Here is a 72,089-nt window from a genome sequence, read left to right as displayed (position 1 = left end):
ATGGACTGAAACAGAGTATTTATCAAAAACAATATATCATTTATCAAAATAAACATTGAAATACAAACTGCATTTAAACCGAGAGTAGGATAAGATCAATGAAACATTTGATTGTGTATCAATTAGTCTAACTGGCAGATAAGAAGGGGACGAGGGATACCAAGTAACATATCTCATAATGACAAACTATATGTAAAAAGTACGACAGAAAACAATTAAAATAAATAAAATAGATCTGCTGCATGAAAGTAAATACCAGGGAAGTGTACAGGGCACCTGGTTTTAAACATATTGTTTCTTTGTCTAATTAGAAGGGTGTAGGGAGGGGCAGTATGGAATGATTATTTGTGGAAGGAGGCAGCTGTCTTCACTGATTCCAAAACTTTCATTTTTCCTTCAGTTTCAGAACAATTTCCCACTGTTTATTCTTGCACAACAATTTCCTGACTACTATTAAACGTCTCAGACTCGACTTTGCATTGCAGGACCACCACTACCAGCAATAGCAGCAATACACCCATGGATGCACACATCCAGCAGCATGCTTTGGGACTCAATTTCTCAAAACATTGGACCATTTGGTGAATTGATCCCTCAAAGTAAGGTAGGTGATAAAGCAGCCGCAAATTTCCCCCAAAGTAGAAAAATGTTTAAAGAACAGTTCCCTTAGAGTAAGGAAGGACATTGAGCTGCAGCAGCAGAGGCATGGCAGAGCACAGGGCAGGCACGGGTTGACAGAAACATCTAGATTGTACAGGATAATATAAGACCACATTTTCCCCAATATTTTAATTCCCTCCCCCATGAAAAAAAGAACAAGAATTGGCCGCCGGATAAGGAAGGACATTGAGTTGCAGAGACAGGGCAGAGGTTAGGCACTGGAAGACAGGAACTTTCAGCTACATGATTGCCAAACATTATTGATTCCCCGGGGTAAGTAAGGAGACTGGGCCACAGCGGCAGGATAAACTATGCCAGACAGACACATTCAGATTGTTCAGGACTAAATTTCCCCCAATATAGGTGTTCACCCATCCAGGTTAAGGAAGGAGATTGAGCAATAGACACAGGGCAAGGCACAGGGCAGGGCAAGAATTTATCTTTACAGTAAGGAAGTACACTGAGGCAAAGAGACTGGACAGGTAACAGACACATCCAGATTGTACAGGATCAAATTGAACCCAATATTAGAAAGAAAAAAAAAAATTAATTGCCAGAGTAAGAAAGGAGACTGGGTAGGGTACGGGGCAAGCTCACACAGACACATTCAGATTGTACAGGACTAAATTTTACATAACATTATAAAAATATGGCAGGGCACAGGGCAGTCACTGGCAGACAGGACACATAGAATAGTTCACAAGCAATCTTCACCTTTGATCCCACCAAGGCACCACAACATGACCCCCCGAAATCGGGACTGTCCCGCCCAAATCGAGACAGTTGGGGGGCATGTTATAATCTATATATGATATCTAATGTTAGGGAAATTCAGTCCTGCTCCTAGGGTCTGTATGTGCCTATCATCTGCCAGTGCCTGCCTACTACTACCACTGCTGCTTTCTTCTCACCTTCTTTATTTTGGGGGATAAATTATTTTTTTCTAATATGGGGCAGTCTTGGAATTGGATGTGTCTGCCAGTGCCTGCTCTGCTACTGCAGCTCAATTTACTTCTTTACTGTAAGGGATAAATATTATTCTAATTTTGGTGGACATTCAGTATCCTGTATGGTGGGACTGTATATGTGCCAGTGTCTACCTACTCCCAGTCCACTGCTACTACTTCTGCTGCTGCCATATCCCCTTCCTTAATTTGAGGGATCAGTTTATCCGGCTGGTCCAGTTTTTGGAGAAATTGAGTCCTATAGCCTGCTGCTGGATGTGTGTATCCACTGGTGTCAAGCTGCTGTTGCTGGTGGTCCTGCCGTGCAAAAGTGAATGTGGATCTCTTCCTTAACCTTGGGGAGGTGCTGCTGTAGGTGAAAGGTGAGTCCAGAAGGTGTCAGGGATCTCCCCATTAGGAGGATTGTTTCCAAATCAAAAAATGTCCCCGAATTTTGTCCGAGCCTAACGGCTGGGAAACAAAATACTTTTCTCAAAAATTAAAGCCACAAAAACGAAACGGAATTTTTGGCGGGATCGATTTTGCTTCCTGTGCACAAGTCCAGTCCAAAGTCCCTGGTGGCTGTATGCTGAGCTTGGAAAAGTTTGTGATGCTGACACCAGAGCAGCACAGGGAGTAATTGTCTCCCTTACCAACCCTCCATTTGATCTTGGTATAAGATGGTAGGTAGCAGAAGTACATTGTTTATTAATGAGCTCATTATACCTAATGAAAGATCAACACAATGTTAAACCTTTCACTGTTCATAACCTCTGTAAAAATGATTTGTCTTCTCCGGTTCATACTATATATTTTTTTCACCTGTCTCATAGGATGATGCTGTTCTTTACCCTCCTTATTGTTGCATCATCTTCCTGTCAGAGAGAAGATAACCAGATACTCACCTCTTGCTGTGGGGCTCCTGGAATCCCAGGGGTTCCCGGAACACATGGCACCATAGGGGGCCCAGGGAGAGATGGAAGGGATGGAAGGGATGGATCCCCAGGCACAAGTGGATCAAAGGGTGACTCTGGAGAGCCAGGTATAAAAAAAAGCAGTCTAGCAATGTACCCATGCAAATTAAATATTGTTTTTTCTGGGGCTTTGGTTTGAAAATGTTTAACAACATCCTGTAGTAAAGAAATGCCCCACATTTCATTTGTCTTTTTGTAGTCTAGAAAGTCTCTTACATACTATGCTATTTTTATTAATTTGAGAGAGCTATGAACGGTTATGAGTGTTTGGCACTATTTTTTACTTTTTAACTTTTGATTTTATTATTATGTTTTTTTACTTTTTTCAGCATTGCTCTTTATCATGGAAGAGTGCGGTACAGGGTCATGTTGGTATCTTTGTAGAGTAGACCCTGGTAATCTGTTGTAATTGTTGGGCACCCTTGATGAGATTACATGCCTATCTCATACCTATTGTGTACCACAGTTATCCGTTCACATCTCAGTCATTATGCAGGATATGATGAATATCATTATGTACTTTCAACTTTCAAGTCGTTAATTTGATCAGTGATTGTGGGAAGTTATGAAGATTGTGTTCCTCATTCTGAGTGACAAGGAAGACGTTTAATATTTTTTTTTCATCCACCTAGGCATGTCAGGTGCTCGTGGTCTTCCGGGTGCTACTGGTCCTAGTGGTGCACAAGGCAATAAGGGTGAGCAAGGAGACTGTGCTGTTCCTCCACGTTCGGCTTTCAGTGCTAAACTTTCTGCATCCCGCAGCCCCCCTATTCCTGGACAACCAGTACCATTTGGTAAAGTCTTGGCAAATGAACAAGGACATTACAATCCAGAAACTGGCCGTTTCATCTGTGTTGTGCCTGGTCTTTATTACTTTTCCCTCCATGGCACTGTCTACCGTGGATCACTGCATTTGCAACTAATGAAGAATGGGCACCCACAGGCCTCATTTTTCCAGCCAGGTGATGGAACCAGGCCAGGAAGCCTGTGTGGAGGTGCTGCTTTGCATCTGGAGCCTGGAGATGAAGTGTGGGTCCAGCTAGGAGATTATCCAGGGCTATATGCAAGTGATGGAACAGACAGTGTCTTTACTGGATTTCTCATATACTCTGACTGGGATCCACACCCTGTATTTAGTCCTTTGAAATCTCCTGATCTCTAAGTTATCATTCATTTCCTTTTGGAATTTTCCGGAAATAAGGTGAATCTAACGACATACATCTCATTTTCTGTAGCTGTCTGACAGACGCTAATAAAGCAATCTTCTCTCGCTGTTCATGCAGTGAGGATTGCTTTTTTTGGCTCCCAAGCATAGAAGTGATCTAGTTAGAATCAGTGAGTGAAGTAGGCAAGTAGCTGACAGTCTGCAAGCAGGCAGTGACAATTTCACTGACTAGGCAGGTTGTGACCTGCAAAATAGAAACTGCCTTCTTAAAATTGAAAAGTTCATTCTTTCATTGGACAAAACCAATTTGGAGTGGTAAATTTTACTGCTAGCCAGCTTGTATGATCTGAGTAACCTGCTTCACATACAATTTATTTTCTTCACTTTCCTTTCTGGTTTTGTTGTGTTTTACACTTTTTAGCAGACTTGTAGTACGCCTACTACAGTTTTGCTTTTAAATTTAGTTAGGGCACTTGATGACATGTATAAGTTTTGAGATTGTTTAGAATTGTACCCATCTCCTGTATTTTGTCACTTCACACTAACTGTTATAACATTTCTTTGTACCATTTGTCTATGAAACTCCATATTAAATTCAATGGTCTATCAATCAGGGCAATCATAATTTATGTTTTCTTTTCTATTTTCTTTCTTTGTTTCATTTTTCGTATAATCGCGTTGTTGGAGTGCAGCTCAGATATCTGTTTGCATTTTTATAAAAAAAAAAAAGAAAAGTTACAATCACTGTAATAAGACAGACTTGGGTAACTGGATAACAGTATGTCATTGCATTGTTTTTACACTGAACTGCTTGTTAAAGGTTGTAACAACTTTTTAAAGCTAAAGTAGCACCAAAATTAAACATGGCAACAGAGTTTCAACTGCTAAAACAGTTTAAAATGCAGTAAAGCTTGAAGGTAATTCTACCTAGAATTTATGTAGAAGAAAATTCTTTTGCGGCTTGGCTATTAAAGCTAGGTGATGGGGAACATTTGCAATTGTCCCTTTCACCAGGAACTCACTTGAGTTGCTTCTGCTTTGAGATAGTCTCTTTCCAAGTAGGCTATTTTAAGTAGGAGTTAAAAAGAAACAGGAGTTCCCTTGGAGGAGTACAACTGGTGGAAAAAGCTGTATTTGGTTGCATTTAATTACTTAGTCATCTGTTTCGGGTGCTTTATTTTTGGTGTGTTTTTTTTCTTCTGTGTGCTGCAGCTCAGTTAATCGAGGGGAGTGGTTACCTAGTTTCACCTGTGTGGGTTTATCTATACAAAGCCCCAAGTAAGTCACAGAGCTTGCTCACTTGAGTTGCTTCTGCATTGAGATAGTCTCTTTCCAAGTAGGCTATTTTAAGTAGGAGTTAAAAAGAAACAGGAGTGGGAAAGAGAAAAAGAGGTTACACAAGGTACTGTATTTATACTATTATATATTATTGGACTGTTTTTGTTGAACTATAGTTCTGTATAGTTAAAACTGTTTTATTTTTGATGGGTGTTCTTGTTTAACTGTTATTTTGCAGATTCTCTTTTTTCTTTTTTTTTCTTTCTTGATTGTGAGTATGCTTATGGGAGCTGGCAAGATTGATAATCTGACTCAATGCACATCTTGCTTCATGTATGCATGCCTGGATGAATCCGTCCAGGGTCCATACCTCTGTGGCAGGTGTGAGCAAGTGGCTTCTCTGGAAGCTCATATTAGAGATCTGGAGAAGCAAATTGCAACTTTGAGAGAGATAGACAATCTTGAAAGGAGTCTGCTGCTCACTGAGCAGAGTGTAGAGGGGGCAGGTAGTGAAGAGGGAGGAGATAAGTCAGCTGGGGAACAGGCATGTAGCTGGGTAACAGTTACACGTGGTGGAAGAGGAGGAGGAAAGAGGAAAGGTTTAGCTAGTCCTGACCTTGTGCAGTCTAATAGATTTGCCCGCTTGAGTGAAGATGTTGGGTGTATCAGCTCAGAAGTAGCTATACTGGAGGAAGCTGTTCCTTCTAACAGCCGAGGAAACAGCCCCTCTAGCATGAGTGGGGTTGAGAGCGTAAGTAAGGCTAGACAGGTTGTGGTGGTAGGGGACTCTATTATTAAGAGAGTAGATAGGGTAATCTGCCGCTCTGATCGACTCAACCGGACAGTTTGCTGTCTCCCGGGTGCTCGGGTCCGGCATGTTACTGACAGAGTGGATGGATTATTAGGAGGGGCTGGGGAATTCCTAAAGAATGATTTCAGGGAATTAGGAGATAAACTGAAGAAAAGGACCTCCAAGTTAGTATTCTCAGAAATATTACCTGTGCCGCGCGCAACAGTAGAAAGACAGCGGGAGATCAGGTAGGTAAATGTGTGACTAAAGTCATGGTGTGGGAAGGAGTGTTTTGGCGTTCTAGAGCACTGGGCTGATTTTGCGCTTGGGTACAATCTTTATAGCGGTGATGGATTGCCCCTAAACGGAAGAGGGGAGAGGATGGCTAGAAGGATGGAGGGGTTTTTAAACTAGTGGTAGGGGGGGAGGGACACAGAGATCTTGAAAATGGAGATAGCGCAGAAAGGAGAGGGGCTTCAGATCAGAACAAGGGGGGTGGAGATGGGGGAGGGCCAAGATCAGAACAGAGGAGGTATGTATCAATAAAAAGTCTCATAAAATTCAAGAGACTCAGGGTAATATTAAATGTATGCTTGCTAATGCAAGGAGCCTAAATAACAAAATAGGAGAACTAGAGGCAGTAGCATACACTAAGCAATATGATATAATAGGCATAACAGAAACATGGTGGGATGAGACCCATGACTGGGCAGTTAACTTAAAAGGTTATATGTTATATAGGAAGAACAGAAAAAGCAGGAAGGGAGGAGGAGTATGCTTGTATGTTAACAACGAGCTAAAGTCAAATATTAAGCATCTTGAATGCAACAAGGGAAATGTGGAAGCTTTATGGGTAGATATCAACTTGGGGCAAAAAAAAGGAAAAGAACTACTGGTTGGGATATGTTATAAACCACTTAATGTTAATAATGATGAGGAAGAGCAGCTGTTAGAGCAAATTGAGAAAGCTGCACATCTGGGTAACACGTTAATTATTGGAGATTTTAATTAACCGGACATAAATTGGGATAGAGGGACTAGTAGTTCTGCAAGGGGATTCAGGTTTTTGAACCTGTTAAATGACACCTTCATGTCACAACTGGTACAAGCACCAACTAGAAAGGATTCTTGTCTGGATCTGGTGATAACAAACAATGTTGATCTTGTGTCTAACATTCAAGTGGGGGAGCACTTGGGTAATAGTGATCACAATATGGTGTCTTTTGAAATAAACTCAAAAAAAGAAATTGCCCATGGGGAATACTAAAACGTATAATTTTAAGAAGGCCAATTTCAATAAGATAATGGCAGCTTTATTGACTGGCAAAAACTCTTCAGGGATAAAAACACTGAGGAAAAATTGAGTATTTTCAAACAAATATTAGCAGGGTACACTTCTCAGTATGTACCACAAGGAAACAAATATAAAAGAAACAAATTGAAACCGGTGTGGCTTAATGGGGACGTTAAGCAGAAAATTAAAAATAAGAAAATGGCTTTTACAGCATTTAAATCAGACGAATCAGAGGCATCCTATATAAGATATAAGGAAGCCAATAAAGCATGCAAAAAGGTGATTAAATGGGATAAACTAGAAAATGAGAGGGTGATTGCCAAAGAGAGCAAAACTAACCCCCAAAAATTATTTAAGTACATAAATTCTTAAAAAAAACAAAAAATGAAAACGTAGGTTCATTAAAAACAGAGAGGGGAGTGCTGGTTAAGGAGGACCAGGAAAAAGCAGAAACTTTAAATGACTATTTTTCCTCAGTATATATTGAGGAGGAACCTATGGCAATGGATATACATAGGACCACTGAGAAAAATTGTCAGTCAAACTGCGAGTGGATGACTCAGGATAAGGTGCTGCAGCAACTAAAGAAAATTAATGTTAACAAAGCTCCTGGGCCTGATGGTATTCACCCACGAGTACTTAAGGAGCTGAGTCAGGAAATAAGTGAACCTCTGTTTCTAATCTTTCGGGATTCTATTCTTTCCGGAATTGTACCAGAGGATTGGAGGAAGGCAGATGTGGTTCCTATTTTCAAAAAGGGTTCAAACTCTGTGCCTGGAAATTATAGACCTTTGATCTTAACTTCTGTGGTTGGGAAAGTATTTGAAGGGCTGTTTAGGGATAATATTCAAGAATTAATTGGGAAGAACAGTATTATTAGCAAAAATCAGCATGGTTTTATGAAACATAGGTCCTGTCAATCTAATTTAATTGCATTCTACGAAGAAATAAGTAGAAGTGTAGATCAGGGTGTGGCAGTGGATGTATTCTACTTGGATTTTGCCAAGACTTTGACACGGTTCCAAACAATAAGTTAGTATTCAAACTGAAGGAAATTGGTCTAGATGCAAATTCTTGTTCTTGGGTAGAACATTGGCTTAGAGATAGAGAACAGAGAGTTGTTATACATGGTAAATTTTCAAGCTGGTCAAAAGTGGTAAGTGGTGTCCCTCAGGGTTCTGTTCTGGGGCCAATTTTATTCAACATATTTATAAATGACCTGGCAATAGGCGTTGAAAGTCATGTTTCTGTGTTTACAGATGACACTAAACTAGGTAAAGCAATACAGTGCGAGCAGGATATTACAGTGCTGCAGAGGGATTTAGATAGACTGGGGGACTGGGCACACAAATTGCAGATGAAATTCAATGTAGATAAATGCAAAGTTATGCACTTCGGGGTACAGAACGCACAAGCAACCTACACCCTAAACGGTAGTGAATTAGGGGTAACGACAAATGAGAAGGATTTGGGAATTGCTATAGACAGCAAACTAGGCAACAATGTGCAATGTCAGTCAGCAGTTGCTAAGGCCAGTAAGGTATTGTCGTGTATAAAAAGGGGCATCAATTCGCAGGATAAAGATATAATGTTGCCCCTGTATAAATCAATGGTAAGGCCGCACCTTGAATATGCTGTGCAATTTTGGGCACCTATTCTAAAGAAGGATATCATAGCACTAGAAAGGGTGCAGAGGCGGGCTACAAAATTAATAAAAGGAATGGAGCACTATAGTTATGAAGAAAGGTTAACTAATTTAAATCGGTTTAGTTTAGAAAAACGGCACCTCAGAGGGGATATGATAGCATTATATAAATATATTCAGGGCCAATACAAACCATTGTGTGGAAATCTGTTTCATAAACAGGACTATGCACAGGACACGAGGTCATGCGTTTAGACTGGAAGAAAGAAGATTCAGTCTAAGGCAGAGGAAAGGGTTTTTTTACAGTAAGGACAATAAGGATGTGGAATTCTCTGCCTGCAGAGATAGTTTTATCTGAGTCTGTACAGACGTTTAAACTGTAACTGGATGGATACTTGGAAAAACATAATATTCAGGGATATAATCTTTAATTATGGTTAAACCGCTTATTGATCCAAGGAGCAATCTGACTGCCATTTTGGGGTCAAGAAGGAATTTTTTCCCTGTTTAGTGCAAAATTGGAAAGAGCCAAACTGGGGTTTTTTGCCTTCTTTTGGATCAACAGCAACAAATTAACAGATATAGGAAAGGCTGAACTTGATGGACGCATGTCTTTTTTCAGCCTATATAACTATGTAACTATGTATTGAAATCCCAGAGAGTTTAATTTGCAATGGAATACCGCCCACACCTGCAAGTTTTTTGACGGGTCCCGTCCTGATATAGTCCTCTGCACTCTAGGATCCCCAGTGTGTAATTGCTACAAGCAACAGAGCTGACCAGCTATCTTACTTCCCCACTAGAGGAAGTCTCACACAGAGCTTAATATGGTTGCTTGCTACCATAGCACTAGACGCCATATTGGATGGAATTAAAGGGCCAGCAAGCTGCTAATCGATTGTGAGATTGTTTGATTGGCATGTTGATATCAGGAATTGTGTCATTGGGAACTTCCACGCTAAAGCCCTCTCTCTAAAGTTAGAATAAAACGTTGCTATAGCAATTCTATTGACTTTTTATATGACTATCCTTTTCAATCATTCATTACACAGACACTCGCTTTCATCAAAAAAAATATCAATCGTGCCACAGGTTGTTTTTTTTTAACCAATGAGCTTTCACCTGTTCCTTTTTTTAAGTTGGTGCCAAAGTTTTTTTGTCCCTTGTTTAGTATTTGTTTCTTCATTTAAGTGTACCTGAAGAAGGGCCTACAGGATCCAAAAAGCTTGTGTTAAATACTAAATAGACTAGAGCAGGGGTGTCCAAGTTTTTTCTGCAATGGGCCACTTCATCAGAATTGTATACGTGAGCGGGCCGCACTCATTTTTCACTGTGACAAAAAATATGGCCTTTAATAAAATATGCAGATTAAAATAAAGTAAAATGACACAAAACCTTTACTCTTCCTCTCACTGATTTCTGGGCCTTGAAAGTTTTGCGACTACAAATTCAGGATTCCCTAGATTTATTCTAGGGATGAACTAAAATGAAAATTCTGGACCAAAACATTCAGGGTTCACTTAGCCAAAACCGAAAATGACCCCCACCTTTAAAAATAATAATAAAAACTCACATGTTTAATAAAAGTAGGTAACACACAATTGGACAAAATTAGCAATATGACTTGGCATGATAGGAGTGTGATTGCTAACAGCAATCACACTCCTATCATACCCAGGCAACCAGTAAATGCTGGTACCTAGGCATGATGGGACTGTGCTCGCTGTGATTGCTGTTAGCAATCACACTCCTATCATGCCAAGTCAGCCAGTACATGCTGGTACAGGGTGGCTGTAAGTGCAGACCCCATACTGCTGGCAGTATCACTACACAAGGGGGGCAGCTAGCTAGGTTTCAGCATGTACTGGCTGACTTGGCATGATAGGAGTGTGATTGCTAACAGCAATCACAGTCCCATCATGCCTAGGTTCCAGCACTTACACATCCATCCAGTAAATGCTGGAACCTAGGCATTATTGGACTGTGATTGCTGTTAGCAATCACACTCCTATCATGCCAAGTCAGCCAGTACATGCTGGTACAGGGTGGCTGTAAGTGCAGACCCCATACTTCTGGCAGCATCACTACACAAGGGGGGCAGCTGGCCAGGTTTCAGCATGTACTGGCTGACTTGGCATGATAGGAGTGTGATTGCTAACAGCAATCACAGTCCCATCATGCCTAGGTTCCAGCACTTATACATCCATGCTATCACACACACACACTCATATAATCATTCATTCACAGATTCATTCCCTCAATCACACACACTCATTCAAACACCCTCCCCACCCCCATACCTGCACTGCAGCTCCACGATGCGGCTCACAGACTTCAGCAGGGGGCGCGGCCTCCCTCTGCCTTCTCTGCTAAAGCACAGAGGAAGTAGGATGTCACGTGAACTCCGCTTCCTCTGTGCACTCCAGAAGACCCTCCCACAAGTAATTAGCAGGGCTTGAGGTGCGGCTCGCGTAAGATCGGTTGCCCTGGCTGCCGATCTTACGCGGGCCGCACCTCGAGGTCTCGCGGGCCGCATGTTGGACGCCCCTGGACTAGAGGCTAGAGCCATGAACACTGGCTGGGGGTCAGGTTATATTTTTTATCTTGGAAGGCCAGGTCAATTCTCCTTGTTTTGCTACCGTTAGATTATGACAACCATAAAATTTATGTTTTTTTGTTGTTTTTAAATTATAGTGTTTTCTTAACTATTTAAGGGGTGTGATGGGATATATTTTACTAGTATGCCAGTACCTGATGTCACAATATATCCGCTTGAGAAAGACCTGTGCGTCGAAACGTTGCCTGTGTGAAATAAACTCACCTTATCATTTGAGTGCTGAGCCTTTGCTTCTTTATTTTGGATTTATTGAGGGACTTGGTGGTACACTGGCTCGTGCACCATTTTACTGCTGAGTGCTGCATTCCAACCTTTCTTTTTGTGTACAATATATCCGCTGGCAGCATGTTGGCGCTTTAATCCCACCAACACAGCATCTATTACCATAGCAACAAGAAGCCATGCACCATCAGAAAAATGCACTAAACATCAAGTCTTCTTCTGAGGAAGGTAAGCCGGCTACAAGCAGCATCACGAGCCAAGCAGCAGCCTCTCATGCACTTTTTTGTGATTCTTCCCTTTTGGTTCATTGATTCATATATGATTTTTTTGGCACTTTAAGAACCTGAAAACACTTGAAGATCATCATTCCAATTAGGATCAACATAGGGGAAAAAAGATTTTTGAAAAAAATATAGTGTGACTGTATGCAAATAAGGCTTAGCAATACTGCAAGTAAGTAGTGCACTCACATTTCCAAGGACATAAATGCGCTCATCATAAAATATTCTTTAATTCTTTGTGGCTAAAAAATATAAAAACACAGCAGCAATGGCACAGTATCACTTGGTCATGTGGATAAGGTAAAATATTGCACTTACAACAGACGAAATGTACATGTGGATGTGCGCTCCATTTGGAAGAATTGTATAGATCATTAAGCGTTGGAGGAACGCTTATTTGGGTGCTGCTGCCTCATTAGGGAAAGTATTACTTATTCATTTACACTAGTGGTGTGTGTTTTCAATTAGGATAAATCAGGATTGTCGGAGAACAGTTGTAAGACGCATTAGCACATGTTTGAATGTGATCAACTTCTTTATTTCCTCTATATCTGGGTGAGATACTGCGCAATCTTTTCCCTTTTTCTCTTCATTCCCATTTTTAGATGTGAAAATTTTTGATCAGAGCCTGAATATCACAGAAATATCGTGAGTGCAATACTTACCAGATTGAGAAAACATATCTGTTATTATTGGCTACACTAATTTACAGGAGCGCCCCTAAGTGAAAGGGTGTTTTTTTATATCAGCATCTAACGAATGCCGTTCAAGGGTGGCAGCTGTGCAACAGGGGAAGTATTTCTTTTTTATAATTTGTAGATAGAAGATTATTCACTAAAAGTCACGTCTACATAATAATTCACCATATAGTTTTCACTGGTACCCTCGTCACTTTTTCTTGACCATGTAAACATATACATACATCCCCAAACATTTGCCCATTGAGAGCAGCCCTGGTAACTTTCTGTGAAAACTTATTTCAATTTCTCCATTTTAAGTTATTTCTTCTGCGTTAATTATTTGTCTCTTCTGTAACAGCCGTCTGCCTTTGTAAGGTTGATGAGGATCAGAAGGTGAGAACATTTTTTAAACAAGGGACCAAAAAGATATACTAGTTCTAAGGTGTTTTCTCGCCATTTTTCTTCCATAAAGCAAAATAACCTCTTGATTGTGAAACTGTTAAAAAGTGAATACAAATAAAAACCTGACCTTTCCTCTTATATCCACCTGTCTGACATAACCCCTCGTCTATTGTATCACACAAATTGTGTCTAGTTCCTAATGGTACATGTTTTTTTTGACACTGAAAGTATTGGATATAAGGTTTTGGTATTAGATAAGCATTACCAAAACTTTTTTTTTTTTTTTTTTTTTTTTAAGTTCAGGTCTTGCGAAAGACATTAAAATGTTACATAGAAACATAATTTGACAGCAGATAACATTCTAGCCTGCCCATCTTTCCTGATTTGAGACTCAAACCTTAATTGGTCCTAAGAGTCAGGATAGCTTTATGCCTATCCCATGCATGTTCAAACTTCCTTACTGTTTTTAGCATCTGCCACTTTAACTGGGTTTATGTTTCACTTATCTACCTCTCTCAGCAAAGTAAAATTTGAAGAGGGGGTTGTAAGCCACGTTTAACCCAGTTTGGGAAGTCAGAACATACAATGGTATATAATAGGCAGGCCATAACGTTAACTTTACAAAGGCCACACTGATAAATTCTCTAATGCAGGGCTCGACAAATCCCAGGCGCCAGGTCGCCATGGCGACAGAGAATTTTGTCCTGGCGCCTAGGTTTGGTCAGCCTCTTACATCCAGAAAAAATTGTGGATGTAAGAGGCTGAGTCACCACACGGGGGCGCTGCTGCTGTCTGCCCAGGAGTCTGGGCAGACAGCACAGCCACTCAGAGCCTGCCCCCGAGCCTGAGATCACTCCCACGGAGTGAGCCTGTAGGCTGAAAACACGGTTGCTGGAAACCCAGCAATCGTGTTTTCAGCTGCCACAGGCAGCTTCAGGGAAGGGGGTTGTGTGTTGATTGGGCCCCCACACAAGTGTGGGGACCTGACCCAACACCCCCCTGCTGCCTGATCGCTCCATGAGAGCGACAGTGCAGCGTTAACCCCTTCAATGCCGCGATCGCGGCATTTAGGGGTTAATTCCCGTTTTGTACGGGACACTGCTGCTGGTGGTCTGCCTGGAAGCCCAGGCAGACCAGCAACAGCAAAAACCAGCCCCCACAAGCCCTTTGATGATTCCTGTAGGCATGGAAGCCTACAGTCGTCATCAAAGAGACTCCCCCCTGCAGTGGCTGGTCTATAGACCAGCAATTGAGTCCCAGCTGCCAGAGGCAGCTTCAGGGACAGGGGAGAGGGTTCTTTGGTCTCCCCCTTAGCGTGGTCTCCCCACATTCGTGGCATTGCAGGGGTTAACATTTGTCCCCACAAGCTTGTGGGGACTAAATATCAGTTAATGCTGTGCTCCAATGGAACATCAGCATCGAAAGAGTTAAAAAAAACCCAAAAATATAAAAAAAAAAAAAACAGCACTGACCTGAAAGTCCAGGGTGCTTCCAGGTCAACCGCTGTGATTTTAGTAAGTGGGCTATGATGATCCGATCACTCCTGACCAACTGTTAGTTTAAAAAAATCCTGGCTCCTAACTTTTTTACCTGGCGCCGAGATTCACAACAAATTTGTCAAGCCCTGCTCTAATGGCTTTCTTCAAATTAGAGTTGGTTTCCTGACTGTACAGAAGTTGTGCCAAAAAATAAATGCGTGTATTACAGCTACCATTAATAATTATGTGGCTATGATTTTCTTTTTGTATTTTTGTTGTAAGAGGATTCACGTGTGGCAACAGCCACCTGCAAGAACCTACAATATGTTATGTGCAGGAGTGCGCAACAGATGATGTTCGAATTCAAGCCTGAAGAGCTTGCCTAAAATATTTGATTTCTAGACCGTCATACAATACATTGACACCCCAGAAATAAACAAATAATCTACCATCTATGTTGAAGGCCAACGACATGTAATTTTTAAAAGGAACCTAAAACAGAATTGGGGATTTAATGATATTAACAGCTGTTCAGGAAAAATTAAACACTGCGAATCACACAATGCTGTTAAAGTTACATACAATACAGATTCTTGGTGAGTGTCCTTCTCACAGTGAGGTAATTCCCAAGTTCACATAACGCACCTTGACCCCTTTCACAGCTTCACTTGAAATGAAATGGTTTCTTACAAACAAGGTCAACGAATACTTTTTAAAAAAAAATAGATAAATGAAACAAACACCACCAGTCCGCAATGTGCAGTGTAGTCTCAATAGTGCATAAACGCAGTAGAATGGCTTATTAGATATAGACGTTCAAGGTCTGCAAGATCATCTTCCGGCAAAGTGGACAATTACGCTGAAGGATAGGCTGCTGCAAGAGAATTTGGGTGCAGGGAGCGCAGAGACACAGATGACGGCAGGGTAGCAGAAGAACAGTTTTGGTCTCATCCTGACATATCACACACTTTTTGCTCTCTTCTTGTTGTTTCAGAAGCTTCCAAGGATCTTCTGATACACGGCCTGCCTCTGCGGGGGAAGCTGGATTGCACAGACTTGAAGCTGGTCCTGGTTCACGGTTCTGGACTCTAACGGGTTCCAGATCCTGACCTAAAGCAGGTCTGACTGGAGGGTTCTGCAGTCTAAGAGGTACTCTGTTCTGCACCCAGATAGACTGTGAGGGAGGGTTTTGTGCTGTATTAGGTCTCCTAGGTATGTTCTGTGGCCTAGTTCTCCTCCAGTTCCAGTCTCTCTCCCAAGCCCCTCTGTACATTCTTATAAGTTGAAGACACTTAGCAGCAGCCTGGCTCCAAACCTCTGAATAAATCACGGCAAGGATAAACACATTTACCGTATGGTATAACCGGATGATTCTCACACGTAACTGAAGGAAAACTGGAGTAGTAGGCCTGATGAGGGACCGGCAAACCCACATGAGGAGAAGCAGCAGAATGACTTTATAAAGATTCCTGAAGAATATTGCTCCTAGTTCCCAGCTAAGCAACGCCACGCCATCTAGAACCAGTTGACACGGATTCCACAATAAAAATGCTATGGCCACAGCATTGCTGGAGATTTGAGAGAGCAACACTGAGATGACATTAACCAAGGAGATCCAAAGGGCAAGAAAGGATGATAAAACATTTTGTATTGCAATAAGGCATACATTCACCAAACTGTTCACTAGGTAGGCGACCAAGCTACCGGCAATGCTCAGGGCGTCCCAAAATTGGCGGTGAAGCGTCTGTCCAGAAAGTGCAATGTTGAATAGTCCTCGCTGCATCATTTCCTTACTTCTAAGGAGTGTGTGGCAAAGCAAATTCCACACCAGCTGAAGGCAATCTAAGCCAGACAGGCCTCCCCTCACACCGCTGCTTATTGCCTGCAATGTACCCAGCAACACACTGCAGAAGGAATCCCCCATCCTGGCCATGTGGCCTAGGAGACCTTGCCAGAAGTGAAGCAGCCCCATGGTAACTGTACCTGGCAAGTTTACAATAAAGCGGATGGTCCAGAACAAATGCGAGAAGAGGAAAGACATGAGCCAGTAATTCAAGTCCAGCAAAAACACCAGCAGCTCCAGGCTCCATCCTAGACCAGTGAGGAGTAAACCGATCACCTGCAGCATTGGAAAAGAACAAAGTTCCGGTCCCCCAACTGGCAATCAATCCGACTAAAGCTTATCATCGGGAAGCCATGCGGGAAGACTTTCAACCGCCGTTTAGGTGCAATAATTTAAAACGGTTCCGTTGGATCTACGGTTGCTTAGAGTCAGTTCGTTGCGATGCACAGAACAAGGAAATACGCACCAGCTACAGTTTGAACACAGGCATGAGTAACAGAATGGACGATCTCATCGATCTGAGACCGCTTTACCACCTCTTCAGCTAGCTGGAATAACTTTCGTCAAAAGAGTTAATATCTCCCCTTTGCCGATTGGGTAACTCTATAATGACGAAAGTGATTGGATGCGCTTGATTGGTTACCTTTGTAGATTGCCTAGTTTCAATTGGACATGCCCATACTCCCGCCCTAAACATAGATTTTAAAGAATGCAATAGGCGTGTTAAAGTCAAACTCTCATATTATCGTCGCTTTTTCTTGTCTCCCACGTGTGTTTTGAACAAGTGAGCTAAAGTCATGTGATAGTGTAGGGGCGGAGCTTAGATGTGAACGCTGGTAAAAGCCGCTGTGTTGTCTGCGCATGCTCGATTGGTGCGTAGCGCTCGTTTGTAGCTGCAATTTTAATCAAGTAGAGAGCGATTTGGTTTCTCCTGCCTTCGCCTTCCCGTTTTCTATTATATTTATGCATTGTGCGTAGAATGTAATACTGAGGTGGGTTATTCTGCGCACTTTATGTGACGTGTAAATGTCGTATGTTCAGCATCATCAGTTTCGGGTCCGTTATTAGCAATGGGATTTTGGTGCATTTTCGCTCACTTAATACTGTTTAACATTTTTGGGTTCAAGCAGTAGGGCATTGAAATTCTCTGAGGTTCTTAATTGGAAATCCCGCCATTTCTTTATTCCCAGCAACAAATTCCCAGTTTTAGATTTTGTATAATACATTATTTTCTGATTAGATAACCCCAGCGAGATTAGTTTGCGGACCCCGCATCTGAAGCCTGACTTTGTTATGGAGGATTCGGCCTTCAAAGCAGTGTGTCATTTCAGGAATATAACGGGAACATCCTAAATTCCACCAGGGAGAGGCCTAACAACTTTTGTTGTAGGAGCTGTAGAGGAAGAGGATCTTATGCCAAGATGCCATGAGACGTCACCCTAGTTCATTCATGGAATAGTGGACGTTAGTGATACGAACGACTGGTTTATTCTGCGTAATATACAGAATTTATACAGTTTTAACATTAGTAGTATTAGCAACTTTAATTAAGGATCGATAACATGCAGATCAGGACCTGAAGACCAATCGGACAGCCGAGAAAATGAATGATGAGGGCAGACAGAAAAACTAAAAAAAATTAACAGCCAGCCTTACTGTAGGAAAATATTTACAAAGATTCTGGAGCTTATTGTCACCTAATATTTATAGGTGTTTTCATAATTCTTTATCTGACAACTTGCTGCTGGTGAATTCTGAAAATTGTCCTGCCTAATACCTATACAACACAAAAGCTTCCTGGGACTTATAGAATCGATAGACAGGTTTAAACGTTGCCCGTGTTGCTGAATTAAATATACCTCACTGAACTACTGGAGTGTTGAGCGACTTTATTTGTGATATTTTGGGATGCTGGTGGAGCCCAGTTCAAGCACCAAAAATATTCGAGTGCTGTTCTGCTATTTATACGTTTTTATAGAATCCTGGCTGAAGTACCGTATTGGCCCGAATATAGGCCGCACTTTTTTCCCTCACTTTTTGCCTTTAACCCCTTCGTGACAAAGGCTGATTTTACTTTTTGTACCCTTCGTGACAATGGCCGTTTTAACATTTCTGAGCTGCTCGTGTTTAGCTGTAATTTTCTTCTTTCCCGTTTACTGAACCCACACACATTAGATATTGTTTTTTTCAGGACAGGAAGGGCTTTCTTTAGATGACATTGTTTTGATTGTATCATATTATTTACTATTAAAAAAAGTATAAAATATGGTGAAAAATTTAGAAAAAAATGACTGTTTCTAACTTTTAGTTGAAAAATCTTTTACTCATCTATAAAAGGTAATGAAAAAACCTGCTAAATAGATTCTACTATTTGTCCTGAGTTTAGAAATACCCAATGTTTTTATGTTTTTTTGCTTTTTTCTACACATTATGGGGCGAAAAGTACAGGTAGCGTTTTGCTATTTCAAAGCCATTTTTTCCAAATCTGGTAATTCTTCCCCTCATGTGCCATTTCGGGTATCTTTGAAGCCGGCCAATGCAATTTACCCCATCAAGTCATATATTTTTGAAAACTAGACAGCCCAGGGTATTCCAAATGCTAGTATTTTAACCCTTTTCAAGCACTAATTCTACCATCAGCCTTTGTCAAACTTTATGGTAGTAATTTTTTTTGCATGTTTTTTCACACACATTTTACTTTAGGTATGAATAAACAGGTTCTGGTATATGTCACTATCATAAAACAATATGTGTTCAGCAACATCTCCTGAGTACAGCGATACCTCACATGAATGATTTTGCCTGGCTGTTTGGGGGCAAAAGGGCCACATTTGGGACATGCGCATTTTTTAATGTTGAACTTTGGCATTTGGGGATCCACTGCCCATGCCCTATTTGGTACATCTTTGAGCCGGGCCATTTCAGTGTGCCCAATAAAGCCATATATTTTTTAAAACTAGACACCGAAACTTTTTCACCTTTATTGTTTTTTTTCCCGGGCCGCCGCCATCTTGCAGATGGCGAAGATCACCAGCAGCTGCGGCCGGAACGGTCACAGTCCATCCTGAGGACTGTGTTTGGTGTCGTGGCATTCCAGCGACACCATTTAAGTTTAGGAGGTGATCGTTGATCGCCTCCTAAACGCTTTTAAAACGGGCGTCCGCCGCCATACAATGTATGGCGGTTGTTGATGCCCCGGGGAGGGGCCAGACATGGCCCCTGGTGCCGATCGTGGCATTGCTGAATGCCTCGAGGTTGAGGCATTACAGCAACGCCGTTTGGGTGCAGAAAGCGAACGTGGGGGGGGGGTGCCGGCACAGGAGGTTGTCTAAGCGCATCGTGCAGATGTTCACCGGCAGTGGCGATGCGTGTAAACAGCCTCCGCGGGTGTGCTTTAACAATCTCCCTTGCCGAGAATTCCCACGGGGGGAGTCCCGGCAAGGGAGATTGTTAAAGCACATCGTGCAGACGTGCCGGCAGTGGAGGTTGTTTACGCTCGCCGGTCAACGTCTGCGCGGTAAGCTTTAACATTCCTCCTTACCAGTGCAGACTCCCGGTGTCTTGCGGGGGACATCTATTCTATGCAGAACGGTGTACAACTTCCGGCAACGGAAGTTGTATACCGTTCTGCGTAGAATAAATTTTCCCCCCGCAAGACACCGGGAGTCTGCACTGGTAAGTCTAAGGGAGGAGGGCACATCTCGGGTGGGACACAGAGTGGCAGCATATCTCGGGACACACAGAGTGGCACCACATCTTGGGGGGGACACAGTGGCAGCATATATCGGGGGGGAGCACACACAGAGTGGCAGCATGTCTCGGGGGGGGGCAGAGTGGCAGCAAATCTATTACACTTTAAATTACATTTTTTTCCTTTAAAAAAGCACCTAACTTTTAGGGTGCAGCCTATACGCGGGTGCGGCCTATACTCGAGCCAATACGGTATTTTTTACAGAAGAAACGACCAAGAGGATCTGACGTCTCGTGTCAGTGTAATTTTCTCTGTTTATAGCATTCCTGGGACCCACTGCATCATGTTGCCCATATCAGATACATGTAATATCTGATGATCCCCTGGATTTTAAGCACATTTGAGCGGGGCCCTCCTCACCTGTTGTTTCTGTAAGTCAAGTTGTTATGTTGTATACAACTTATGTCCTGTCTACCCATTGTACAGCGCTATGGAATTTGATCTTATAAAACATTGATCTTCTAGCCTTGATCTATAGATGCTCTGTTGGTTGCTGTTCCACGACTCCTAGGCCCAATGAATTACCAAGAACCCCTTTGAATTACAGTCATTATGGATGAGTGCTCTCAATACTGAGGAGGTCATGTAGGAAGACAATCACCCCAGGGCCTCTAAATTCTAGCTTAACAGAACTCGTCCATCAATGGCTTAGAGGTACTTGTCTCTGGAGTTTTCATTATTTGCGAAAACTCACTGGAGGATTCTTGAGTTGGCACACTTATTTCCTCAGATAACGGGCTCTGAAAGTGGAGGGGGTTTTTTTGTCTCCTTGCCCCAGCAGTTCTCTCTCTTTTCAAAGTGCTGTATGGTCTTTGTATCGTCTATCACAAACATGGGAATTCCATCTGTTTTCACTCCATTCTCACCAGGTAGTGCAAATGACCAGAATAGAGTGCACTTCTTCCACTTTTTTCCTTCTCCATTGTTTCTGACCTTGGCTTGTTTATTGGCTTTTCTTGTTATGTCCTATTTTCAATGGATTATGGATATTTAAATTTGAAAAATCGCTACTGTGATCTAATCCTGCCAGCAACAAATACCACAGAGAGAATTCCTCCTCTAGAAGTGTCCAGTTGCTGGTAACATTTCCCTACATGAACCCACTGCCAGAAGAAAATGCATTGGACACAAGATTTGTGCTGAGCCATCAGAGGCACTTCGATATATGGGAGCTTCAAGGGGGGTTGTCTAATAGTCTCATCCTAGTGCAACAGGAGATGGGCCTGGAGGATCTGCACAAGGCCCTCCTGTCCATTGCTAAGAGTCTTTGGCCCTGTTGTCCCTGGATGATTATGGAAAGACTTATAGAACAACATGGTTGTTTTCAGAAGATCTGTTAAATATGCCCGTCTTTTCTGGAATTGAGTGATATCCATGAGGTCTAACAAGAGCTGGATGGACTTGCCCACAAGGAGTAGTTGCTGGAGTTGTGCAAAGCCCCAGCACTAATTCTAGGTGACAAGATGCACTACAGAAGCAAGAGGTGCACAGACTTGTCAACCAGCAAACCTAGTGTAAGAGGTCACTGTACTGACCAATGTCTCCACCAGGAGGCTCTCTGGTCGTTGGGATCTCAGGCGTCTGAGTTCCACAAGTGCAGCACGGCTAAGTACGAGGAGATGAGCACAAGATATGGGTGGGTTTGGTGGGTTGTCCCAGCATGAAGATGCAAAAGAGACTAATAGACTCAGCTCCAGAGTTACCCCATGTGGAGCAACTCCAGGCTAATGACCTGTGGAGGTTATGTCACAGAGTTGAAGTTTTATAGGTAAGCCATGATGGGAGTTGTGGTGTTAAATCAAATATAAAAATTATTATCTTTTATTTATATAGCGCCAACAATTTACGCAGCGCTTAATACAATACATAAGTTCAAGGGGTAAGACAAGACGAGAATTGACAGACTAAGACAAACCGATACATTAGGTGGAGAGAGCCCTGCTCACAAGCTTACAATCTTGAGGGAATGGGTTGACAAATATAAGGCACAGAGAAAGGGTGAGAGGTAATGCGGGGGGTATCAGTGACGGGTGAGAGGTAGTGTGGGGGGTATAAGGCACAGAGAAAGGGTGAGAGGTAGTGTGGTGGTTGTCTCAATGACAAGGAAGTTCTAGCAGCTAAGGTGGAGTGCTTCTCTGAAGAAGTTGGTTTTGGGATTTTTGTTGACTGTTGGGAGGGAGGGCGAAAGTTCACAAAGGTTTGTCTACTGTAACAGATATTTAATAAGAGAGAAAAACGCAGTAACATACCATAGAGTGACAGCCCAACAAACAATGCAGCACTTTCCAAGACTAACCTGCAACCAAAAGGCCCAATATAACCCAGGACAACACAGATTGCCCCATCCATGCAGGATGGTGGGCAGAGAGAGACTGAACTGATTTTGCATTCAACAGGCATATTGAATTGCTTGTGAGATTACTGGAGGTGTGCCCTCATTAATATATTAAAAGACACGTGATACATGAAGACTTATTATGTCACCACAGGAGTGGGAGAGCAGGTGCCCTGTTGGTTGTAATTGTACATTAGCTGTGCTGTAGAATTACAATAATCAATTGGTTGGGTACCTTATAGCATAATAGGCAATGGATAAGTACTTTTCCTATTGGGTGCCTTATCCCTGCCCTGGGGTGGCAAAACATATACGAAGACACACAACACGAAGAGTCTTCGTCTTCATTTACTAATCTCCTGGGTCCCTTCCCCATCTAGCCTACCGCAGCATTACAGGGGTTAATGGGAGCGGAAATCCGTAGGTTCGCCATCAGGATTTAAAGGGCCGCTCGAGCGAGTCTATTGGTCGCCGGCAGGGGCCTCCTTTGGCATCCACTGGAAAGTTTACTTATTAACAGTAAAGCAAACACAGTTCATGACTGTCACTTTAATAAACTGTAAATGAAAATGACTTCCAATAAATGTTATCATTGTTACCTTCACAAAAATTGCATTTTTAATGTCATGTACATCTACTATAGCATGAAAACCTGTTTTCACATAGTATTTGGATTTTTTTTTTTTTAAACTCAAAGTTGTTTTTAAGTGAGTTACTAAGTGTGTACTTCCCTGACTGGCCATGGCTGCTTACAAAGAAAACAGACAAAGAATACAGCCAAGGCTTGTTTCTCAGTGGGAGGCCTTTGTTTTCACTTTGTAGTCACTGGAGTAAATCTTAATTAGCGAGAAGCGAGACATTTAACAGATTTCATACATTGAGTTCTGCTGAGAAGAGATGCAGTTAGAGAAGACAAATCACTGGGTGCAATCCCTTTACTAACCAGCTGGAGGAGCATGCTGATGCTGTTAAGAGCACATCCAGCTGAAAAGTTGTAAATCTCAATAGAACAAAAAATTGTTTTGTATTTGTTGTATGACTTACAAAGTTTTCGATTTTACCTTTGTTGATTACCGCACCCTAAAATGACACTTTATCACAATAGACAACACTGTTAAGCCCTACCATGAACTTGACATAAGGCTGTATGCATCCCTTTCAGAATGGATTTATGCTTCAAGAAATAAAGAAAACCACATCATTTTAAAAATGTGCCGTTGCAAACTAGATTTTTACTGGGGAAGTCTTGGTGGGTAATAACCTATTAGACAGATGGCTGATCTAACCAGATTAATGTGCTGTTGATTAAAGGCCTGTTGGAAACTGAATAATGCCATGTATTTTATACTGTCGCTCCTATACTGACCACATGCTATATTTTACAGCTATTGTGTTATCATACTTGGATGTACCTAGTGATAGAGAAAATTTTAACTTGGAATAACAATATGGGCATTATGCTGATATATACAATTGTATTACAGTTTTGAATGTGGCAGATATTTTTTTTTAATTCTAAATTCTGTCTAATATTGTATGTACGCACCCTTTGAGTGCCTAATGTCAGGATGTTTTTTTTTCCTGTGAGTTTTTAAAGTTTTGCTGCGGCTTAGACAAACTTCTAAACAGCTTACACTTTACATAGGGAAACCTCTATTTTGTTGTAGGACAAGTTAAGCCAGAGGCATACCTATTTATTTGGTACCTGGGGCGGATCCTGTATGTGGCACCCCCCCACACACACATTTTAAAACTGCGTAGCTTCTAGCGTTAGGCAAACATTGACAGTGGTATAGGATAACTGTTATCATTATATACTGAGGCAGGCATTTACGGGGGTACAGCATAATCCCTATCACTATAAATTGAGCCAGACACTGACAATAATGCAGCATAACCCCTATCACTATATACTGAGGCAAACATTGACGGGGTACAGCATAACACCTATCACTATATGCTGACCACCGGCAAACATTGCCGGTGGTACAGCATAACTGTTATCATTATATACTGAGGCACGCACTGACGGTGGTACAGCATAACACCTAGCACTATTTTCTGAGGCAAACATTGACAGGGGTACAGCATAATCCCTATAACTCTACATTTTGCCAGACATTGACAATAATGCAGCATAACCCTATCACTATACACTAAGCCAAACATTGATGTGGTGTAGGCTTACCACTCCAGTGTCTAGCTTAGTATATAGGGATGCACCGAAATGAAAATTCTGGACTGAAAATTCAACATTCACTTGGCCGAAAATGACCTCCCTACCCCCACACTTTTATTAGAAGTAACACACCAAAATTGGACAAAAAAAATCAACAATATTATATATATAATTGCTAACAGCAATCACACTCCTATAATGCCCAGGCAGCCAGTACAGGCTGGAACCTAGGCACGATAGGAATGTGATTACAGCTTCCCTATGCCATGCTACCCCCCATACTTACACATCCATGCTATCAAACACACTCATTCACAAACATTCAGCATAAACTCCAGCATAACACCCATCACTCTCACACACTTACTAGTCCACTCTCACTACCTTTCCTCTGTCACTGTCACTTTTCTTCCTCCTCTTCGTTCTTCCTCTTGGCTCTTCTTCTTCTGTGTCCTTCCAGTGCAGTGAGCGCGGAAGGTGGTCGGCGCGGCTTCAGTGTTGTGCGCCGGAATATGACAGCAAATCCCGATGCACAGCATCAGTTGCCGCGCACATCGCAAGGGAGCAGGATCGGAGGTCTGGATAAACAGACCTCCTGCTCCCTGGATTGTTTTTTAACCCGGTTAGAGGGAGATCATTGATCCTGCTCCTCCTGCGGCAGACATCGCTGTCCATCTCTGGAGGGGTGGTGGCGCCCCCCGATGAGCGGCACCCAGTGCGAACCACCCCCCTGCTAGGTACGCTAGCAGGGTTAAGCTATTCTTCAGGGCCGGTCTTAGTACCAGACATCCCAGCCAGCTTCCTGGAGCGCCAGACAGATGATGATGGAGCGGTTTTAGAGCTCTGCCTCATGCAGCCACATTGAACTTCCATCAGCTCTTGCCACATTCAACACTGCAGTTTATATCACCTCCATAGCCGCAGCCTGGCTTCACATTCAGGTGCTAGTGAGGTGGTGTGGAGAGCAAGTAACTGTGCTGAATGTGAGGAGTAGACATCTAAATCAAAGGTTACTGATTTAGGATCAGAGTCTCTTTTACCTTTTCTATGTCCTGATCTTCCTGGACAACACCTGGAGGCTGTTGATCTATGATTCAGAAGAGAACCCCATCAACACATACTGTTGATAGAGCAACCCGTATCCCCCCTCATATCCACCAAGGAAATAAGCAGTTATTTTCTTAATAAATAATGAGTATTATATACCGTATGTTTTTTGCATCCAGGAGATACTGCTAATGTTTATGTTTGCATAAAGTACACAGTGAGAAGCAGCTGATGTATAATAACCCTCACCTTACTAAACCATGAAACATCCGAGCTTTTCTGTTAACCTTTTACATCAAATTTAAGACAATTAGTAATTTCACCATATTTGAATTTCATCTGTATTTTAAAAAAATGCAGCTTTTGTCTTAAACTTATTTTTGCAGGAAATCATGTCCAACAAATGTGTAACCTGGATTACCAATTATTATTGTTTACTAGACAGGTGCTTTAACCAACTAAGCAACAGCGCCTTGACCAATTATTATTGTTAATTGTTACCAATTAACAATAATATACTGACAATAGTAACACGTTAAAAGATGCTGGTACAGAGAGAGAGAAAATAAAGCTCTGGTTTACAATCTAATAAACGGTGTACATACAGTTTGTGTAGTTTATATACAGTAATCAGCTCAGTGTGATGTTTGTGCAGGAAAGGTGACCCAAACATCACAGCGCTGCCGGTAGGTTTATTGGAGCAAAATGAACTACAACTAAGCTTTAGTCAATGCAAACATTTATTTCTGTATATCACACTTTATTTATAGAGAGTGAGAGAGAGAGAGAGAGAGAGAGGGAGAGAGAGAGAAGTAAGTTATTGCTTTGAACTCACTGAGGTGACAGACCCCAATCATTTTGTTAAGGAATTAATATTGGAACGTCTTCAGTAATAGATATTTTCATGCATGTGAACTGTGAATTATGCTGTTAACACAGTTCTGCCCACAGGATAGCATGTAATTAATATGCTTTAACAAATGTGTTGCACTAAAATGAAAAATGCATTACACACTAATAGCTATGGAATAGCAGAAAGGATGGTGGTCATATGAATTAGCCTGTATGCAGAACGCCTAAGTGTGAGTTACGTAGCATGTAAATAGTGCTGATAAGATATAAAAGTAATGTGAATTCATTTATGTAGTACAACCTGTATTGAACATATGGGAAAGTAGAATAAGATGTTTTGGTAGGTGGTAGTGTCCCTTTGTCAGGGTGCCTGCCAGAGACCCCAACGGAGCCACTCACCGGAGTACCCGCCAACCACAGGTACCGGGTCCGGTGCCGCTTCCTCTGCTCCCTCCTCCGCTGCCTCCCATATGACCTGTCCTGTGCTTGCGCACGCACTCACACAACTTTATTCCCTGAGTGGACATTCAGAACTGCAAAACAGTCCAAGAGAAGAGGGACATAGGTGGAGAAAAAGTCCCAAAAAGGGGCACTTAGGTGGAATGCCCCAAGACTAAATGTCATATGCTGAAACTTGCCAGATATTACTTTTGTTGTATAACAAAGAATTCCTAATTGCATGTTAATATACACAATAGTACAGAGGTTTACCTAAAAGGGAATTATATGAACAGTAACAGTGTAAACATGTAGTGCCTTATGTTATTGTGAATATGTCACATTGCACAATATTCTGGTTCATTTTAGGTTAGTAGAATTACACAGTTATTTCACATTTCCAATCCTTCTGGCACTTTTGTGTGACAGTTATAACACATACACAGCACAAACAATGGGATAGCATACAAGGGTTTCTTAAAACCTAAAACCAATCTGCTTGCCTTTTTATTGTGAATGGCCTCAGAGACCATCCTGGTTCAGACCCACTTGTGGAATGATGCAGCCTTGCACTAACCCACTGGAGGCAGTCAGTAGAAATCACCATTCCCAGTAGTCAGTGCAAGGATGCGCAGTCGTGAGCTTACAGAGCTTAAAGAACCACTTGAAGGTGTGGTAAGAGTGAGTAATGAAAATCCATATGAAAAGATACTAACAGAATTCGTACAGTGGTAGAGATGCGATTTGAGAGTCAACCAGGAATCTCTCCAATATACAGCCTTAGATGTTGTCAGATGGTCCAAGAGTAAGTTATTTGCTGGTCAGGTCACTCAGGGTCAGGGATAAATGATATAGTACCAAGGACAGATATAGAGCGGAGCTGATACACAAAACAAGCACTACCAGAAGCATAGTCCACAAATGAAGCACAGAGTCAGACTGGGTGATCTAGCAGGCAGGACAAGGGACAGAAAACGAGAAACACAAAGGAGAACAGGGGAAGGTGAACTGAAAGCAAAGATGAAGGGCAAAATCGTCGCCATGTTCAGTAGCAGGAATGTACATCAACTAAGTGCCCTTGAGGAATACAACCAGGATAAAGACCCCACATTCCCCAAACAAAATTGAGTACAAGCTCTTAAGAGATCCTCCATTTACTTGTAGCTCAAGCTCCACCCAATGCTAAACATCTCTGGTGCAGTCTCTCCCTAGCTAGGACTGGCCATCGTCAAAGGCCTGGCGTCCGATGGATCCCACGTACCTGTATTTTGGCTCATGTATACATGATCATCAGAGGCATCATCTTTTTCAGGAACATAAAACATACCAAAGAGTATCCAACCAAAGAGTAATTATTTTTAATTACATTATTACTATTAAATTTCTGGGCTGTTTTATGATCCATGTTTGTTATGTTCTGTAAAGTACGGTACTATATATGAGCTACATAAATGCCTCCATAAAGATACTAAAGCTAAATCAGCTGATGCGTTATACCCGCAATTAAATAACAGCACCAGTGAGTAACAGCATAACATTTTATTATTCAAAAAGTTTTATCAATGTCCCAAAAAGGGCTTTTCTTACTTTTTCAGATTTGCCCCATGCATTCTTATCCAAAATAATGTGTTGATTTCCAGTAAATGACAAGTGTCTGGTGTTCAGATATTTTATTTATGGTTAGAAGGTACAGGGAGTGAAGGGGGTTAGTGTGAGCTGTGGCGAGGGGCGTGCAGAAGTCTGCCCTGTTTGACTAGAAGTCAGAGTCAGACCAAATTTAGAAGCACAGACCTATTTCTGACACACAGAGCAAGCAGAAGAATGCTGAGAGGGGCCTGGAGGGGGGGGCTGGTATGGGCATGTATTCAAGGCTGGTAATTTGGGTAAGGAAGAAGGCATGAGTTGCAGTGTAAATATGTTTCACTAGGAGACTAAACAGGTGGTCTTGTGGATGACAAGAACCTTGTGTGAGATGCTGACAACAAGGATCACATCATCCGAAACTCTGTTATAAATGAAACTGAATAGAGAAAGCAATGCTATACTATAACAAATTAAAAAATAAAAATATTATTTTTATGTAAATCAGAGTTTATTGAATTTTTTTAACAGTGCCTGACAATCATTTCCATTCTACGTTCTATGTGACAATTCAACTGTCAATGAATATAAATTATGCAATTGAGAGTCCAAGCCAGTCTAAAATATATACCTCTATATTAATCTCTTTACTTCTTAATATTATGAGAGCTACACCTCCAGCAGCATTCAGGGCCATGGTATTTATTCTTAATGGTGTTCTGCACCACAGCTTAAGAATTTTGTAGGCTTTATAGGAGTGCGTAAAAGTCCAGATTTTCCCACTCTCATCCTGTCTAATATGATTGTAACAGGTACTCTTGTCTGTCCATAGAGAATAGTGGAGGGACAAATATTGTTCTATCATTAATAAATATAATATGGTAATGCGCGGGCTTTACACATAAGTGAGTTCCCTGGTGGTAATTGTAATGTTTTGGCAGCAACATTATGAATTGATCTAATTGGGCATGTCTAAAAATCTCTAACCCAAATTTGACAATCCCCCCGCCGGAGACCCTGAATGGGAAAGTTGTGTTATCTGGTAGTGAAGGGAATGTGGAGTCCATATGGCTCCATATGGCTCCACTGAACGTGTGAGGCATGAAGCCTTGCTATCTAGTGTTGTTACGGTACACAGTTGCTCAGGGGTGGTGGGTGTTTGAGCTTGTGACTGTTCTAAGGCTATCCAAATTTTATGTGGTGGGTGGGTTGACCATTCAACTGCCCTCAGCAACTGGGTGGCTTGTTACCATGTTTGAATATCAAGCACCTCTAGGCTCTACTTTGTTTGTGGATGGAAGAGCGGGGTAAATTTCCCTCTAGAGCTGTTAAGTCCAGAAAAAATGACTTGAGTATAATAACAATCATCATCTACAAATAGGTGGAGGACTTTGGTTAACAAATCCATTTTCCTTGCAGATCCCACTGCAAGGTGGTGAGCATTGAGGAAGAGATTAGCAGGGTCCCTGGTTAGCTGTATCCATTGGTCAACAATGTGAAATGCCCGTGTCCTCAGAAATATTTCCAATGTGTCCTCATAGTTCACTGCAAAGAAGACAGAAATGCCTGAGCTGCCTCAGGAGCATAGTGGAAATATCTTGCCTGTTTTCCAAGCCTTGCCATCCAAGGAAATACAAATCAGGCACAATGTGGTGAGAGGGAGCAAGGCAGAATGGAAAATCAAAATATCCTTAAAATGAAAAAGAGAAGCAAATATATAAAATGTTTCTTCTTTTTCTATAGGAGGTGCATGATTTATGTGATTTATGCACACCAGATTTGTTTAACATTTTATCTCTAATTACTTGTGTGTACTTCTCTTTCCTGACAACTTGGTCCAAGCCTATCCTTTACGGAGGGCCATTGAGACAGTGAAGATGGGAAACTGCATCAATACCACACTTACTTCTTCCACCCCCTCCACTCGCTGCTACTGAATCTCGCAGATAAAAGCTCATTAAATATTTACTTCCAGTTCCTGCACTTTTATGTGTTGGAGTAGGGCAAAGGTAAACCCACTAAAATGAGATGTGAAGCAGGATTGAATCCACAGCATGAAGGATTCCAGACTTTGTGGTTCGGTATGCTGGGGTACATGGGAATGGACGCAATTGATTTAAGAAAAAGATAAATTGTAGTTGTGACATGTTTACCTTAAAATGTCATTTGTTAGTTGGCAAAATTGATACGTTGGGGCAGGCGGTAACTGGTGCTCAGCCAAACATATGGGAATAAATGGTCAGTGTTACAGTCAACAGCAGCAGAAATGCCAGCCAAAAAGCAATGCGAACTTAGTATTGAATGAGGCTTCCCTGTAGTCCTTATCAATGTGTGTTTTGCTAAAACACATGAAATGCACAACTGTCACCGTTCACATTGTCCTCTGTCACCATGTCTTCTTTCCGCTGCCTTCCCCACGCACTCATGTCCACAGTGTAGTCTCTGTTTGAACAGAGATGAATGAACAGCTGGGAGCAGCTGCTGGGCATAACGCTGACCCACCCTATTTTTGGAATTTATTCTCCCTGCTTCTACACAGTGAGCTATAAGATATTCCCTCAATAGTAAATTACATTAGTCAGGTCGCGCTTATCTCAGTTTTGCCTAACTGTAAAATCTCCTTCCATAACTGCTTTCTTCTCTCACACTTAAAAGCTCTTGCGATTCTAATGTATAATGTACCGTATTTCTGACTTCCTAGTTATTCACCCAGCCTGTATGTATCTCTTCATCCAGGCAGGTGCCTGGAATCCATCATCACACCCAGCTGCACACACAGTCCATGATAAGAAGCAGGTGGCTGGATGGGAGGGAGCCGGGCAGGACATCCTATTCTGTTTTGCAATTAGTAAGCAGACAAGAATATAAGTGGTGAGCCTATGTTTTTTATCATTCAGACAGCTGTAGGATGAGTTGTAGACTTAGTTATGGGGGCTCATTTAAAAAGATCAAATTTTTCTTGGATTATAAACTATTATGCATTAGAAAACTGTAGCACAACTCAAGATTGGTACGAGTGGTCATGACATCAGTGGATAATAACTGTACTGGGGGGGGGTATTTGTACACTTATACTGAACAGGTCAGTGGTATTACTGTGTTGGTCGACACTGGTAATCTTTGTACAACCCCTTTGGTTCCCATTACCATATACCATAGTTTTTAAAACAGCAAATAAACATCTTCATCAATATGGTGCGCAGATTTGGTGCTAGGTTTTCTACTACTTTAGGAAAACTGGGCTTGGTTGATTGGTCCAAAGTTGAATAAAATGAAGATCGCATGCTAAAAATCATTCTCACAAGTAATCGATTCCTCTCCCAGGGTACAACTTCAGAAAAACAGCCACTAGCTGCTCAAATGCGTCTTTACCTAGAATAATATAAAATCACAGCAGATGCACTCATTCCACGTTTACGCCAAATGTGCTCCTTGATTTGACTCAAATTACAGTCAGGGTGGTTTAAACAGTAGTGTGAGTAACTTTTTTTGTTCTTATGATATTACTTTTAAGACTTGTTTACCTCTATTAACCCTTTCACGTCTGGTGACGTACCATGTACGTCATGTCCAAGTGGGCTCATTGGTTCTGTGACATACCTGGTACATCATGCAAAAAAAAAATGCCCCCACGTCGCCATAATCGTGGTGATTGCGTGGGCACTGCTGCTACTGTCTGTCAGACCAACGCAGCCACCTCGAGCCCCCCGAGCCTTGGATTGCTACTACAGGAGCCACAGGCAGCTTCAGGGAAGGGGTCTGTTTATTGCTTGGGTCTCCACACAAGTGTGGGGACCTGCCACAACATTCCCCTGCTGCCTGATTGCTTCATGAGAGCGACAATGCAGACCAGCAACAGCAAAAAAAGACGACCCCCCCACGAGCCCTTTGATCACTCCTACAGCAGCGATCAAAGTGGCTCCTCCCCGCTCCTCCCCGCAATCAGAGGCAACTTCAGGGACAGGGCCAAAACGTTTCTTCGGTCTCCACATGAGTATGGAGACCAGCCCCAACCCTCTCCTGCTGCTGATTGCTCCATTCAGTTTTTTTACTGCACCGGTTCCCACAGATGCTTAAGACAAGTTAAAGCTTGGTGGAAAAAATGCCTTTGGAGACACCGTATAGTTAAAATGAATAGGCGTAATTGCTTTTCCTTTCCTCTATTGTACAGTTTATTGTGGCAGATAAGGACTAACTGGCCCATTGATTCTGTCACTCTCTATCAATAATCTAAAATATATTTATTCTTCAATATAACTTAATAAAAATAATACTATAAAAACTAAACTATGTTTTAACATTTTTTTATTAAACTGCTGTGGAGAATTTTGCTAACTGTATTATAATAGATTACAAGCTTTTGAGAAGATATAGGTCCCTTCTTCAAGTATATTATACATTTGAAGTATATAACAACATTACAGATATCTATAGCAAGATAAAAAGATTGTGAATCGAGATTACATTAGTGTACTGACCAGGTGTATGCAGATGTGTGTCTTCTTAGTGTGTTAGTGTGAAATGTACTAAGACACACATTTGCATTTCCATTTGACATCACTACACTAATGTAGTGTAACTAACTTGGTATCTTGCTATGACTTTCTACATATCGCTTTATAATGGATGAGGAATTTCTGCTCCAAATGTGTAATATGCCTACAGGAGATTTTCTGGTAGGCCCCCTACCCTGGGACTGGTGTGACACAGGCAGGCTTTTTGGGGCACAAACATCAAATTTGCTCTTTTTCTTTCTAAAGCCAACACGGAACAACTTTATACTATTTATTTATATACTATTATAAATTAGACTTAATTATGACTTATCACAAACTAAAATTCCACAGCAAAGAATATTCTTCCTCCCTTCAAATGATTTCTGCAGCAGTTATCAGAGAATTTTGTTATATAGACAGTAAATAACTGGGATGGCTAAAAAGATTCAGTCATGTGCATGTTGCTATATATTAGGTTCCTAGGATGTGAGCTTTTGTTAGTGCCAAAAACGTCATGAATATTCAGATTTTTCTTGTTATCTAACGTACACATTTCTCATGTAAAGGCTTTGTATGTGGCTTCCTTTTTTATTGTGTTTGCCTCTACCTCCTTCACTGTAGAGGGGTTCCAGGTAGCTACTACCCTTTTGTTGAAATATTCCTTTCCTTCTTTCTTGATTTTATTGTCATTGAGCATTTATTTACCACATAGTTTCCCACTATGCATCACCGATACCCATTTTCCCAGTATATTTTCATTCAACTGTTTATTTTCTTGGAAAGCGTTGTTCCAAAATTAAGATAAGTATCACTTGTTTAATTCTTACTGATGAACCCAATATTTTAACACAGTCCTGTCTCACTTATGTGCCTTTTCCATCTCACAGATAAGTACCTGAGGATCAAAACGCTATCTAGAAAACCCAAGAACTCTATGCAGCAATTGTCACGCTGAGGGAGTGATCTGAAATTGAGATAACAGACATCTGGACTCACGGACAGCTGTTCGAGGACAGAGCAGGAGTTGGCATCATCAAATCCAGATGAGGAACATATTCTAAAAGAAGCATCTTCATATCCTGAAATAGAAACCAGTACCATGGGAAAGGGCTTGGGGCTCGTGAGAAGAACTGTAGATATTACATGGGTCTCTTGTGCTTCTTTCCAGCCCCCCTTCCCTTTCTTACCATGTAGTCGGCCCCAGCTTTCCTCTGGGGGGTTCAGCTTCAAGTGCTGGTCTGGGAAAAAGGAACAGTGTTTGTTGAGTGACAGAAGCAGCTGTACAGGCCATGGAGAATAACTTTAAAGGAATGAAGGGATACGGGAATTCACTGAAAGAAATGAAGAGGAAGAAAGATGAAATAGCAGTAGAGGGTCAGGGGACTGATTTGTAGAAGAAAAAAAGAGACAGAACAAATGAAATAAAGGCACACAAGAGGAGATCAACAGAAATGCAGGGGGGGCTTTTAATCCACTACACAGTCTTTTATTGTCATATTATGGTGATTTTTTTATTGGAACCTTTCATATCCATCTACAGATATATTGTTTACAAATTAACTACAATCTCCCCTTGAAGATTTGATTAAACTATGAATATACTCAATTAATCGAGCAATTTTCTGTATAGTGGTGCATATGATGTTCAGATTTAATCAGCAAGGAAATAGTTTACTTTAAAATCAGTATTTTTCACACCTGCCAAGTCACTTACCACTACTATGCACAGCAGGTCTTGGTGAGAGCATAGGTACAAAATTATTCTCCCTGGCACAATTTTCCCCATAGTAAAATTTATATATTCATTCCAGATTTGATCTAAACAACCATTTTAAGAGATACCAACTAAATGACCGGCCTTTATTATATTCCATAGTAATATCTTGAGCGTTTTGGCTCCTGTAATGAGCCTTTCTTGTATTTCTTGTCTGTGCCAAACAGTAGCGCTCAGCTCGTCCATTCCATATACCATTGGTATATACTGGACATTGGTTATATTGCAACTGCTACAGGGCCCAGAATTCTAAGAAGACTGTGTATGACTTACTCCTCGAGTTAAGAACGCATATCATGCTTCCATTTTGGTTTATTTTCCAGCCAATAACATCTGACATTTGTGTTGCCAATGCGCCCATTCCCCGGTCCCTGAACAACTTCCTCCATTACTGCACAATTACTGTCTCCAAAGAATTTAACTACTGTGCACTGAGCCAGCCAATTACTTCCAATTACCCAAGCTCTGTCAGTTCTTTTTTTATGTTTTCCTTTAAATTCTTGCGGTTTGGATTGTGATGCATTGTCATTTATTACATATGCATGCCCTGGATATGTTAGTTATAAGGGTAAGTTAATAAACGTTAGGCGATCCCTATCAACGGATCATAACTATTCAAAGCAGAAGCATTGTAAGTAAAGTCGTATTAGGGAAGGGACTAATTCAGTCCCAGTTGCATAGCTCTGGAGCTGATGTTAGACTATGTAGCAAGAACCAGGGTTGCAATGGTTAAACCACGTCTTCTGTCACTGGGTCTTCCAGGGTCCCAGAGAGCTTTGCTGCTACATAGTAACATAGTAACATAGTAACATAGTCTGCCACTGTATCAGAGTAATGACTATACTGGTTAAGGGTAGACAATAACAGACGCTTTTTTTAGAGTAAAAACAAAGCTTTTTTAGTACAGATCAAAGAAGAATAATGACATTTTCATGATAATTCAAATTGGGGATACAGACAAAACAATGAATAGATAAACTACCCAATAAACAGTAAGGGGGAGGGGGCTGGTTAACGTACACCCCTGAGGCAAAGTGGTGCACACCCCTGGGGCGGGGACAAAGGAAGTTGACCAATAGGAAAAGTGCCTACTTTCTTCATCAGAGCCAGTTCCTAGACAACATTTCACTCCAGGCAGGAAAACCCTCTTGTGCCCCCACTGCCCCTTTTTTTAAATATACACATATATTAGCTAGACAGCATTTTGTTTCAGTTGATATCATTAATCTTCAGATGAAATAATAATAAAAGTACAGATCTCCTAGAGGGTGCAATTAATGTTTTGTGTAACAGTACCATTAATCCTCAGTGTTGAATGTCAACTGACATGTGGACTACAAAGACAGCAATACACACACATCCAGACCCCAACATGTCCAGACACTCATACTAAGAGAACCAGATATTCACTCTAACACAACCACTCACACTAACGTACTCTGACACTAACATACATCCAGGCACTCACACTAGTACAACTAGACATTTAACGCTAACACTCACAAAAATGTGCCCAGACACCCAAAGTCACACACACATCCAGATGCTAGCACAGCCAGACACTCGCACTAAAAGAACTAGGCACACTAACAAACATGCACTTAAAACACTCACACATGTCAACATAGCCAGAAATAAAAACTCACTTACCGAGAAAAACACGCTAACATACCCATTCGTAGTCCACATTTTGAGATGATTATTTATTTTTAACTTTTTATTCCTCACCATTCCGTCCTCGTATCCAATATATCTCATTCATATCTTTCTGTCTCCATGCTCCCTCTGTACAGAGGGGAAATATAAACAGAGGCCTTTGTAGCCATGGATAGTAATCCATTTACAGAGAGAAGTGACTTTCCATCTGGTCTTGTCAGTGACTCACCTCCTGAGTGAGCAGTAATCACATTAATGGGCAGTGTAATGAGAGCACTGATGCATTGCTTTAAATGGGCAAACATGTTACAGAAGTCATGCGTTTTTCATGTGTGCATCACAAGGGCCCTATGTGTGATACATAAGCCATACGTAGAGATAGAGGTCTCTAGGTTGTTTTTATAAAAGTTCTTAGTTCTTCCACTGCTCGGTTCAGGCACCTAGTGGGCATGCCTTTCTATCCCCAGGGATCTATTGCACAAGACCGATACAAACTCAAGTATCTACTATGGAAACTTTATGGCACTCAAAGCACTCAATACTTTTCGGAACTGAAACAGTTAAACAGTAAGGTAACAAATTACAATGGGAAGGAATTGGGATGGGTGCTGTATAAAACTCACAGATGCAAAAGGAAGCATTTCCCTGTACTGTGAAGTATGGGAAGTTGAGGATGAAGCAAAAACATCTTTTCTTCATTCTTTCATCTTCCTGTTTTTTCCCTCTTGGGGGTGAATAGTGGTGGAATAATTTGTTTTCTTTTTAAGGAGGAATTTATACCCAGCCCCCTCTTTTCCCTTATATCCTCTGTTTATTTTCATTACATATAGTTTTTAACATTGTTTAAGGTCACTTCTGATTGCTGTGTTGATCCTGCTATTATGTTACTGTCAGAGTCCTTTAAGACATACTTACTAATGTGATTCATTTTTCATTAACAATAGAAGAATGACTATGTGACTATTTGAATAGATACGGGCAAATTCTTCTACTACAATAATGGCATGGCTGTAAACAACTAATGCTGGAGAGTTATAAGCATAGGAGAGAGAATGGTGTATATTTAGTAATTAGTGTCCCAATATTCTAGAAGTAGATTATTGGTTATATAAGTAATATGGTTAGTTTAGGCTGTAAGAGGTTCCTTTTTTACGATGACTGTGTAGAGGGAAGGTTATCCTTCTTAGGATATTTTCAACTATGGCGACTAGGAGAGCTAGAGATGTATGGAAATAAAGATGTTACGTCTTAGAAATGGTAGCAGACATCATCTAGTCACAGAGAGAAGGGATGTATTTTGTGAAGAAAATAAATTAGCAGAAAGTAGGTATATTTGAATATTGGGTATGTGGTACTGGAATCACAGCTCATCTTTGCCAAGATAGGGAGTGTAGAGTGAGGAGAGCAGATGACTGGAAAGGTTGGTATGCAGAATGAAAGAGGAAGTGGGGAGGAGGAAGAGGTACAGGATAAGGACACAATGAAATCCAGATTGGAGAAATGGTGGGAACAATTTTGCGGGAACAGTTTGGGGAAAGCCCTTTTCTATTCCAGCATGACTGTGCCCCAGTGTACAAAGCAAGGTCCATAAAGACATGGTTGGATGAGTTTGGTGTGGAAGAACTTGACCGGCCGCACAGAGCCCGGACCTCAACCCCATCAAACACCTTTGGGATGAATTGGAATGGAGATTGTGAGCCAGGCCTTCTCGTCCAACATCAGTGCCTGACCTCACAAACCCTCTACTGGAGGAATGGGAAAAAATTCCCACAGAAACACTCTAAAATCGTGAGGCTGCCAAGGGGGCACCAACTACATATTAATGTCTATGTATTTAGAATACACGCCATCCCTGTTGATGTAATGGTCCAGCGTCCCAATACTTTTGTGCATATAGTATGTCTGTATATAATGTATTGGCTTGATTATAGTCTGCACCCTTAAAGTTTGGTGCTACCGTATTTGCTCGATTATAAGACAAGGTTTTTTTCAGAGCAAATGCGCGATATGCTCAGACAGCCTCTACAGCTGCTGGCCGGTACTTCTGCGGGGCTTCTATGGTGGAGCACCGGAAGGACATGTAACGCAAGCGCTCCTTCATTGAAGCCCCGGCGGAATACCAGCAGCATGCATTGTGCAGACGTCCACTGGTTGCCAGAGAGGAGGATCCAGGTCCCCTGCAGCGCTGCGGGGAACCCGGATCCTAACCCGCAGCAGGGCTAAATGAACAAAAAAATAAAAGAAATCCCTGCGCTAAACCCCCGATTATAGGCCGCACCCCCACTTTAAAAATTTCACAGGTATGCCTATCACTATGGTTGCCAATATATGTAATGAGGAATACAGATCTACATAGCCCTGTTTCCTGATCGCAGAGTGACCAGGTAAAAGAGAAATCACAGTGAGAAGAAAGAATGTGGAAAAAAACAATAAAATATTTTTTAAATATCAGGTTAAAGATAAAAAATAGGTTACTGGTTATAAGAGAGAACTGATACACTTGTCAAAAGAAAGTTTAAAACATTGAAAGAATAATTTTTAAAAAGTAAAAATAATGTGAAAAAATTGAAAAAGTAGAGGGATCACACTAGCCTCTAGAAAAGTTAAAAAAAGGTGTAAGAAAGGAAGCCTTTTGGTCCTCCAAAACATTAAAATCTTTTGAGAGGTATTACTGTACTCGGAGGATGTTGCACAAATTTGATTTCTTTATAGTGTCATCTCTGTAGGAGAAATTCTAAGTAAGAATTGCAGTTTGATATATATTTATTATAGTCCATATAGGAAAAAGTATTTAGTGTAAGGACACACCTACCGTATTTTGGAGTACATTGGCCTAGTGGTGGGCTATGCATAATATAGCCATATAATGTGACTAACTCCACAATTTTGTTAGTTTGGAAAGGTGTTTTTAGGTATCATTAATGAAAAGATAGTAAGCTCGTTTGAGCAGGGCCCCCCTAACCTGTTGTCTCTGTTAGTCAACTTGTTATGTTACATGCTACTTGTTATGTCCTGTCTACCCATTGTACAGCGCTACGGAATTTGATGGCGCTATATAAAAGAAATAATAATAATAAAAGATACTTTTGAGAGTGTGCAATATGTCTGATGTGAGTGTGCTCATCTCTTCAGAAAAACAATATACATTATGATTTGTGTGAGTAGGCCTACACTTAGCATACAAAAAGGTAAATTATGGGTAAAAAAAATGTTGAAATTGCCAAAAGGGGCCTATCAGGTAGTTTATAGAGCAGGGACTTCAGTTTTTTTTTGCAGTGGGCCATTTCATCAGAAATGATGTGGTCCGCATTTATTTTTCATTGAGAGAAAATATGTCTCCAACCGGCCCGAAACTTACAACAATGTACAGTATTATTAATATGCAGAGTTTATAATAAAATTGTAAAATGTAAACAATTTTTTAATCATTTGGAAGTGACAGGTTTAGGCCATTGATTGCTGAGAGCGATCAATAATCAGTGACCTAAATTGCCACTAATTGTCCATCAGATTGCAATATTTATGTTAAAAAAATAAAATATTTGTGTTTTTCATTTATAATTTGTATGTGTGCTTGTTTCTTTACTTTGGATGAACCCCTCTCCCTGCAACAGGTGTCATAATGGTCAGATCACTCCTATTGGTCAGGAGTGAACTGATGACCATCAACTGCAGACTTTAACTGACAGCACCTTTGACTTCAAGGTCATTGCTGCTGAAGACATTGTTTTTATTTTTTCACATCACAGATTGTGATTTGTTCCCCATTAGCTTGTGGGGACTGAAGACACAAATATTATCCCCTAAAATGCCAGTGGAGGGTCAGGACTGGTCCGAGGGAGCATCTGCCACTGAGCGCCAGCAAATTGATGCAATCATAATTGTGGCATTGGAGGGGGTTAACCCTGCACAATCGCTCTCATGGAAGGATCGGGAAGCAGGGGAGGGTCGAGGCTGGTTCCCACGTGCTTTTGGGGACTGAAGCTTCAGAACATTAACTCCTAAAATTCAGTTATCACATATGTGCAATTGCAGAATTAAAGGTGTTAACTCTGCACAATTGCTTTCTTGGAGGTCTAGCAAGTAAACATCTGCATGGTGCTCAGGTAGGCCTCATCTCAAAGTCAGGTGGGCCACATTTGGCCCGTAGGTAGCATGCTGGACGCCCCTGGTTTAAACCATACACATGTACATTATGGAATGTGTATTCAGTTGTTGGCATCTATCCTTGGAAACTTTTGTACAGATGGTTAGATGATATTGTTGGGGCGGATCCCATATAGCGGCCATCAGTTCTGTATCCTCTCTCTTATCAATTTGTCCATTTTATCGTTATCTGAACCGCTCAGTTCTTTTTCTTTTAACGCATGGATTTGAGTCATAACATCACAAGCTTTTTTTTTTCTTTTTGGTAAATTAAACTTCTAAAGAAGGAGGCATTTTTTGTTTTAAGGTGCCAAGCCTGTATATGGTGTTCTGTGTATCCATATTATGTTACAGTTCCTTTCATGTATCTTTAATTGCACGGAATGTTGCCCCACTCATCTTTTTCAGGCACTGATTCGTTCTGATCTGTGACACAGTGATGCTGATAAATCGAGATGTTTTGTTGCCATGACTTCTTAAAGTTTTTGTAGTGTTATTATATCTTATTATTATTATATATATGTTATATACCGTATTTGCTTGATTATAAGACAAGTTTTTTTCCAGAGCAAATGTTCTGAAAAATACCCCTCGTCTTATAATCGAGGTCGTCTTCTAATCAGACCTCAAAAAAATGTCTGCTGGGGCCATGCTGCTTACCGGGCTTTGGTCGCGAGCAGCGTCTCTGTTACTAGCAGCAGGAGAACAGGAAGCTAGCAAAGTCCTCACATAACTCTACCTCCCCCCTCCTTCCTCTGGGGGCGGGGCCAGAGAAGTTGCTCGCACAGCCGGGCCCCTGCAGAAGTCTGCGAGTGGGAGATCTGCAGTTCAGGTAAGGGGGTGGGGGAGGGTTTTTGAGTATGTGTGTGAATGAATGAGTATGAGTATGGAATGAATGAGTATTTAAATGTTTGTGAATGAGTGTGTGTGTGATAGCATGGATGTGTAAGGGGGTGGTGGTGGTAGCATGGCATAGGGAGGCTGTAATCACACTACTATCATCCCCAGGTTCCAGCATGTACTGGCTGCCTTGGCTTGATAGGAGTGTGATTGCTGTTTGCTGTTATATATGCTGTTATATATATATATATATTATACATCCAGAAATGCCTTTTAACCCCCTATATGCCACTCAGCCCCATGATATGCCTTTTAACCCCCTATATGCCAGAGTGGCATATAGGGGTATAAGGCATATCATGGGGCAGAGGGGCATATAGGGGGTTAAAAGGCATATCATGGGGCACAGTGGCATATAGGAGGGTATAAGACATTTCCGGAGGCAGAGTGGCATATAGAGGGTTAAAAGGCACATCATGGGGCAGAGTGGCAAATAGGGGGGTATAAGGCATTTCTGGGGGCAGAGTGGCAAGCCTGGGGGCAGATGTGCATAACTGGGGGGGCAGGTTGGCAAATAAAAAGAAATAAAAAATATATATTTTTCTCAATCATAGCATTTATTTAATAAGAAAAAATAGTTTACATGAATTAATATTTACTAGTAAAACTTTTTTCATATAGGACAGTCTTTTATTCAGGCTTTTTGTTTTTTTCCTAAATTAATATTTTGATTTTGGGGGGTCGTCTTATAATCGAGCAAATACGGTATTACCGTATTTGCCCGCATATAGGCCGCACTCCCCCCCCCACTTTAAGTCTTTAAAGTGGGGGAGTGGCCTATATTCGGGGTCTAGCACCCGACGCCAGGGACATGTAGTTCTGGGCGCCGGGCAGGCAGCAGGGTTAGGATACAGATCCCCCGCAGCAGTGCAGGGGACCTGCAACCTACTCTCCGATACGCTCAGACAGCCTCCCCTGCCGGCACTTTCCACGGGGGGGTGCCGGCACGGGGGATTGTCTAAGCCCATCGTGCGGACGTTCACCGGCAGCGGCGATGCGCGTAAACAACCTCCGCTGGCGGCACGTCTGCTCGGTGTGCTTAAATTCCACGGGGAAAGCACATTTAACAATCCTCCTTACCAGTGCAGACTCCCGGCACCGGAAGTTGTATACCGCTCTGCATAGAATAGATGTCCCCCGCCAGCCCTGCAAGACACCGGGGACTCCGGAAGTCTGCACTGGTAAGTCTATGGGAGGGGGGCACATCTTGGGGGGGACACAGAGTGGCAGCATGTCTCCGGGGGGGGGGCAGAGTGGCAGCAAATCTATTACACTTTCAATTACATTTTTTCTTTAAAAAAGCACCTAACTTTTAGGGTCCGGCCTATACTCGAGCCAATACGGTATATTATTATTACTACAATTGCTAAAAGAATCAAGTTTCTTTGCTTGACATGGTAGAACATATTAACTGACCACGAGTGTATGTAGTCAGAGCTTTCCCCTCTCTTTTCCCTCTTGAAAGCATCACTGTTAGGTGCTCTGCCTAATTTATTCATATCAGTCCCTCTCTGCTGCCCTCTTTTTTTTCTCAATTATAACCTATATCTAGACGTACATAACTTCTTAAGCTAGTAATTTCATGGGTTAATTAAAAAAGATTGTGCTAAGAGAATCACAATATTTTAGAGAGTAACAGTGGAGGTGATTCATCACAGAATTTTAGAAAGATTTGTATTATGTTGTAAAAAAGGAAATTGGATACTCTTAAGATATAACTAAAAGTATCTAATAAAACCAAACCAGATGCACTTCCAGCGTGCGTACTATTAACACTAAATTACTATGTGAACCAAAGACATGTGTGCAACACACAAGTCCATTCATAATATGTGTGTAGAGCTGTGACATCACAAGGAGCGCCTCTTATTTGTACGAGAAGTGCTGGATTTGTGGCAAAGCTACCAGCAGTCATTAAGTTATTGGTTGGGAAAGGTAGCATCAGATTTTTGGGACTGCCTCAGCTAATTCAGGACTATCTGCAGCTGTTGAGGATGTATGAGCTATGTATGACAAATACAGTAGCCCTCCCATTACAAAACGTACATTCACAAAATGAACACAGTTTAATTGTATTTTTATTTAATTTATAAAAAGTACACCATACTGCATTCATTATTTCATATTGTTTAGAAATACAGAGTCCACAGATTAATGAAGCAGGCAACAGGGAAAGGAAAACCCATTATGAGAATGGGTGGTAGATGAGAACAGCCTCCCAGCAGAGAATGTAAATTCTAATTCAGTGAGAGAATTTAAACATGCCTGGGATATGCATATGGCTATCCTCAATCTAAGAACAAAGGGGACAAGATGAGAAAGTTGAGCCTCCCGGCAGAAAAAATGATACCATGTGTGTGTATATGTATGTATATATATAAATATATAATATATATATATATATATGTATGTATGTGTATATATGTATGTATGTGTATATATTGTGAGACTGTGAACCCCAAGGAGTTGATTGGCATGGCATCTGGGTACAGCTGCTATGCAGATCATACATATGGGTCCCTGGGGTGGAGCAACTGGAGAGCAGGGTGGGCCAATGATCCCTTCCCCATTCTGTGGAAATTCCATGCCGGCTTTTCCAGGAGGCTAGAAGTCTGCAGGATCCGTTCCGGGATTCCTATGGGGCCGGCATCAGGCATAGGTGCTGGGCATTAAAAACCCCTGGAGCCTGATACTCAGAGAGACTGTTGGGGGAAGAGGAAGTTCCCTGTGCTCCAAGGGCAAGGAGAGGCACTGAAGAAGACAATCCCTGAGCCAAATGAGGCATTACCTGCCTGGACCTTTTGTGTGCTGTCTGGGGGAGGTTTTCCAGAGCCTGCGTAGCTGGGTCTGGCTGGGAGGTCAAGTTAGTGGGTGATTGGGCTGGTCAGTCTGGGCCAGCATCGTACAGTTAGAGAGGGCTCCAATTGGGAGCTAGGTGTTTCTTTTTCTGATTTGATTTTGGGGTGTTGCATTTAAACAGTTGAAAATAATGCACTGTTTTTGCTACAAGCTGGTGTTCCTGACTCTGATAGAGGACTGTGGTTAAGACCCCTAAATGTGAGATTTATGGCCCTCATGCTACAGGGTTTGTCACAATATACATATATATATATATATATATATATATATATATACCACTAAACATGGTGCAGGTCATAGGTGCCCACTAATCACCAGAGGATCCATCGTCCTACTTTTCCCCTAATTAATTTTAAGGCCCTTAACCTAAGACCCTATCATTCACATTACAGCTACTTCAACCCACTGTTTATGTCCATTCCTGGTGGAAACGCAGACATACAAAAACATATATAATATATATATATATATAATTCTCCCACAAGCGATTTATATCACATAAACCCTGTTGGGTGGGACATAAACTCTTCAGTGCTGAGGTGATAAGACTTGCTTAAAACACTGTATTTGCACATTGGGGTTCTTTTCTTTTCACATGCGTTCAGAGTATTATCACATCCTTCCTGTAACCGTATGAAGGAAGTATCTGATGCAGTCTCCCAGACAAGCTCCTTAAAAGGTGTTTATGCATGCAAGACAATGCAGCTTCCTAAACCAATTTCAATGAGAATTTAGCACAAAGGGAATTTGCCATGACATAATTTCCAGAAATAGAAGCATTTGGGTACAGAGTTCTGAGACAGAGATTTCCCGTAGCGTGTGGTTCTTTTTTCTTACTGAAAGTATCTTAATCAAAAAGCCTGAGCTGCAGGGTAATAAAGATGGAATACTGGGGTATGATAAACAATGAGAGAAAGGCAGAAGGCCTCATCTTTAGACCATAACGTTAAGGCCATAGGGTAATTTCTGATTATATATGAAGGACTATCAAACACACCAGTGTGGAAGGATATTGTGTTTTTTCAGGGTGTTATCACTCTTTTACACAATCCAGAGATTGATTATACAAGCCCCAAGAGATATTTTACAGCTATTGCCATACTCTGACAGAGCCTGTGTGGACCACACATTCGATAACACCCAGAATACACGATACAAACACGCCACATATACATATCATGCATACACTGTATCCTTTCTTCCTTATATATTCTAATCTACCGGTTACTACTTTCCAAATGTAGGTGCGATCCAGAAGAGATTCAGAACATGTCAGGCCATACAAAACACTACAATACTTCCGTTTGTTACTAATATATAATATTAAGCCAAATACCAATGTATAAGTGATAGTTTGGGTTAGGATTGCATAGAGAAGGTAATTCACTAATACAGACTGCTGTGGTGTATTTGGGGCAGTATAAAGAAGGGAATAATCACCACCACCACCCTATAGTAGGGTAAAAGCCAAAATGTTGAAGCAATGGTGGCAACATCTGGAGAATATGGCTGCTGATGAAGTAATACATTATGGGTTGGAGTAATACATCACATCAGAAGTGGCATATTTGTACATGCTGTAGGTATTTTTGGTTAATGTAGTTATGGTGAAAAGCCCTGTGTGTGACATTTAAGTCATATACCTTAGGGCAATGCGCCAAGAAGCATATTTGAAATCACAAGAGTGCTGCTTAGTGTGGACCTCAGATTCTATTTCTGTCCCTTGGAACAATTTAGCAAGTCTTCAGGCTTCCTACATGCCATACAGTGTATTCTGAGATCCCCAGTCCCTGCACCTCTTCTTCCTAGACACTCACCCCAGTTTTTTTCCTTAAGTACCCAAAGTCTAAAGATATTCCTTACAGATATTCCCACCCCTACTTCCCCTATATCACTTTATTTTCACAAACCCTGCTTCTTGCACTTTAAACACATTTGGCTTCTCTCTCAGCTCATCATTCTTCTGCAACTTTAAGCGTACGTATGATGGAGGATGAGCAGGTTATCTTTAAGAGAAATGATGCTGCCTTTCATTGATTGGAAAGGTTCCACCTTTCCTCCAATCTCGCCCTCTTATCACTCTCTTCCCAGTCCTCCCTCCTCTCACACTCACTCCCCTCCCTCCTCCACCTGACGTCAGTGTGTCTACTCGCTCAGTGTCTCGCTGCCTCTGCAGGGTGCTGTATACAGTAGCAGAGCCATGGCTTTTCTCATCCTGCTTTCCCTGTGCCTGCTCAGCTGGAGAGGTAATAGTTATTTATGCTATTGGGGAAGGAAGAATATATATATTCACCATATATTCTGATCTACATTATTTAATTGTTAAGTTTGTGTCAATCCTTGACAGAGCAAGTAAATATAGGTGCTGCTCTGGCACTACATGGGTTAATGATGATAAATCAGAATGCAGCTGCATGTATCATGTTTTGTAAACATAAGTATTTCTAAATAGAACTGCAAATACTTTGTAAATCAGTCGACACAATACTACAGTGCCATTCTGTAAGCGAAATGATTGGATTGACTACGATCTTCAGCATACAGGGACATGGGAAACTTTTCTGAAAACCACATAGTGCCCCCTGTGAAGAATCTGAATATTGTGTAAGGTGTTGTTGATGTCGTTAGCTGGTTTGGAAATTGTTTTGTTGTACAGAAGACTCCAGGAATCAGGACCTATTGGAGATTCAGACTCATTATCTTTGCTACTGTGTGTATGTGATAACCTGCTGATGTGTGTAACTATAAAATGTCTCTGACAGTTATGGTTAATGCATGTCCCTTGAGAGAGTGTATGTGCGTTGCTGATTTGTATGTTCTTGTTATTCTGCTACAGAAATGATCTTTGTTAATGTATCTGTGATTGTTTTTTCTGGGTAGAAGATTTGTTGTTACATAGAGGCAGGATACTAATGAGAAATCGAGTTTAACATTTGGATTTGTATATATTTGAATAAAAGATAATAAAACAATGGATTTATTACAATATGTAGGGATTTGCTATGGATACCCCTTACCCTTGTCAGGGTGCTTATGAGAAGCAGGGGGTGCAGAGCTGCCAGACGCAACTTTCTTATCACTACTGCACCTACTAAGAGCCTAACTGTAATACACCTACCCTGTGTGCTAGAGTACATCTCTGATACACCTACTCTATGTGCTAGAGTAAATCTCTGATACACCTACTCTATGTGCTAGAGTACATCTCTGATACACCTACCCTGTGTGCTAGAGTACATCTCTGATACACCTACTCTATGTGCTAGAGTAAATCTCTGATACACCTACTCTATGTGCTAGAGTACATCTCTGATACACCTACCCTGTGTGCTAGAGTACATCTCTGATACACCTACTTTATGTGCTAGAGTAAATCTCTGATACACCTACCTTGTGTGCTAGAGTACATCTCTGATACACCTACCCTGTGTGCTAGAGTACATCTCTGATACACCTACCCTGTGTGCTAGAGTACATCTCTGATACACCTACCCTGTGTGCTAGAGTACATCTCTGATACACCTACCCTATGTGCTAGAGTAAATCTCTGATACACCTACCTTGTGTGCTAGAGTACATCTCTGATACACCTACCCTGTGTGCTAGAGTACATCTCTGATACACCTACCCTGTGTGCTAGAGTACATCTCTGATACACCTACCCTGTGTGCTAGAGTACATCTCTGATACACCTACCCTGTGTGCTAGAGTACATCTCTGATACACCTACCCTGTGTGCTAGAGTACATCTCTGATACACCTACCCTGTGTGCTAGAGTACATCTCTGATACACCTACCCTGTGTGCTAGAGTACATCTCTGATACACCTACCCTGTGTGCTAGAGTACATCTCTGATACACCTACCCTGTGTGCTAGAGTACACCTCTGATGTGTTACCTCTAGGAATGATACTGATTACTCTTTATTTTGTTTCATGCTGCAGGTGCACATGAACTCTAATACCATTGTATTATACATGTTGAGTTGCTTGACATTAGAATGTGATTGTGTTAGAAATGTTGAGATTGTTTTTTGTATTACGAGACATTAGAATGTGATAATTGTTTGTATGTAATTGTCAGTTTTGTGGTGCTTTTGATCTTTATTTAATTGTGATATTGTGGTTATGAGACTGTGGCTTAGTTCATTTTCTTGTTGAGTTAATGGATGTTCCCCATGTCCCCCAGCCCCACCCCTCACCCTCCTTCTATGATCCTTGCCCCTTCTCCTTCAGACACACTAGGCAAATTGTCTGGTTTTTACTTATACTGATTCATATTTGGAAATTCCAAAACAATGTCTCCTCATTATACAAAGGCTTCAGTTGACCTCATGTCCTTCTCGACATGCCATAATTATTATTGGGATTCAATGACGCAAGTGCTTCCAACCAAAAGCTTCTTTTAATTGCCCTCTTATCATGAAATAAATTCCTGTGCCACCCCTCCTTCCTCCAAATTCCAAATTTCAGCTATTAATATTCTGCTTCTATATGATGCCATCCATCCTGGCTGCCTGTGACCTCATTATAATTGCATATTGAATTCTGATGCCTCCCTTAAACAAGAGATTCCAATGTTCTTTACTATTACGCATACTCTTCAGGGTATTCCATTATGAACGGGAGTTCCCACATCCTAAGCAAGATTTGTATCTCACTGATCACCATTATTTTGTAATAGAAAATAGTTATTACAGTATCCCTGTTAAATATATAAAATCCCCAGCTTTAGTTATCAAATAACTTATATTTCTCCTTGTTTGCCGTCCCAACTACTTAAATATGACACACCTGTTGGTAAGTCATCCATGTGCATATACACTTAATATATTTGATATTTTATATATATATATATATATATATATATGTGAGTTTTTTACTAAGTTTGATGCCCTTGCTTCATTCAGCATGACATATTAATTATTTTTTTTTAAATCCATCTGTAATAGGACTAACAATGTGCATGATGGTGCTTGTGATAGAATTACCTATGTGCAGCATGTTTCCAATCATCACAGATTACAATCTTATTCACAATATCCAATACATTGGTAAAAGGAGTGACTTGGCTGAGAGTAGTCCATTCCGTTCCTTTCCAGAGCCTGCATTGTGTCATTGTAGTAGTCAACGTAGCTGTTTATACACACTATTTTAATGTATACCCTCCAGAAAGGAGAACAGTGTAGTGGTGTAAATACATAAGGTTGGTGTAAAGCAGCTAGTAAAAATGTCTATAGCCAAGTGTGGGGTAAAAATGGCCTATAAAGGCAGATGATGGAGACAGAGATAGTGAAAAAAAGATAGAAATACTTAGAGAGGTTGATCAGATTCGGAATTTATAAAACCAAAGCTGGATTTGCTGGGTAATACTCACTTGTGTTTAAGGTATTCTAGACAGTGCTGTAGAATGCTGGGGATTAGTGCCTAGGTGAGAGAATCTAGTTGCAAATATATCAATGAAGAAAAAGAAACTTGCTGTTAGAAAGGAGAAGGCAGGTCTTAAAAACAATCGTTCTTAAAGTCGATATTTACTAAAACAATGCTTGTGGTTCAAAGAATAACAATGGCTCTTTCATAGCCAGGTCTATATTTATGAAGCCGTGATCTCTGGTTTCAGTGACTGCTGTAGGAACTTTGCAAGTGGACGCCTTCAACAGATGTATTTACAGCTCTGTACAAGTTGTCATATCTGTAAGACATGCATGCTGCTTTTAGCAACAGTAACACTTACACAAGCAGGGTCTGTGTGCAAAACAGCTACAACTGTAAGTTCAAACCAAGTTCCTAAAACATTCCTAAATAATTCATTAAATGCAGAACAATCATGTGTAATACTTACATTTCCCTTATTTTAGGACTCTTAGACCAATGAAGCGTTTATGTAACATTTTCCTGTAGTTTGTGTTCTAAATTTAGTATTGTATTACACATGGTTTGCATATTCTGACATTTTAGAAGATTGACTAAAATGTCGTCTTTGCATTTTTTTATCTATTTACTGTAGCTGATAAATGTATGGGATTGACCCTGCGTCTCAGGTTCTCGGCTAAATTCTCAGGGTTTCAAATTGCATGTCCTGATTAAAAGGGTCATTCATTCACTTGCAGCATCCTGTCTGCGTTGCACCAAGTTGGTGTTTGTGGTTCTACCATTCGCTGTTTTATTGGTATATCATTGATATCATCACCTGAATTTGGGTGACATAGGTGAGGCTGTTTAGGGTGTTAATTAAGCATTATCAAATAGTGAGTATACAGTACAATAGTACATTCCCTTTTAAAAATAATGCAATGTAACCATTCCATTCCTATTTACATGTAAAATACATTACATTTATATAGCGCCAGCAGCAGCAGAGTCAGTAGAATATTCTACTGCAAGCTTACAATCTAGTTGAGGGGCGGTGAAACAGTAGGAGAAGACGGCTTGGATGGGGATGAGTTGGTGGAGTCAGGGTGAGTTCTAGAGGTTGTTGATCATTGAGATGGCATGATTAGGATGCTGGCTGAGACCGTCACGATTTGGTGAGGGATGAAGAAGAGAGTCAAGTGTGACACCAAGGCAGCAAACTTTGTTTGTCGTTTGGATAGTGGAATTGTCCAGTGATAGAGATGTCAGGAGTTGTGAACGGAGGGGATGGCAGGATAACCAAAGCTCAGTCTTTGCGAAGTTGAGCTTCAAGTAATGCGACACGATCCACAATGAAATTCCAGAAAGACAGTGGGTGAGGCAAGTTAGAGGAGAGGGTAAAAGGTCGGGGGAGGAGAAATAGATTAGGGTGTCATCTGCATTCTACAGTCCATATTACATAGACTGCAATGCATTTTAGTCTATGCAAATGTGTGCATGTTATCTTTAGTTACTAGAGTTGGTTAATCACGTGTATCTTGGAACCTTTTATGAATTACAAATTCTTAATGCATTTAGCTAGACCAAATATAATTCACTTCATGCCTCTCACAGGAGACATCTCCAGTATATTTAATCACCTACACTCAAGGTTTAAACACTTCTTGATTCAGATGTCCCTCAAACCAAGGTGCCTAATTCACTCAAGGCTGGTCTGGCCTATACACCCCAAGGCCTTTATTCAAAGGAAAATTAAAAGCTGCTCTGACTTTGAGACCTTGAAGGTAAGAAGGAGGCAATGTTAGTTGCACAACAAAAAATTATATCCACATTTGTTATCAATACCATTATGTATGTGGAATATTCTGCACTTCTAATCTGATTAAAACATTTTCAAATCATAAAAATACAGCTGAAAGAAAATGGAAATAAAAATGATGAAGAGGTAGCATCATGAGAATAATTCATGTGTTCTATGTGAATATGAAATGGTTTATTTTATACTAAAAAGCAAGTCAAGTGGTTCAGTACCTACAAGTCAGGTATTTTGGTAAATAATATATGTATTTTCCCTTTCGTAACATATGGGAATACACTGTTTTCACACTACTTCACCTGCACAGCCAGTGATGCACGCTTACAAGATTTTTCAAGGGCTGCCCCTATCCTCTGGAATGCTCTCCCCCGGCCTATCCGTCTTTCCCCCTGCCTTCGGTCCTTCAAAAAATCCCTCAAGACCCACTTCTTTAAGGATGCATTAATGCCCTCCCATATTCCTTTAGCTCACCTTTCCTACTCCCTCTCCTGCAATACTTATAATAGTGTGGCTGGTACACTTTTACCTATTGTGTAATACACCCCAACTCCCTCAGACTGTAAGCTCGTTTGTTGTTTCTGTAAGTCAAATTGTAATGCTATATGCTACTTTTTATGTCCGTTGTACAGCTCTGTGGAATATGATGGCCCTATATAAAACAATAAATAATAATAATCTTATACTGTTGTTGCCCAGAGAAAATATACCAATACATTGACCTACACAATTTTGTATCTCGACTGTGCTGCTTCAAATATATTCTGATTCGCACGCAATCCACTTTTCCTGCTTCCTTTTTTTGGTTGTAGAAGGCTGTGGCTATTTCCCTATCTCCCACCCTTTAAAAGTGAGGTCTTGAGGGCATGCAAAAGCATATGAGGAGGGGTTATCGTCGTGAAAGGTCTGTTGTATGAATGTGAAACACATCTTGTTATTAAGCACAGCACCAGCTGGAAGGATCCTGAGAGGAACCACTGAATACAGAACTTGTATTATACAGGATGCATTGGGGGGAGCGGGAAACAGAGTATGAGGGAGAAGGGGGAGTGATAGCGAATGAATTATAGCAATTTATAAATGGAGAATGATGGGATTATTGTAATGATGTAAAACATATTGAGAATAAAAAAATATATGTATATGTTATGTGAAGATTGGAGTGTTAGATAACATAATTAACCAATAGCCGTACATAAGCATGCGTTCACACTCTTCTATGCCCACCAGGGCTCATATACCTTAAAATAACAAAAGAGATAGAAAATAGCAATCTGTATACAGAATACAAGGTCCTTGTTAGACTGTGTGACATAAATGTTGGCGCATGTGTTATTACATAGAACATTTACAATTTCATCTACAAAACTAGCTGGAGACTCGCTATAGAAAGTTGATCTGTACTCTTGTGAGAGCACTACCCAGCTGTGATTTTGCTCCAGAATATCTTGTCAATTAAGTCCTTATTATGTTAATTATTATTTTTCTAACGGTATGTGGAAGTGATTCATAAGTGATAAAACTAGAGCATTGGCAGATGCAAAGAGTTGGACTGCACAGGGGGCACAATGCAAGGTCTACAGGGCCTTCTCCACAAGATATTTCTCTAGATGGAACCCTATCATATGTGCTTTGATAGACCAGAGTGGAATTTTATAATGTAATTATTAAACGTATTAATTATGATTGCCTATATAATGTTTTTGTTCACAGAAAATAATAGGATTAGATATAGTATATTTATTAGATGGCCCTAAAATACTTATTTTGCAGGCACATGGGGACAGCAAGATGTTGCACGAGTGGAGGTGAAAGAGGCCAAAGAGGGCGGCACAGTCAGAATTCCCTGCATGAGCTACGGCTCGGAGCACTCTTGGCATCCCACCATTCAGTGGCTTTATGTAAGTATCTGCAGAGTAGCTGCATTAGTACGTTGCCAGTGTGTATTTTAATTTATGTTTCTCTTTGGCATTGCTAAATACTTAATTTAGAATCCACTTTGTCAGTTTGTCATCATACAACCGAAATGCAAAGCGGGATCCCAAAAACTTGGGAATTTTGATCCTCATTGGCCTTTCCAGTCATCTGTTAGATGGAGGCACTTTGCAACTTTTTTCGGTTCATCTCTTAGACTACAGAGGGGTTTTATTTATATAGACCACTTCGACATAATGAAATCATCAGGCCAAAGTTGGTACCTGTCAGAGTCTCACAAATTGAGGCTCTTTGTGTGTTCTTCATGTAGCCACCAGGCCGGGGTGTTAGGAAACATTTATTTGATGACTGAATAATTTCTGTTTGCATCCCCTTTTTATAAATAGTTTTCAAACAAAACAAAGGAGATTTACAAAGGTGTCCTAGGCAGAAAAACTGGGAAAATATGCAAAATTGTGATTGAGGCAATGTTTAAACCGAATGTGGCAGTCACTTCTACAAAGTAGATGTGCAAATAAAAAGGTGCACAATCCAGCCGTATTCATTTGAACATCTCAAGGATCAACGTTTGTTGAGTTTTTGCGCCAAAATCAACAAACAAAATTAACTGCCTCATCCAAAGCAACAGAAGCGTCTACAGAAGTATCTATAGGAACAGTAATTCTGTAAATACCGTACATAGCATTATTCTACAGGAGCAATATTCAGCATTACATGTGTCGTAGACTTGAGCTAGTTTAATGCATCACAAATGTGTTTTGGGCGTTTTTTATTATTTGGTTTTAACTCTCGTCCATGTGGAATGGGTTGCCAGCCCGCTCGTACAGGTGTTCCTAGACACAAACACCTCAGGTACTCCACCATTGTTGTTAAGACCATATTCCTGGTCCTCCCAGAGGTCCCTTAGTAAACAGGCCCTCTATGATCATCATACCTATTCCTTATAGAAATCTGGCCCTGGCAATTTGTCTGGCCTTCTCCTCTGGACATACTGGACAACCAGGAAAAAAAGAGGTCAGGTTAGGTATATGATGAATGATTTATTTTACTCACCATAAAAACATTTACTATGAAATGTTTCCATTTCTATTTCTAGTTTTTATTAGGTGACATGCATACCTTAGTTTACCTATTGAATATAAATCCACATTATTATGTCCTGTTCACCAATCATACAGTGCTGGAAAATACAATACTAGCAATATTTCAAGTGTCCAAATGGTTAGATGTGGGGGGGGGCAGAGTTGGAGAAGGGAAAAGACCAGCAATCTACTTCAGCCATACCAGTTGGCCACATTGGAGCTGTGATTGAGATCTGGGCTGTACAGGATTGATCACCCCAACCAACTCATGATCCCCACAGTCCCCAAAAGTGGGAAAGCTGGTTTGAAAATCAGGACTGTTGGGAGGTATTTGAAAGCACAATGTATAATAGTAGTAATACATTATGAAGGAGAAATATGCAAATGCATATAGCAAGTGCTAAAAAAGGTGTACAAGTAAGTATCAGTACACTTTACAACCAATTAGAGATGAAACAGGGCTCTCCAATAGTTATAGAGTTTTAAATGGAGGTTTAGCTGCACGCACAATTCACATTTCTTAGTGATGTTCAAGCAACCTGTCTATGAATTGTATAATGGGCTTAAAAACCTTTCCATTCCACGCTCTAAAATATTCATGAAACTGTCTTTTTTTTTTAACTCAAGGATCCCATTTAGACATGAAAACAATTATACGAGGTGTACTTTAACATTAACTGCTGCTGTGAAAAAATCTATATAAAAACATATAATGGGAGAAGTACCACAGTTGTTAAAAGAAAATAATCTCTTAATAAATGAAGTTTATTTTAATGCAAAACGCAGGTTAAAACATACAGCGTGATAAACTTGTGAACAGCATGCATGTACAATATACACCAAAGTTGGGAGAAATAATGTGGTGCATGTCATACACCTTCGTGAGCATTCACTGTACATATTCAAAGTATTCGGAAAGAAGGAAACATTTTTGTACTAACAATTATAATTATAGGATATCCATTTTATAATAGTTGATCATTATATATTTTTTTCCATGACTGTTCCTTTCAGTTGATTCTGACTTCCCCTGCTTTCCTTTGTAAAACACTCTGCAGAGGCGCTTATCTCCTCCCGTTTAGGCTTCATGGTCCATTAGCTGGCTTAGTAAGCTAGTGTTCTATAGGATTGCCCTGCTGCTAGTGGATAACGCATAGGAAGTACACAAAAGCATGACCACAATGCTTGTGCATGTACATACAGCTTGAAGCATAAATGATTACAGCTCCGGGGTAAATTAAACCTTTATTTTCAAATCATTTTGATCTTTTAGGGCAAGAATCTCTGTAAAGTTAAATATGTTTTTTGTCCAAGACCCTGAAACTGAGCTGCAGCACAGTAGGCAAGACCATACAGCGGTTTTACAGGACAGGTTCCACTCAAAACAGGCCTCACCATGGTCGACCAAAGAAGATGAGCGCATGTGCTCAGCGTCATATCCAGAGGTTGTCTTTGGGAAATAGACGTATGAGTGCTGCCAGCATTGCTGCAGAGGGGGGTCAGCCTGTCAGTGCTCAGACCATACGCCGCACACTGCTTTAAATTGGTCTTAAATCGTCCCAGAAGGAAGCCTCTTATAAAGATGATGCACAAGAAAGCCCGCAAACAGTTTGTTGAAGACAAGCAGACTAAGGACATGGATTACTGGAACCATGTCCTGTGGTCCGACGAGACCAAGATAAACTTATTTGGTTCAGATGGTGTCAAGCGTGTGTGGCGGCAACCAGGTGAGGAGTACAAAGACAAGTGTGTCTAGCCTACAGTCAAGCATGGTGGCGTGAGTGTCATGATTTGGGCCTGCATGAGTGGTGCTGACACTGGGGAGCTACAGTTCATTGAGGGAACCATGAATGCCAACATGTACTGTAACATACTGAAGCAGAGCATGATCTCCTTCCTTCGGAGACTGGGCTGCAGGGCAGTATTCCAACATGAGAACGACCCCAAACACACCTCCATGAGGACCACTGCTTTGCTAAAGGAGCTGAGGGTAAAGGTGATGGACTGGCCAAGCATGTCTCCAGACCTAAACCCTATTGAGCATCTGTGGGGCATCCTGAAATGGAAGGTGGGGGGGCGCAAGGTCTCTAACATCCACCAGCTCTGTGATGTCGTCACGGAGGAGTGGAAGAGTTATTGGATTATCAGTGTTGTCACATAAGAGGGGTGTACTCACTTTTGTGAGATACTGTATATATATATGTGTATATATATATATATATATATATATATACCGTATTTGCTCGATTACAAGACGACCCTGATTATAAGACGACCCCCCCAAATCTGAATATTAATTTATGAAAAAAAGGAAAAAGCCTGAATATAAGACGACCCTATAGGAAAAGTTTTACCAGTAAATGTTAATTCATGTAAACTATGTGAATAATTGTTTGTTAATAAAAGCTATGATTGAGAAAAATATTTTGTTTTTATTTCCTTTTTTCAACCTGCCCCCCCCAGTTATGCACATCTGCCCCCAGGCTTGCCACTCTGCCCCAGAAATGCCTTATACCCCCTATATGCCACTGTGCCCCATGATACGCCTTTTAACCCTCTAAATGCCACTGTGCCCCATGATACACCTTTTAACCCTCTATATGCCACTGTGCCCCAAGATATGCCCTTTGACCCCCTATGTGCCACTCTGCCTCCAGAAATGCCTTATACCCCTATATGCCACTCTGGCATTTAGGGGGTTAAAAGGCATATTATGGGGTAGAGTGGCATATAGGGAGGTATAGGGCATTTCAGAGTGGCATTAATGGGGGTTAAAAGGCATTTCACAGAGCACTCTGCCTCCAGAAATGCCTTATGCCCCCCATTTAACACTCCCTCCCCCTCCCTCCTCCAAACTTACCGGAGCTTCTGAGTCCCCGGTGCTTAGTCCGGGCAGCGTGTAGATCTCTACGCGATTCGCGTAGACAACTTCCGCTCTACGCGAATCGCGTAGAGCTCTACACGCTGCCCTGACTAAGCACCGGGGACTCAGGAGCACCGGTAAGTTGAGGGCAGGGGGCATAGCACAGGAGGATCCAGGTCCCCTGCATCTGAGTCCCCGGTGCTTTGTCTGGGCAGCGTGTAGAGCTCTACGCGAATCGAGTAGAGCTCTACACGCTGCCCGGACTAAGCACCGGGGACTCAGAAGCACCGGTAAGTGGGGGGGGGGGGGCATAACACAGGAGGATCCAGGTCCCCTGCCTCGCTGCAGGGGATCTGGATCTTAGACTCATAGTCAGACCTATTTAAGGTCTGATTATAAGACGGCCCCGATTATAAGACGAAGGGTATTTTTCAGAGCATTTGCTCTGGAAAAAACCTTGTCTTATAATCGAGCAAATACGGTATATATATATATATATATATATATATCTCCACAAAAAAATGAGGAACATACATTTTACATATATTTAATTTGATAACTGCTTTAAACGACTTTAATGTTTTTCACTCCTGAAAATGCAGTCGGTGTAATAAGATATTTGCTTACAGAGTGTAATCATTTTGCAAGCAATAGTACAGCAAGCATTGCAAACTGTGCATAAATATTGCTGATAATGGCAATACAATCAAGCTCTTTATTGCTTGGTGGGTTTTTAACCCCTTAATAGCTGTTTGAGTGTTGTGTTAAACAATAATTTGTCTGCCTCTCATATTGTGTAATAATATAAATTAAACATTTAAAGACAAGTAGGGATATTACAAAAATGGGAAAAATAACAAAAAAAACAACAAAGCAAATGAAACTAAAATACACATCAGCTATCATGGGGATAAGGGCTGCAGAACACCAGAGATTTTTCAGTAAGATATCCACACTATATGTTGTCTTATCAGTGTGTCACTGCTCAAGAGGGTCTCAAATGGCAGTGCATGTGTCATTAACATAAATAGCTCCATCAGAGAGATCATATTATTATTATTATTTATTGTTTTATATAGCGCCATCAAATTCTGTAGCGCTGTAGACTAAACTTGCAGTTCCTGTTATAATCAACAACCCCAGACATATATTTCTTGTTGCTGGGTTTAGCCATTTAGCCAGAATGGTTGGGTCCAGGGCCGGCCCAAGACATAATGCCGCCTGGGGCAAAGTTTGAAATGCAGCCCCCCCCGCTCATTATCTACCCTTCCTCTCCCTACCTTCTCATTATCTACCCCCCTCCCTCCTTATTATCTCCCCTATCCCCCCCCTTTGTACTTCACTTACCTTTTAGCAGTCCTGCGGCAAGTCTCCCTGCTCTGCCACGGTGCGCGCTGCTTTACTGCTGAGCGCCGGAAATGACATCATATTCCGGCCCTCAGCATTACAAGCCGGCACCGAGACCGAGCTAGAGGGCTTGCAGAGGAGAGGGGCACCGAGTGGGTACTGACAACTTGATAAAAAAGGCGGTTGGGGCAAGGAACTAACTAGTGTATGTGACCGTCATTAAAATTATGTGCTCCTACTCTTTAGGGAAGACCATCTCTCCTTTACTTCTTAATCTTTCTCTTTCTTTTCTTTCTTTCTACTCTGTCTTCTCTCTTTGTATACAGATAAGGTAAACCAGGCCCACAAGTTACAGGTACACCAGGTAACAGTGCAGGATACAACAGTAGCAGGACTGTAATAGAGGTATAGGACGAAATCTCAAGCTCTGTAGCTAATTACAATGACCCCACGTGTTTTCTCACACCGCACTTTGAACTTTGCTGCAGGAATCTCACTGCTACCATGGTAGACACACACACACACACACACACACACACACACACACACACACACACACACACACACACACACACACACACACACACACACACACACACACACACACACACACACACACACACACACACACACACACACACACACATATGTGTGTGTGTGTGTGTAAAAACACCATTATCCAGTGCAGGCTTGTCAGATTTACTGAATCATTAAATGAAGGCTTTTGGAAAATGATGTTTAATTTTTCTGAAAGCATTTTATAGACCTCCGACATGGAGAGTAAGTCTCTGGACTACAGGACACATAATCTATAATAAATTTATAGATATTCTCTAAACCAAACTGACTGGTAGACAGTAATGTCTCCTTTTTGTAAGTTTGCCCGGAGGACCTGCTTAACCTTATGTATCAGTATGTTGTACCTCATGCACTGTATAAGCTATAAGCTAAAAAAAACAACACTGTAATAATAAATGAGTCAAAATGTCACATATGTTATTACTTTCCACTTGCCTACAGGAGAAAAATGGAATGCAAAAGATGTTGACCAATGGGACGTCTATTGAGGACTCAGAGCTGAAGGAGAGAGTGACACTGGGTGAACATTTTAGGCTAATAATTCGTAGCATTCGTGTTCAAGATGAAAGAATTTTTATCTGTCGGGCGGCGAACACAAGCTCTGTATCCAAGGAACACCACGTCCAGTTACGTGTATACAGTGAGTACGGGAACGAATGGACACAATATTTATGTAAAAAGTAGAAAAGCCTGTTAAGATTAAATTATTTTTGTGACTCAATGCATAAATACTGATATATGGTAAATTTATGTTAATTTACAGAGTTGTTTGGGTATATTGGTTAAATCTTACACATTGTACTTTTTCCAGCATAATATTTGTAACATTTTCAGATATATAGCTTTTAGTAATTTGAGCATGAAAACTGTTTAGGTTAAAAAAGAACTGCATGTTAATAATATTGTGGATATTTAAATTCTCTAAATTGAATACATTTTGTTTTGTTGTGATAAATCCACTTTAAGAAAACTCCATTTAAGAGAACTCTTGTGAATTACTAGTAATTACCAGTAATTTTGTAGTTGAGAAAAATCCCTAAGGGATGATACTTAAGTAACAATGGAATATAATATAAAAAAAAAAAAGAAAAAAATATTTCAAATCAATATGGTTTTATAAATCATAAATCTTGCCAGAATAATCTCAAGGGCCTCAAATAGATAGTTCTGAAATGAGTATTGCTGGCTGTGTGCTGATAACTTTGGGTCAGACAGGGAGATCAGAAAAAAAAAATGTAAAAATGTAAAAAAACAAAAATGTGAAGATAATAAAAAAGTAAAAATATATTTTTTAAATAATAATAAAGAATACATTAAAAACTATATTTAAAAGGAACTCAGTGATGTCACTGTGAAATCACCATACTATGTATTTAGTGGGGAGATCCCTGGGAAAGAGCGTCTTCTAGCTTTCTTGTAACACCACAAGATCTCTGCAAGCTACCATCTTGCCACAAGTTCTTGCAGAATAGAAAGATATTCAATCACATGTTGTCTACTTTATCAGTCTTACTTTCAAATTTATTAATCCATTCATTCATTTTTTCATTAAAAAATTCCCATTCTCTCACTCATCTTTCGCTTTTCCCCCTTCTTGCTTTCCCTTACGAAAAAATTACTGCAGTTTTTCTGAAGTAATACTGCTGTTTTTTGGACATGAAAAAACTGCAATACTGCACTTTTACTGCAGTATTACTGCACATTTACTGCAGTTTTACTGCATTTGTACTTCACTGTACTGCAGTTGTACTGCAGTTATTTTTGTACGGAAGTACAAATGCAATAAAGCTGCAGTACATTGAAGTACAAATGCAGTACAACTGCAGTAAATGTGCAGTAATAATGCAGTAAAAGTGCAGTATTGCAGTTTTTTCATGTTCAAAAAACAGCAGTATTACTTCAGAAAAACTGCAGTAATTTTTCGTAAGGGTTCTTGTAAGATCTCTGCAAGCCAAAAGATTCCCTGAGTTTGGATTGCACTTTATATAGTTAGTGTATCTGTGTATTGCCCAAAGTCATTGGAACTGCTGGAAGTTAAATGAAACCACTTGTTTTTTTCCGGGTACCCCTTGCCAGAACTGTAAATCTCATTCTCCCTGTCTCTCTGTTCAGAAGCTCCAGAGCCACCAGAAATGAAACTGGTGGATGTGGGAATACTGCTGGACAACGACAGTGTTGAGGTAAGAAATATGACAGTAGATAGGGACTGCTATAGTTGACAGCTGGATAGTACCCTGTTTCACACCATGAATGATGCATGGCTGGGTGACACTTTATGACAGGGTATGTCTACTTCTAACTTCTAATAGTAACCATATTGATCACACCTTTCTCGTAGACATGGAAAAAAATAACAGAGGAATTCTGTATTGGAGTGAAAGAGGAATGGTTACTGTGCAGGCCATGACATTTGTTTTTACCTTTGTTCAACTCATTGGATGCATGTAAATACACAAATTTCCGAGAGCTGCTGACTAATGTCAGGAAGGAGAGCCACCTGGAAAATGAATGAGCTTCTAAGTGAAACATTACACATAGTGGGCACATAGATGGATTTGGGTACAAAGTTATTGGTGGTCTTATCACCATAACAACCAGTGGAATGACCCTACTGATTTGATCATTCCATACTATGATATGGAACTTAGACCACATTTCAAAGTTTTAATCAGAATAGCCCCTTTTACATAGTCCTAATAGATTAAGGAACAACTTTGATATGTGAATGGATGCTAGTTACTAAACACAGTATGGAGCCTTCTGCGCTACTTCTGTAGCAGTTATAGAATGCTTCAAACGTTTTGTAGGCTCTGCACAAGTCAGTAAAAGGCAGTGAATAATGTGAGAGTAATCGGACATGCTGGCCTGGCCAATTGTAATATAAACTTTGTATGTTTTTACAAGAATACCATTAAATTATGGTGTCTGTGTGTGCGTTGATATTTTTATTCTAATTTTGGCCAATGCAACTGTGTCACTGATTAAAGTCTTGTTTACAAATGAGGCAAAAGGCGTTTCATTTTACAAGATATTTTTTGTACTTTTGCACGCCTTTATTCTTTATGTGCCAAAATAATAGGTATCCTTGCTTTTAGATTGGGAGCTGTGAAAGCAAAAACGGATATCCTTCACCAAATATTACTTGGTATAAGAATGGTTTTCCATTGAGGGACGGACATGCAGGTATTCAATACTAAATTATGTCACCCGAAACCAGAAACATATGTGATAATCCACCTCTCTAAAGAGCTACCTGCCTCTCTTTCACGTACATTTTTTGCTAGAATGTTATCCTTTATTCTCTGTCATGTTCTTTTTTTCTCTCTGCCCATTGTTTTACTTTTATTTCAGCCATCTTAATTCACTTCTATTCTCCATTCATGTCTTTCTTCTCTTCTTATCTTCCACAGATGTGAAAGTCTCATATCAGTTGACTCAAGAGTCCAGTGGTTTTTACACAGTTGTGAGCAGTCTATTCATTAATGTCCAGCAGTCTGATGACAACGCTGTCTTCTACTGTGAAGTCTCATACTCTCTTCCAGGACACCTTATGATGATGATGGAGTCCGCGAAAGGGAACATCACAGTGTATTGTGAGCACCAGCCATGGGCTTTGTTTTTTGTCATGTTTGTGATTTGTGTATTGTATATATTGCCTTTACATGGCTCTCCCCATAACACTGTAACTCCTTTTAGACCCCAACACACAGCTAACCATGTTTAAGAAGAGCCCAACCGAAACAGTAAAGGAAGGAGACACTGTGGAGCTGAAGTGTGAGGGCAATGGAAATCCACAACCTGAAATAATTTACTACAAAGTAAGACTTCAGAATAAGACCTCTAGCACTTCTAAAACTATTGCACTCTTCTATCTCCAAGTGTCCCCTAAAATGTCCTTATTGAGACTCTATTCCTTTTTGTCTGCTTTATAAAACTCATGTGTACTTGCATGCAGGTGTATGCAAGCTTGGAGTTCTTTGCATTGATAAGGGACGTTAAATGGTGCGTTGGATAATGGTGTCCCTTAAGTCATTGGAGAAGGAGTGTGATTGCACAACACAATAAGCAACACCCCACAGCTTTAAAGTGATGCTTTATTGAGTTCTGAATTTTCTTTACAAGTATCTTTCAGAATTATGACATTTATTCTTTTTTTTTATTGATTTTGTCGAAATCCAGAGATACAGAAGTGGCTGCTCTTTTTCTATAGTCCTCTCAGAAGGAAGTGAACAGAAACTTGTGTTAAACTAGCTATATCAGGTTATAAACAAGATGGCCTTTTTCATACATACACCATATTATACATTTATAGTTCGTGTTAAACAAACTCTTTTCTCTTTAACATACAATAGAGGGATGAGGATCGTGACCTGGGAACTGGCCCATCTTTAATTCTGAAGAACGTTCAGCGTGGGGACTCTGGTGGCTACAGTTGCATGGGGACAGACTATAATTATTTTAGTTCTGATTTATCTGCTGATATAGAGCTCCAAGTGCATTGTGAGTATTATCGAGTACCCTTATACTACAGTTTGTTGTATTTTATCAAACATATCCCCAAGATTTTAAAGGGGGAGGCTAGTGAAGAAAAAAATCTTTGAGCTTCAAATATATTATTGAAACTCATAATTATATTGAAACATATAACATTGCAATACTTTTTAAATCTAAAGTGATATACGTAACACAAACTGTTATATGAGTCTCTCTATTAAATTGTATGCAATTCAAAAACCATGAACCTTGCATGAGAGAAGCATTCAGATGCCTTCAAAAATGTGGCATGAAATCCACAAATACCAGAAAATTTTAATTGTGTGAAATGTACGTGCAAAAAATTTATGTATTTTAGTTTTTATACAAACTTATTGAATTTCTGATTGATTTCTTAGCAGTAAATGTACTGTTTGCAGTCTTTTTAGGTCATTGCATTTCTTGCTGCTGTGTTTTTACAACCATTATTGCAAATTACATATTAATCGGTCCATTTAAACACCAATGTACCCTTGGTTTCCTCTCTTAATGGGGAGTAACATGCTTCTTGAGGTGGTGATATAATAGTTGGTGGTGGATTTCATGCTTTGCACTATGCATGCCACACGTTTAAGTTGTTAATCTCTCGGATCACACGGCTGCCTAGAAATAAAGTACGGTATGTTAGTGAGACAGGATAAAATAAACCCAGTTCCTTTAGTACTTCACTACATGTCTGTATACAACACAGCATTTCATGCTCAAAGAAGAATGTTTTTTTCAGTTGGAATGGTTCTTTAACCAAAAACTTGTCCCTTACAAAAAATTACTGCAGTTTTTCCTGAAGTAATACTGCAGTTTTTTGGACATGAAAAAACTGCAATACTGCACTTTTACTGCAGTATTACTGCACATTTACTGCAGTTTTACTGCATTTGTACTTCATTGTACTGCAGTTTTACTGCACATTTACTGCACTTTTTTTTTTTATATTGCAAACCTACAGTTGTGCTTCAATGTACCGCAGCTTTATTGCATTTGTACTTCCGTACAAAAATAACTGCAGTAAAACTGCAGTACAGTGAAGTACAAATGCAGTAAAACTGCAGTAAAAGTGCAGTATTGCAGTATTTTCATGTCCAAAAAACTGCAGTATTACTTCAGAAGAAATGCAGTAATTTTTTCGTAAGGGACTGTTTATTCCTTTACATTTTTTTCTCCTTTCACCAGTTTTGGATCCACCAAAGTTGTCTGAAGAATCTCCAGTCGTGGTAAAACTAGGAGAAGATTTGAGAGTCTCTTGTCAAGCAAATGGATCCGTGGAGACTGAGATAACATGGACGAGAGTAAGTGTAAGAAACAATCACCGGACACGGACACGGTCACTTCAATTGTGCCGCTTTGTCTTTAAAACACGGTTGTGCCCATCGTCATTTGGCTCAGATGTTAACGTAAACGTAACAAAACTCCTGTTTTTGTCATTTGGCATTTTGACCTTGAGGTTTAATTAGTTAAATTTTGTGTGTACCTGCTACACCTACTACCCAATAGCATCCTTGATTATTAATTTCAATTATTTGTTGAGTCAAGATTTCCTAATTCTTGAAAACTGGTGATCTCTCTAAAACTATTTATTATGTTTGTATTGAACTCAAATGCAAAAAAAACAGAAAGTAATGAAGCCTCTGCATTATACCATTTGTTTCACGTTTCAACCTTGCTCTCTTCAGAAGGAAAATCTTGAAGCAGAGGGAACGTTTCTGAATCTTAATGATGTAAACTATGGCATGTCGGGAATCTATACGTGTTTGGTTGACTTACCTGCTGTACCGGGCCTGAATGTCAGCATGGACTTGGAAGTTATTATTACAGGTGCTGATAAAGAGACTTCTTTTGGGATGGGAAAACCTGTATTCAAGAATCGTGATATATTGCCCTTAAATATCCTGTTACAGGCAAACCAGAAGTGCATGTAACCTCTCAGCATATAGCTGTAGAAGAAAACCAAATGGTGACTTTGACGTGCCAAGCGATTGGTCATCCGGTTCCAAGCATTATCTGGTCCATTAATGGCACAGTGGTAACTACTTGTCAAAATCACAAAAGCCACATGTATCAGTTGTCTGTTATTTTCATCTCTATGTATGACAATTATTTCCTGTCCCCTACACTCTGCAGCCTTTTGGTCCTTTAGCCCCATTCTCTTTATTTTGCTTATCCTACCTTCCTTGTACCATTATATATTTTAATGTATTTCTCCTATCCTGATGCCTATTTAATGTGTTTAATGTCACAGGCAGAAATAATTGATGGACTTGAAGTGACTAGTGACCTGACCTTCCCTGTTACCCATGACCTGATAAACGTAACAGTCACTTGTGAGGCTTCTAACACACACGGCAACAGCCAGGGAGAAGTCCAACTCGAGCTAAGTATGTTAAATGTAACAGTGTCTGACCATGCAGCTCGCTCTCTCGCTCTCTTTTTTTGTAAAAGTGCACTTTAATAATCACTTTAAAGAGACAGTCTAATGTCCTATACACCCCCAGCAATAAAGAATGCATCTTAAAGTACTTAGTAAGTACCTTGTTGTACCTGGGCTGTAGTTGACTGTTCCTTCCATCACCATTTCACATAAGTGGAATCAATAGGGGCATTTTATGCACACAAGGAGTTTCATTTAACTTTTTATTTTTTTATTTTTTTTTGTATTATGAAAATCATTTTAAAAGGTAGACTTGTGAATTCTGATTCGTACAAATTTTTATTTTAACAAAGTTTGTTTATCAGTTTGTACGAATGTCTGAAAATGAGGAGGGGCCCTAACGCAACGAAGCTGAAAGCATTTTGTTTGTTTTTTTCACTCGCACTTGTCTGGTGGTCCACTTGTCCTGGCTCAGGGCACAGGGCGGAGTCTCGGCACACAGCACCGGGACAGCCTCACCCCCGATTGGAGGAATGAGGGAGAGACCTCCCTCGTGCGGTGCACCGAAACTCCGCCCTGTTGCGGAAGGACAACACCAGGCCAGAAAAATGCAGATGGATCTGGGGAAAAACAGAAGTGCAGAAACACTTCAATTCATCCAAACTGTTTCTGGTCCTCGTACACATGGCTATACGTCGATGTGATTTGGGTTAGACACTCTATGTCAACAATAATATGATTTATACAATATTTATTCTAATGAATGCCTTTCCTCTACTCCTTATATGCCATTCTCCTAAATGTAGTCAATTTTATTTTCAGTCCTTAGTGGATAACTGAAGTTAATTTGTTCTGCGGAACCTACAATCTTAGCTTCTATAATTGTTCATTATCTGTATTTTGAGGAAAGCCAAAGCGAGTTATCTTACATAAGTCAGCTCAGCAACCTACTCACTCCTGGCATGGCTTATTTGCCCATATATAACAATCAGCCTCTAGTTGGATGGGGATTGTTCAGTTTCATTGACTCACTGATCACATGCTGTCATGTCGGTGAGTAGAAACAGCATGTGAAGTGACTATCCTGTCAACTCTCACTTTATTGAATAAACCCCAAAGTGTGGATACATTCATAGTTGGGTTAAATGCCCATGCAGCAGATGCCTCCCACATTACCTTTTCTAACACTTTAGCCGTTCCTGTAATTGTGTGCGTTTCCTTCAAATCTTAACCTAGTTTATGTCTGTCTATCAATCATTTCGGGATGGTACAGGCTATATTTATATTTATTGTTACTCTTTCTTTTATATATATAGAACCAGTCTCAATCATCACAAGCGCAGGTATGTATATTCACAGTGTGATTTTGCAATATGTAGATCAAGACTTAGTTAAAGGCAATAACTCACTTCTTCTCATAAAACATCTCAAAAAGTGATTTTTCTTTCTTTTTTGTTTACACGCAGCTCCCGTAACTACAGTTACAACTGGTACCAGCTCAGGTATGTAAAGGGTATGTAAGGGTCAATTAATATGGAGAATAAAGGATACCTTGGATAAAAAAAGGAGCAATAACATGAAAGCAACTGGAAAATGCCTCTCTTAACACTGCCAATGTGCCAAAACACAGCAAGGTTTTACCAAAACTCCAGAATATATTCCTAAAAACTAAAGGGCTTGATTAGTTTTACTGGAGTGATGAAGGTTGAAACATAGTGGTAGTTCAGGCTCCACACAGGGACTGTTGATGTCATAGTCCGAAGGGAGTGTGTTGGTGCGGTGTCACTAAGTGCCGCTGGATAACACACTGAGATGGGCTTGACGTAAATGATAAGAATTGAAGATTTAATTAAATTGAATGGAATGTAATTAACGATAACATTGATACTGAATCGCAAAGGAAGATATACACAAAAGGGCATGTAGACATACTAGCAGTAAAGGAATATACTATAGATATAGTACTATAGGTTTGTGTTAAATGTGTGATCTTCATTTGTGGGTTTTTTTCTCCTTTTTTCTTTATATGAAGACAACACCGTAAAAGGTCAGTTATCCTGTACTCCCCGTGTGCTCACCGATTGCCAGGGTTTATTACTGAACGGCTGCACGTTTTCCCACATTTTACTTCTGTCAAGCAGCGCCCACAACTAGTGATATGCCCTGAGCATGGCTGCTTTAACTAATGCCTTGTAACATAACACACTAATGATGAGGGGGCTTCTAATGCAGCAGGGGGGGTTTGCATGGCTTTTATCATAAACTGGTTGTTTTTGTGGCGGGAGCGACTGCCATACTACATATAATGTATTTTTTGTATATAATGCTACCCAAAGAAGAGTAACTTATAATTTGTTGCAGAGCCCACAAAAGCTGGGAGTCACGGCGTGGTGATTGTGGTCGTCATTGTGTGCATCCTTCTCTTGGCGATCCTGGGAGCTGTGCTTTACTTTCTTTACAAAAAGGGGCACATTCCCTGTGGCCGCTCCGGGAAGCAGGATATGTAAGTATACTTACTGTATTCTGTATGATCATTTATTTTTCATTTAAATGTGTTTATTTAAGAAAGGGAGAATTTCCCCCCTCTTCCCATTCTGATCATCACTGTAGTTTATCACACAGGAAGCAGGGTTCTGTAGCCCTGGAATACTTATTCGCAGTATGTGAGATCAGACAGCAGCAGGGTCTATGTTACATGGATTCGGTGTTTCAGGCATTTAAACATTGAGAAGTGTTACACTTAATCAACTCAGTGCCAGGGACGCTTCGTGATGTTGGGATTACGGTTATTCTTCATTGTCTGTTAGATTGCCAATTGATATTGATTGTTTCATGAAGCCCTTGTAAACATCAGAGAAGGGAGGTAACTTTAGTACAGCAAGAAATGCTGGTTTCACCATCTTTTTCACAGATCTCAGCATTCCTGATGTAAACCAAATATCCTCACACTTATTAATTACACATTTCTTACGATGCTGATTGCCAATGAAATAAGGGGCATATATTTTAGGTTTGTATGCGGTACACCCTGGCAGAGGGAGTTATGTGCAGTTATATGCAACAGCAAGTGTTAAAAATTAAACTCACTGCTGCAAGTACTCTGGTTCTTGAAATAATTATGAAAAATAGCTTACAGTTTTCTCTGCCTTCCATTTTCTCAGTACAAAACCCAGTGAAAAGGATCAAATTGTAGTGGAAATGAAACCAGATTCTCCAGCTGAAGAATCTGTGCTCCTACCTGGATCCCAAGAAAAGAAGCCACCAGGAGAACAGGTAACTTCCAGACCATGTAACATTTTCTCCATGATGAATATAAAGGGCCCAGAGAAACACAAACATACTGTCTAAAAAGTTTCCAAATTATATCAGTTGGGAAATTGGAATACATTTTATAAAACATAACGTCCCTTTATTATCCAAAGCCCCTCCGGCCTGGCACTTGGGGTCCTAGAAGCACTGCCGTAACTACAGGAGGCCCAGCTGTCACAGCTGCAAAGAGGCCCATGCCTGTAGGGGCCTGGTGTGACCCCTTGTTCCTGTCTCATTGTACCTGTTCAAAATAGTCTAAACTATTTTGAATCCGCACAGGGAGACAGGAACGTTTCAGGCTCACGTCATGTGACCCTGCAGTGAACCTGGGGCTGCTTGCAAAGTGTGGAAGCAGCTGCAGGAGTGGCGAGAGGTAAGCAGGGGCAGGAGGGGGGATGTAGGTTTACGTGTTGGTACAAATGTATGTGAGCATGGATGGGTATGTGTGTGAGCATGGATGTGTAAATGGGGTGAGATAGAGAGTATAATGAAGTGTGTGTAATTTTTGTAAGAGTGTTTAGATATGTGTGCCAGAGTGTATGTTTAAAGAGGGGGCAAGGGGCAAAGAAGGCACGGACAAGTTGTTTTTGGGGGCAATGATGGCGCAGGGCCCTGTGGTTTCTAGTTACACCCCTGGCTAGAAGGAAAGCACGTTTTGCCAAAAAAGCCTTTGTAGGTCTCAAACATGCTGAACATTAAACACAGTGCTGTATAAAGTAACATATCAAGAAAAATGAATTTCTTTATATTTTGATCCAATAAAGAATCCTCCTATTGCAGGCAGTTGTAATAATGTCTCTGCTCTATTATCATGCTGAGCTGATTCTAGGCATAAATAAAATATAGATAGAGAGGTTATCTTAATGGAGGTAGTGTGATAAGGAGTCCATATGTTTGTAGACCAGGCTAAATTATAACCAAGCTAGAACACTAGGGCTGCAACTAACGATTATTTTCATAATCTTAGTTGGCCGATTATTTTTTGGATTAATCGGATAAAAAAATGTAAATTTTTCATTTATTTAAAATAATTTAATAAAGTAACGGAGGATGTAAAAAAACAAACAGCAGAATAAAAAAACTGATAAAAATGCGCACATTTGAGCCCAGGCTTGCCACACTGCCTCCCAGAAATGCCACACTGCCCTCCCCACATATGCCTTATATACCCTATATGCCTTATACCCCCCAGAAATATTCCTCCGTCCTCCCAAGGTATGTCGTATACCCCATTATATGCCATAGTGCACTCATAGGTTTGCAGACTCGTTCACAGACACAATACTTTTATAAATAAATACAGGGTTAATCTTCACTGCCCCCAGGATTTAGAATCCCCTCAGTTTGCCCCCCTCTTTACCTCTAACTGCACCTTAAGTTAACTTTATTTAATTAAATTAACACTCAGTCCTCAGCATTAAATTAACCCTGAAGGGAAGACCCCATCAACCACAACTGCCCCTAAATTAACCCTAAACACCCCATTAACTATAACTGCCCCTAACTTTCAGCAGCCCAAATATTAATTTTATACTCACTAGTTAGATGAGTTCTTGAGCCATGTCGATGGTATAGGAAATGGGCGGGCCAATCGGCACTCTGGCCCCTTTCTTTCTCCCTGTCCCTCCCTGCAATCACTGCCGATTGGCCCGTCTCTTTCTCCCTGTCCCTCCTTGCAGCCAATCGGCAGTGACTACAGGGAGGGAATGGTATGTAGGAGCTGCTGCCGTGAGTTACTTAAACGGATTATAAAATGAGGGGTATTTTAGGGAGCAGGAAAAATTCGTTGGCAACGATTTTCATTATCGATTTTATCGATTAGTTGTTGAAGCCCTATAGAACACATACACCTAACAATATATGCATTTGATTGAAACAAGTTATTATAAACTTGCTTTACAACAGAAAACACAATAATATTAAATACAGGTTGTAATGAGTTACTAATAACAAAAATGGTGAACTCTCTCCTTTAAGGATTTCAAAACAAAGAAGATGTGGGACGGTGAAATGGTTATACAGTCTTTAGGTGCAGACTCAAGGGGCTTCATGGTTTTTCCTCTATAGTGCTCTAATATTCTGGCCTTTTCTTTTTTAACACTGAAAGTTTGGTGGGTTGGCAAGCACAGGAGTTGTCGCCTCCATCTGAACTTCTCGTTTATTTTGAGGATTGTTTAACCCCCTCATAATCAAGCATATGAAAGAATCCCTAGACTGAATCTTGTGGCCAGGAAAGCTGAATTTACTGATGAAGGAACCTGCATGACTTATTACCAAATTAGTTTGATGCCCAAAGAAAAAAACTTAAGCGAAATTCTTCTGGTGTATTGCTTGTCTGGTAATAAACACGTTTTCTTTTTAAAGGAAAAGTACATGGACCTGAGAAATTGAACGGTGTAATGCGGGAGCATGGAGTGACCAGCTCTTTTCCAATCTGACTACTGGGACTTATACAAGTACATCGCGAAGTGGGCAAACCATCTGGCCTCTCCGACCCTGTAAACTGCCCTGTATATTTATACCAGGTTACTTATTTGTCTAAAAACCAACATTGGGACCTGACAATTCCGCAGCTGGCTAGTAATTACTCTTAGTTCGTATGAATAACTGCTTACCCATGACAA

General features: G+C 40.6%; 3 protein-coding genes across 3 annotated transcripts in view; 2 read left to right on the top strand and 1 right to left on the bottom strand.

The window, feature by feature from the left end:
* The window catches only part of LOC149298074 (uncharacterized), a 15,708-nt gene extending 11,968 nt beyond the window's left edge, over positions 1 to 3,740 (top strand). Inside the window, exons 5-6 of the mRNA XM_089487922.1 lie at positions 2,487 to 2,646; positions 3,211 to 3,740. Of these exons, the coding sequence (XP_089344048.1) occupies positions 2,487 to 2,646; positions 3,211 to 3,740 (690 nt within the window). The remainder of the gene's footprint in view (positions 1 to 2,486; positions 2,647 to 3,210) is intronic.
* Positions 3,741 to 15,232: 11,492 nt separating this feature from the next.
* On the bottom strand, positions 15,233 to 16,558 carry LOC149298073 (E3 ubiquitin-protein ligase RNF26-like). Its single transcript, XM_089487921.1, has one exon. The coding sequence runs from the start codon at positions 16,556 to 16,558 to the stop codon at positions 15,233 to 15,235; it is 1,326 nt and encodes a 441-aa protein (XP_089344047.1).
* A 10,944-nt stretch (positions 16,559 to 27,502) lies between these two features.
* Positions 27,503 to 71,856, top strand: LOC149298072 (cell surface glycoprotein MUC18-like). Its single transcript, XM_089487920.1, has 12 exons — positions 27,503 to 27,550; positions 59,700 to 59,898; positions 61,371 to 61,438; positions 62,354 to 62,441; positions 62,669 to 62,851; positions 62,955 to 63,076; positions 63,611 to 63,758; positions 64,962 to 65,077; positions 65,462 to 65,703; positions 67,623 to 67,658; positions 69,318 to 69,429; positions 71,830 to 71,856. Exons 1-12 carry the CDS (start codon positions 27,503 to 27,505, stop codon positions 71,854 to 71,856), a joined length of 1,389 nt encoding a protein of 462 aa, XP_089344046.1.
* Positions 71,857 to 72,089: the final 233 nt, after the last annotated feature.

This window comes from Sceloporus occidentalis, unplaced genomic scaffold (assembly GCF_023333645.1).
Source record: "Sceloporus occidentalis isolate IW3139 unplaced genomic scaffold, rSceOcc1.0.p SCAF_35, whole genome shotgun sequence".
Classification (NCBI taxonomy): Eukaryota; Metazoa; Chordata; class Lepidosauria; order Squamata; family Phrynosomatidae; genus Sceloporus; species Sceloporus occidentalis.
Note: the sequence above shows the minus strand (reverse complement) of the source record. Positions and strands in the feature narration are given on the sequence as shown.

Bases quoted from the DNA above. Each gene is read 5' to 3' on its own strand.
- LOC149298073 (XM_089487921.1), bottom strand. From the start codon at position 16,558: ATGCTGCAGGTGATCGGTTTACTCCTCACTGGTCTAGGATGGAGCCTG.
- LOC149298072 (XM_089487920.1), top strand. From the start codon at position 27,503: ATGCGCAGTCGTGAGCTTACAGAGCTTAAAGAACCACTTGAAGGTGTG. The intron at 62,852-62,954 runs GTGAGCACCAGC...AACTCCTTTTAG, and splicing joins AGGGAACATCACAGTGTATT to ACCCCAACACACAGCTAACC. The intron at 63,759-64,961 runs GTGAGTATTATC...TCCTTTCACCAG, and splicing joins TATAGAGCTCCAAGTGCATT to TTTTGGATCCACCAAAGTTG.